The sequence below is a fragment of the Magnolia sinica genome, chromosome 15, assembly GCF_029962835.1.
Source record: "Magnolia sinica isolate HGM2019 chromosome 15, MsV1, whole genome shotgun sequence".
NCBI classification, from domain to species: Eukaryota; Viridiplantae; Streptophyta; class Magnoliopsida; order Magnoliales; family Magnoliaceae; genus Magnolia; species Magnolia sinica.
Window position 1 is genome coordinate 7079073 of NC_080587.1, and position 60603 is coordinate 7139675.

Here is a 60603-nt window from a genome sequence, read left to right on the forward strand (position 1 = left end):
CACATCGTTCATCCATTTTTCGAGATCATTTTAGAGAATTATCCAAAAAATGAATCATATCCAAAGTTAAAATGGACCACGGGGAACGGATTGGCTACTCCCCTTGGCACCCAACAATGGCTAGTGGTCGATGCTCTGTGGGTCCCACCATGATGTATGTGTTTCATCCATGCCGTCCATCTATTTTTAAAGATCATCTTACGGCATGAGACCAAAAATGAGGTACATCCGAATCTGAAATGGACCATATTAAAGGAAACAGTGTTTAATGAGCGTCAACCATTAAAAACGTTTCGGTGACGATAAAAGTTTTGGATCCAAATGATTTTTGTTTTCACCCTTCATCTAGGCCTATATGACCTAATAAACAGATTGGATGTCAAATAAACAGTACAGTGGGCCTTAGGAGGATTTTAATGATGGATATCCAATCACTATTGTTTTCATGTGGTGTGGTCCACCTGAGATTTATATACTTCTCATTTTTGGAATAAATTCTTAAAATGATATTTAAAAATGGATGAACATAATGGATGAAATACATACATTATAGTGGGACCCACAGAGCACCGATCACCAGGGGGCTAGTTCTGGGGAGACTAGGGACGCGGATTTGCTGCAGAAATTTTCGTAGCAAGTTCCTGCGCAAGCATACTGGGTGGGGCCCACCGTGATGTTTTTGATCAATCCACCCCGTCCATACGTTTTCATAGCTCATTGTAGGACACGTGATAAAAAATGAGTTAGATCCACAACTGAATTGAGTCACACAAGAGGGAAAATTAGGGAAAAAAATTTGTACCGTTGAAACCTTCCTGGGCTCCATTCTGATGTCTATGGGCCATCCAAACCGTTTATAAGGTCACTCTCAATAGGATAAAGTGAAAGAACTGAAAAAATATCCTGATACAAAATTTTCATGTCCATAAGAATGTTTCAACGGTGCTCACCGAATCCCCATTGTTTCCTCTCTTGTGGCTCACTTGAGTTTTGGATCCACCTAATTTTTGGTCACGTGTCCTAAAATGATCTCCTAAAACGGATGAACGGAGTGTATTTCTCCAAAATATCTCGATGGGCTCCACCCAGCATTCTTGCGCAGGAAGTTCTTTCGCAAGTAATCCGCGTCCGGAGAGTAGCTACTGAAGTGACGTCAGCAAACTCCGTAGGCCCCACCATGATGTACGTTTTGTATCCACACCTTCCATCCATTTGGAGAGATCATTTTAAGGCAATATCCAAAGAACGACTTAAATCCAAAGATTCTGTGGTCCACCCAAGATTTAAATCCAAAGCTCCAGTGGACCCCTGTACGTCCAACAAATAATGTTTTCTGATTGTGTGGTCCACATAAGATTTATTTCAATCTTGTTTAGAGAGGATTTATACAAAATGATGTCGTGAAATGGATGGACGGCGTGGATGAAAGAAATCTATCATGCTGGGGCGCATAGAGCAATGCCAGGTCCAAACGTCAACTTACCGTTTTGAATCCAAGTTCTGCACTGTGAGTCTTGTATTTTATGTAAAATAGTGGTGACTAACAATAATGACTGAGATTCAGAGTTATCCAGACCATCCAAATAATCAGTCTAGGTACAAATAGTAAATATATATAATTTTATTACGTAAAAAAATCTTAACCATGCAGAAAATGGTCCATGCATGCACGACCATTAATAGAGCTTGTGTTATATATTATGGTAAACTCACAATATATGGATTTGAAAATTTTACTTAATGTCAACGGGAAACCATCCCACGCCCCCTCCTCTTTTCGCTCTTTTCCTCTTTTCCCTCATCTTCCGTCGAGAAATCCTCCCAGGGCCGTTGGAGCGTCATCTTCCATCGAGCATCATCTTCAAATAGGTGAGTTTTTCTTTCTACACACCACTTTCTGTTATGTTTAGATCTCCAGTTTCTGTTGAATTAATGCCTGTCCACCATTGAAACAATCGGGGCTTGTGGATGTCTCTCTCTGATGTCTTGTGGCTTTGGAAATGTGGTTTTGGATGGGTATATGATGAGTGATTGCTAGCTACACATGCACATGCAGACGGTAGATGAGTGGCCCCCACCATTTAAGATGGACGCGGCCCTGCAAGGACGGACTCCGTCCAGATAGGAGCTCCGTCGCCCACTGTGATTTCCATTATACAGTATGAAATCTCGTTTCCGATCTCTCTCCAGTTTCATGTTGTACGATCGATGATCATTTCAGTTATTTTTTTCTTCCCGATCCGATATTGCTCGAGGAAACCGGTTTTGATAGCTGGAATTGGATTTATTCTCCTTCTTCGAGTTTTTCGAGGGATTTAAGGCATTGATGCAAAAAATCGGCGTTGGATTTGGTGGTTTTTAACCGATTTTGAGTTTCTGTTTATGTAAATGGGTGGTTTGGGTGGATTTGTTTCCAGATTTGCTGTTATCTGGGTCCAATTGAATCAGAACCGTCCGTCTGTTTTTTCTTCAGATTTTTCGATTTTAGCCATTTCTCCGCCTTTTCATATTATTAGAATCATCTCCCTTCGGTGTCCTTTTTTCGATCTGCGTTTGTTTGTTTTTGTTTTTTGTTTTAAATGTTCTTCTTGATTATTTATTTATTTATTTTTTTTGTGGTGTTTTTATTTTTGAAACTTGATATTGTAGATAATTTCTTGTATATGCAGGTGTTGTTGAAGATGGAGATGATATAACTGGAATGTGAAATATCTTTGCATGAACTTCTCTTCAATCTGCTTGAATCGATCGGTCATGTATACCTGCATTCGTAGGTTCATACTGTATGCTTGTTCATGCTAGAACATGGATATCCATGTTCTTGGTCATTGGGTGGTGCTGATAGTGGCAATGATGAAATTCATTAAAATATTGTGTGCATGTTGTTGAGCTGAATCTTGGATGATGGTATTGTCTGCCCAAATCACTTGATGGTGTGGGAGCTTTGCTAAGCCCACACATGTGTAAGGCAGCCTGTCTATGCAACATGTTCCATCCTGGAACATGTGTGCAAGATCTATGCAAATGTGTTTGATGGAATTCCAATGAGCAACAAGCATGTCACATGTTTGATAAAATTCCTGAAACAAAAATGTGTATTTTTTAGGCCACCTGGTTCAAATAGTCACAAGACCAGTCCTCTCGAGACTCACACGACATAGTTTTGTGATTTGTATCAAATTGGAGGTGACAGTCTGTAGGAATTTAGGTCCCTGATTCAGATTTTATACAAAATCAATAGATGTAGTGGCATGCTTTCTTCAATAGACTTAATGCATGTATACCATTGTTAGTCTGGTTTATTGCTGCTGCATTAGTATTTGAATATATCTTTCGTTCTTTAAGAAAACTATTCTTCTAATTCATCCAATCACTTGTTGGGGTTTTAAGTCCAAACAGGTACGGGCCCTATCCAGTCTAGATATATTTTCGAGTTTTTATTCCAAAACATTTAGAGCTTTGAAATGAATTGAAGATAGATTACTTTGGCTATTAATCAGATTTCACTTAGTAAGCACTAGTAATTGGAATGCACAACGCACGTTGGAGATAGCAGTCAAGAACACTATCTCTAGACTCTCGAGTGAGATGGAGAGGGGGCCTCTCAACACCTGCTACAGCAGGGCAGCCATTCATGAGATCCAGGCCATTTCTTATGTGATGTTCATGGCGAACATGCCCAAACCCATCGAGAAATCCTCCCTGCGCTGTTGGAGCGTCATCGTCCATCGACCATCACCTTTAAACGGAAGGTCCTGCATTCCGTTTCACCTCCACTGAGGTATATTCTACTTTCCTATTTCATCCCTCCCTCGAATTGTATTACAACAGATTTCTCTAATCCATCTCTTCCTTTTCTTCTCCCAAAATTCAATTATTTTAAGGGTTGAATTTTAGTTTGAAGCTATAATTGGTTACTTTTAGTCAAGGAGAGATATTGTTGAGATTTTGAAAATCTCACAACGATATCGAAAGAAATATGCCAAATGATGATATTATTGGAACATTATCGAAAGAAATATGCCAAATATTAAGAATTACATAGTGGCTTGATCCCAATCTTCCAACATTGGGTACGTAGGTAGCCGTTCATACTAGACCGTATCGGTGCAGCCACAATTTTTTTTTCCCCTTCTCGTAGTGTGGATGCATTTTCGTCAGGACTACTTGGCAATAAGAGTTAGGTGGATGTAAGTTCTCGAAACCTTTAATTAATCTTGAATCATTTATATCTTTATCGCTTCATTTATATGCTGTTGTCAGGGTCAACTTGTAACTCCTCAGAACCCGCTCTGCCGTAAGACATTGCGGTACATGACGCTTCCTAGCAGCTTAAGTTGCAAATTATTATTAAGAGTTGGTTGGATATATTTTATTTTTTGTAAATGTTGTTAATAGTTGGATGATGAATGTATTTGTGAATGTAAATGAAAATAAAAACTTATAATTTATATATATATATATATATATATATATATATATATATATATATATATATATATATATATATATATATATATTGGTGAATGGATGATGAATGTATTTGGGCTGAACTATCTATTGGTGTGATATTTGTAAGTTACTTGTGATGTTTCTTATAACTTGAAAATTTTCTTTTCATCTTCTTTTGCCTTGTGGAAATTTGATTTCATCTAGATGGGAAGTAGATCCCTAAGCACATGATTAAAATTGCTTTTGAAAATGTTCTACGCTTTTTTTTAAAAACCCAACTGCTCCCTCACCTGAACATGTCATTGCTTCAATTTAGATTTTGTGCAGTTAGACATGGCTACCTGTGTCCAATATCATGCAACGTGGGTATTAGATCTGTCTCAGAAATGGCCAGCCATATCCAAATAATTTATATTAAAATAATAACTAAAATTATAATTTAACAAAATATGTTAGTAATATGATCATCAACATAGCCTTCTCCACACTATATGGGGTTGTCTTTTGTGTAACTTGTTTTGCGAATCATATTTAGAACAGGAATAATTGTGTACTTGGGCAGACTGCCAAGGATTGGTAGTTTAATTTCAGCATCTACTAGAATTGGAGTTGTATCTTTTGCAATTTACGGTTGTTTCTCTGTTTGCAGTTGTACTACACGTAATATTTGATAGTTGTTTAGCAGCAACTGACATCGAGTATTGGTGCAACTCTTGTGACAGTGTGGTAGCAGTCTGTAGTACTGACTCCTCTGTTGCATCTTAAAAGTAGTCCATGGGGATCTATTTGTTCTGATGAGTGCAGGACTTGCATGTCATCTTAATGCTTGTTGTGCATTGCCTTTGTATTCTTATTCAGAACTGGAATTCTTGTGATTTTCTTTTTGTAGGTGGATAACATGGAGTGCTTTTTCAAGGAGAAAATGGGTGTCATTGCTGAACTTCGAAGTTCTGGAGTACCTATGGAATGTGCCTAGCCATTGCATAGCATGGCAGTAGGTAAAATCTTGTACCTAAGCTTCGAGTACTAGTTTACAGGTATAATATGTTTTTTTAAGATTCTCTTAATGACCACAATTGTAGCGAGTGTAGAAACTGATCTCCATGATCCCATTGCACCTCTTGGCTCCGTAGCTTTTTTTCTTTCGGATTTCGATGTATGCAATATAGAAAATCCACCCTAAAACTGTTCTTTGGACTTCCTTTCACTTTATTTTTTTTTTCTTTTGAACTAACTGCTTTGATTTGTTAGTGCTTTATGTATGTGCTTGAGAGTTCATCTTTTGGGTGTTCTATATTTCTTCCATAGTTTGGTAAGGACAAGGAAAATGAAAAGGAAAGCAGCTAGAGTGCAAGGTTTGCAGTTTTTGTATAATGAATGGTACATCGTCTACAGGGCTGTAATCAGAGTTATAATCTGAAACAAGGGAGGATGGCATGTTTATCCCTTATTTGAAGAGTAATATTTATTTTTCATTTGTCATCTGTCTTTGAATGGTTAATTTTTTTTTTTTCCTTCTTTCTCCTATTTCAGGGCTTGGTTGCAGAAATATGTGCTTTGACTATAGAAATAACATGGAACCAGAGCCGGGAAGGTGCAGAAGAACAGATGGAAAGAAATGGTGATGCTCTAAGGATGTGGTGTCAGATCAAAAGTACTGTGAGTGCCACATGCATAGAGGCCGTCAACGTTCAAGAAAGCCTGTGGAAGGCAATGCCACTGCCAACAACAACACCACCACCACCACCAAATACACCATCGATTCCAACAGCAATCTCTCCATTTCAATCTTCTTTAATTGCGGAGAGAATATTTTGTATGTTCAAATTTAAATAGTCTTACTGGGATCCACCACATTGCTTGTAGAAACTAGCACAGCCGAATTACACTGCTGCAGCCTCACCATAAAGCTGATTGCAAGGATCGATCTACAAGCTATGGCCCAAAAACTGGTATTCACCTTTTTCTTTTGTCCAGAAATTTGATTTGGCAGTGATTTTGGTCATGCACAGTTATCAAAGTCGATGTTATAAAACATGTTTGAAAGTTATTCGATTCAATATTTTAATAGTAACATATGGCCCAATTAATCTGACCATGTCAGGAATACCAACTTTGAATGATTTGCCAGATTTACTAAATTTAAGGACAAGCTCAAACATAAGGTACATCCAAAATTAAAGTGGGCCACATCATTAAAAACAACAGGGAGTTGAAACTTTCTCGGGCCCACTTTTATTTATTTATTTTTTATTTTTATGCCCCAACTGTTCACAAGTTGATTCCCACTTTGATTGAGGGCAGACACAAATTCAGCCTATATGAATCCTCATTGCATTGTATCTTTTGTCAATAATGACTAATTTTCCTTCTCAAATTGTTTTTTACAACAGCGTTTTGCTGCAGTCATAATGCGGATAAGGGAGCTGAAAACAACAGCTCTAATATTTGTGTCCGGTAAAACGGTGAGTTGATACTTCATGGGTTATGAGAGACTTCTAATCGTAGAAGGAAGATCTTGTGGCTGATTAGATTGTAACTCTTTTAAGAGAATAAGTGCTATGAACCTTTTCATGATAATTCGTAGAACTTAAATACCACAGCAGGCGTCTGTGCTCTAAGCACCTAGATGATGCGAGTTTATGGTTGTGCAAGGAATGAAGATTGGCAAGTCCAGGTACATGTTTGCTTCCCTTCTGTTGCTATTTGTTGTAAACCGAAAGTTCAAGTATTTGGTCTTTTAACTAATACTTTATCTTTGGAATTATGTATTGCAATTGCTTTCGAGTTGCCCTTGGATTTTGTTTGTAAACCAGACTTGTCAATTTGGTTGATGAATTATTCCAGTGTTGTTGCGTTTGGATGCAAAGTAGATTGATTTACAATCATTCTGTTTAATTTACAGGAAATGACAGAAACTGATGAAATTTCCCAGTATTTATAGCGAAGAGTTCTACCTCGAATTTCAGCAGGCACTTGTTATTGGGGTTTTATAAGTAGGGACTGCAGCAGCTGGATCTCGTGTCACATTTCAATGATCCAAACCGTTTATTTGATGGGCCTCAAAGCAGATGGGGGTTAAGTAAAATAACTCTCAGATTTGGATATTTTCTTTGTTACTTCTTTTTCTGTCTTTCTCACATCAAATTCCATTCTGAATTTGTAGGCTGCTTGGATGTCCTGCTCACATTTGGGGCTTATTCAACAGCTAGAGGTATGGTGATCTCAAGGCTATTTATTAGATTCTTTTGGTTTGGACTCAGTTCAGTATTTGTAACATATATCTACATGTGAGTGTAGTATTATGCTTGAAATTTACATTTTCATATTGTTGTGGCAGACCCATGGTCCCTTTTTGCTATTGCTGTACAATAGTTTTTTATATCCTTGTACTCATACATGCTTCCCAAACTGCATTGCAGGAAGGTTCTGGAGGAAAAGATAACCGGAACTCAGATTCTTTCTATTTTTGGATTTATATTCTTGTGTTGGGAGTTTATGCTGGCATACGCATATTTCTTGCTTTGCTACTTAAATTCCCAGCTTGTCACACCTTGTCAGAGATGTCTGATCAGTGGTCATTCTTTCAATTTTTTAAGTGGATTTATCAGGTACTTTTATAACTCAAAATTTGATTTTTGAGTCACTCGAAGCAGGTGACACCATTGTCCAGTCAATTACATCACTCTTGGCCCTAATAAAAGCCCACAAGGAATTTCCTGACATCACTCATTTTGTTTCTTAATAGTAAATGGTTTCCTTAATCCTACCAGTATTCTATATTGGTGATCTTGTTGGTCTTAGCAGAGCTGGGATGGACAGCTTTCATATTCTTTGACCATAGCTGGAAAAATGTGAGTGTTATCTTTTCATATTTCCATGTCTTCTACTAATTCTTTTAACATCTTTGGTCTAACATCTTTTTCTAATTGATCAAGGTAATCATAGCAATAGGAATTGAATATTTGATTTCTAGATACTTGGTGATACCTAAATGGAAATCTTTATTAGTGTGTCTTATGTACCATCATTGATTAGCTAATATACTTTAGGTCATCAGTAGATCCTGTTAAATTGCCCACCCAGTTGTTAAATGGGTACCCTCCTGTTTGTCTGAGTTGGTGACTTCACCCACTATTCAAGCCTTTCTTATGCTATCTTCAGTGAATTCGCTGACATGATTTGGTGCCAATGCTCTCTGAATTGAATACACAGGAATGCTATTGTTACTTGGATTAAGAAGAAAACAGGACCTGGTATTCACAATGTAACCACAACTGAGGATGCTGAAAAGATATCAACTGCTGAGAGTAAATTGGTCATGGGATTCCTTGACTCATTGGTGGTACTTTCTTAGACCCTGGATTAGTAAGGCATAATTTCTAGAGGGTTGCACTTATAGTACTATTAAGACTGCGTGGATAAGTGATGTGATTAATGGCAGATTGGCAGTGTTACTCAACGAACTTGTAGAGTTTACTTGATCAAGACTCTGGTCACATTGGGTAATTTAGTTGTTTTCTTTAACTGAGAATAGTTGGACACAATCATGTTCTTGAAAGTCTTGATTGTGTACTTTAAAGGCTTTAGCCTCGGTTGTTGAGAATCAAGGTTAAAAATAGATTTAGCTTCGGTTGGAGGCAATTGAGGCTAAAATTTGGATTTAGTCTCAGTTGGAAACAATGGAGGCTAAAATTTTCATTTAGCCTCATTTCAAAAAAACTGAAGCTAAAAAGGTTCTTTTAGCCTCACTTGAACAACCGAGGCTATAAAAGTCATTTTAGCCTCGGTTGCTAAAACTGAGGCTAAAGCCTTTAGCCATGGGGGTTTCAACCTTGATTTGGATAACTGAGGCAAAACTGAGGCTAAAGGCTTTAGCCTCAGTTTTTAACCCTTTTACCCGCAGATTTGAACCGAGGCTAAAGCCCCCTTTTTTTCTTGGAGTGAAATGGTAATAGAGATGCAGTTTCATAAATGAAAGCAGTTACAAGCACTGACAAGTTGTTGCTATCTTCTGATTATGCAGGTGTATCTTGTTGGGAAATAGGAATTTCGTAGTTCCTACACTTTCATTTGGTAATTTTGTTAGACACTAGTGCATTAAATGCAGATTGGATTGCGCTGTTGTGTATTGATTCCAACATCTAAAGATCTTTTCAAACTGTATTATGCTCTCCCAGTGAATATTATGAAGTTAAGAAACGCTCTTACCTGAACCTCTAATGGCTAGGATGAATTCTAATCTTTTATTTTGTTAATTGGTTTCAGTTGATTAAACTATTTACTTTTTATGGATTTGAGCAGGTTATTTGTAATATATGAGGGGTTAGCTAGTCTTTTCTTGGATTGAAACTGGTTGTTTGTAATATATGTAGGAAGGGCTCAAAAGAAGGTTGAACAAGAGAAGATACCAAGTAACCAATTCAAGGCAAGGCATAGCCAACAGTTGAAGTTCCGGGTAATTTCTTTTGTATGGTCCTAGTTTGGGGGGTAAGTGTTTAGTTAGGAGGGTTAAAAGTCAATTTTTGTTGGAGTGGGATACTTGGGACATTTCCTCTTTTATTGAATTGAGTTGTTACCAATTTTGTGAATAGGATCTTATCAAACAATAGTGTGAATTATTTTTTGAATGACTATCAGGTGCAAGATTTTTTTTAAAAAAATAATAATAATTTATTGATATATATTTTTTTATTCACAGATATTTTAGTGACCAAATCCGTCGCTAATTTCCGAACGTGGAAAATAACGACGGATTCTAGGTCCGTCGCTTACTCATATTAGCGACGAACTTTCTCCGTCGCTAATCTCTGACCATTGAAAATCAACAACGGATTTGAGGTCGGATCTTATCCGTCGCTAATGTTTTTAGTGACAACTAATTTTTTAAATTTTACCGACGGATTTTTTTATTTACGATGGATTTTATCCGTCGCTAGAAGGCGATGACCTTATCTATCTCAGATTAAATGACAGATTTAATCTGACGAAAGAAAAAACGATCCAGTAATCCATTGTTTATTTGGTTTTACGACGGATTTGGTCCGTCGCAAATTAGCGATTTTGGCGTAGTCAAAACTTTACCTGAAGTGGATGATGCTGGGAAAAAAGGCATGGCGGCATTTAAACACTCAAAATCACGTAGCCAAACTGGTGGATAGCGGGGACGACGAGTAGTACGACGGGTGGACGTGGGGGAGGGAGTAGGGGACGGAGGTGGGGAAGATGCAGGAGGGGGAATATTAGGGGATTCGGTAGAGGGGGTAGGGGCAGGGATGTTACAGTCATCTGCTTCTACAGAAGGAAGAGGTAAGACAAGCATGTTAAGAGTGGAAAGATTGGCAAAAGGAAAAATATCTTCATGAAATACAACATCCCTTGAAATAAAAGTTTCACAAGAGGAAATATCAAAAACTCGGTAACCTTTTTGCACATATGGGTAGCCCACAAAAATGCACTTATGGGAACAGGGTTGGAATTTATCACGATGGTGAGATAAGGTGGAAGCATAGCATAAACAACCAAAAACACAAAGATGAGAGTAGTGCGGAGGTGTACAGGTTAGTTTTTGGATTGGGGTTGCTCCTGAAAGAAGGGGGGTAGGAAGGCGGTTAATGAGATATGTAGTTGTAAGAATACAATCGCCCCAAAAAGCGAGAGGAAGATGTGCATGAAATCGCAAGGCTCGTGCAACCTCAAGGATATGTCGGTGTTTTCTTTCAAAGACCCCATTCTGTTGTGGGGTGGCAAGGCATGAATGTTGATGGATAATACCAAGTTCCTTGAGGAGTGATTGAAAGTTATATGAAAAGAATTCCACACCATTGTCTATACGAATCTGTTTAACTTTCTTGTGAAATTGTGTGGCAACCATAGCAAAAGAGGAGCGAAGAAGGGAATTGGTAGAAGATTTATGATGCATGAGAAAGGTCCAAGTTGCACGTGAAAAATCATCGACAATTGTTAAAAAATAACGTGCACCAGAAAGAGCAGGGACTGAATAGGGTCCCCAAATGTCAACATGGATTAAATCAAAAAGATCATTTATAGTAATAGACCTTAAAGGAAATAGTAAACGAGTTTGTTTGGCTAAAGGACAAACATTACAATGAAATTTTTGGAAAATAAAATACTAGAAAAAGTATTTGATAGATGGTGAAGACGAGCATTTGAGGGATGTCCAAGACGTTGATGCCAAAGGGCTGAAGAGGCCGAAGAAGAATGTAAAGCAGTGAAGGCGGCAGGGCTTGTGGTGGAAAGTGATAAAGCCCGCCTTGCTCTTTACCCAGTCCAATCATCATCTTCGTAAGTAGGTCCTGAAATATGCAAAAGTCAGGATAAAATGTGACAGAACAATTTAAAGAGCGGGTTAATTGGCTAACAGAGAAAAGGTTGAAATGAAAGGAGGGAACAAATAAAACATTTTTAAGAGAGAGAGATGGTGTGAGATGGACAGTGCCCATATGGGAAATAGGTGCAAGTTGGCCGGTGGGTAAGGTGACTGAAGAGACTTTGTTTTTGCTGTTTTTTTGAAACCCCTTGCTTCCAAACTGTTTCTCACTCCTTCTACTACTAATTTCGACCAACCTTGGCTAGGTATTTGAGATAAAAACACATTATATTATAGATTTTTTTGAATCAAAGCTCGGTGGGCTATTTTTCAAAAAATCATCAAAAATAGGTATTTATATATTTTTTTAATATGTTTTGCTGTTTTAATCATGTCATATGATGTGTTAATCATAGTAGAACATGTTAATGTGCATTTTACAGATTTGGGATGCCATTTAATAATTTTTTAATATTTTTTTCTATTTACGCATGAATTTTGGCCCCTTTTTTTAAAATTCGAAAAATCAATTTTTAATGGTTGTTTTGCTGTTTTAATCATGCTATTTGATGTGTTAATCATAGTAGAACATGTTAATGTGCATTTTACAGATTTGGGGTGCCATTTTATATTTTTTTCTATTTACGCATTTATTTTGGCCCTTTTTTTGAAAATTCGAAAAATCATTTTTTAATGATTCTTTTGCTGTTTTAATGATGTCATATGATGTGTTAATCATAGTAGAACATGTTAATGTGCATTTTACAGATTTGGGGTGCCATTTTATATTTTTTTCTATTTACGCATTTATTTTGGCCCTTTTTTTGAAAATTTGAAAAATCATTTTTTAATGATTCTTTTGCTGTTTTAATGATGCCATATGATGTGTTAATCATAGTAGAACATGTTAATGTGCATTTTACAGATTTGGGGTGCCATTTTATATTTTTTTAATATATTTTTCTATTTACGCATTTATTTTGGCCCTTTTTTTGAAAATTTGAAAAATCATTTTTTAATGATTCTTTTGCTGTTTTAATGATGTCATATGATGTGTTAATCATAGTAGAACATGTTAATGTGCATTTTACATATTTGGGGTGCCATTTTATATTTTTTTAATATTTTTTTCTATTTACACATTTATTTCGGCCCTTTTTTTGAAAATTCGAAAAATCATTTTTTAATGATTCTTTTGCTGTTTTAATGATGCCATATGATGTGTTAATCATAGTAGAACATGTTAATATGCATTTTACATATTTGGGGTGCCATTTTATATTTTATATATATATATATATATATATATATATATATTCTATTTACGCATGAATTTTGGCCCTCAAAAATAATTGCAAACACTTAAATGTAAGATATTTTCATATTACATTCATTCTAATATATCTATCATTGATAGTAGATAGTTAGAAAATTAAATATATGAATTTTGTAGTCAAATTCAGGTTATCTGGTTCATAAATTCATCAGACAGTCCGATACAACTTCTCACCAAAGAGTGGACCGTTACACCACCATAAACATGTTCCAATTTATAAATGAATGCATATTTGGAATGCTTAGAATATTCCGGATTTAATCCATATTTTTTCATAATTTTTTGGCAAAAAAAAAATTTTGCGCCGTTACGGGCCGTTACACCCCCGTATCCGTATCGGTTTTGGAGGTCACCGTTACGCCAACCGATACCGATACGGGACACCTTGTTGAAGAGAGAGTGGGAAATGGTGGGAAATGAAGAGGATGAAGGAGACATATGAGTGGTTGCCTCGGTGTCAATGACCCATGAAGAAGGAGAAGAAGAAATGGTTGAGGAAGAGGAGATACCTGCAAGGTTGGCCGTAGGCTGTGTAGTACCTTTATCGAGTAGATTCAAGATTTGGCGGTACTGATCGGGAGTAAAAGTGGGTGGAAACACGGTGTGGTTGGAAGAGTCTGGATTGTTAGGAGTGGATGTTTTAGGGGGTCTTGTCGGAGTAGTGTCATGGAGACGATGACCTGGAGGATAACCATGGAGTGCATGACACCTATCTTTTGTATGAACAACCCATCCGCAATGGGCACAAATGAAGGAAGATCGGCGCCGACCACGAGTGTCCTTAGAAGAGCTTTGTCCAAAGTTGTGAGAGAGGCCCATGGATGGAGCAACTAGTGCTGTTGCATCATCAGATGACTGGATGGGAGCTCAGATCTCACGTTGTTTTTCCTCTTGAAGAAGGAGTATGGCTTGTTGACAGTAGGGAGAGGATTCATTAAAAGTGTAATGATCCGGAAAATTTCGTGCAAAGACCCGAGTACTACCTCAAATTCCTTAGAAGTTAAATGTGGGTTAATTAGCGCTAAACTCAATTGCTTGTGAAATTGGCATCAATCACTTTAAATTTGATCTGCAAGACTCAAAAACCTGTAGAACCGTTAGCGCTATGTTACCCTGAAATCTAGGATTCAATGCTAAATCCAGTTGCTCTCGGGAGTACTTAGAAACTTTGTATCGGCCCTGGACCACGCGTCGAAAGTCCGATAGCGATGATCTTAGACAATTATAATCACCTTATTGGGCTTGACCATCACCTCAAAAATCAAGACCAGATGATGTCCTGGGTCGATTTGCTTGAGTCCGGAGTAAAGAGTGTGAGAAAGGTGAGAAATTAAATATGTATTTATGAAATCTGAGTCGTGTCGCTTGCGCGCCGATTCTAAGCTTTCTGACCGTTGGATTCTGACCCAAATTCACCCTCGGATCAGGAAAGATGGCCCAGGCATGTCATAGTGCTTATGGACCTGATCGAGTTTCGGTAACCGTTGAATTGAGATTGGTCCGCCACGGTTGATCTATAAATCCGATCGGTACGAAAACTCAGCCTGACCTAGATCCATGGTCGGTGAGCTTAAGTCCGACCGCACGTGGAAAAGGGACCACCAGAAGCACTCCGTTGGATCGAAATAGGCCCGATTTGGTTATAACCTAAGTATACCTTGGCCCTGGGGCTATTTTCATCAATATTAGGCTTATATAAAGACCTTAAAACCCTCACTCTCAATTCCATACGAATTTTCTAACCCTAGCTAAGAGAGAGAGAGGAAAAGAGAGAGAAAGTGAGAGAGAAGCTGGTGAATCATCTTGAGATTCTTCCTTGTTATTCTGCGTCCCTAAACCATCATTTCTGAATCGTTATTCCGGTGATTTTAAGTTCATTCTTGGGTAAGTCAATCAAACCCTAGTCTGTTTTAGAGCTTAGAATAGTCTAAGTGTTGATGTAATTCATTTTATTCATGCCTTAGGTTTTTTAGTCGCCGTTGACGAAGACCTATCGTCTGAATCAGATCTGTTGCGTTTTTTCTGGTTTAAGGTGCGGACTATATTCGTATAGGTTATGGTTTTCAAGGCTTTCAATGTCGGTTAATGGTTTATTATTGTTGTGGGTGTAATTTCACATGCCAAATGCGATATTCATTTTATGTTCCTGATATATATGAGATATATTGAGATTTGTGTATTCCTTGTATATGTAGAAAGTATCGTATACGTATGAAATACGAACATGTGCTTGCCATGATTAATTGTCGTGTATTTGTGCTAGTTGTATGTGTGTCAACTCCTTGGCAAAAGGAATTGTCCAAATGGGTGTTATCGCCAACATACGTCATGTATGTTGGAATATGTAGTCTAAGTGTTTGTAGAAATGTCTGAATGATCAAGTGCGTAATATGTTATCCTGTTTACGGACGTTGAGAAGAGATTCTCAACTATCCTATTGGTGTGTATGATTTCCTACATGCAATTTACATTATTTGTGGTTTAAATTCAAGCACTATTTATGTATAAATCCATGTTAAGTTGATATTCATCAAATGCTCATATACTGTATAATTAGAATTGTTGTTCCATTATTGTTCTAAACTGTTAGTATGAATATCTATTGTAATTAAAGATGTTTGGGACTATGAAATAGTCCAGGGAATCAGTAACAAACCTTGAGTTCGTGGCTGACGTTGTTTTCGCCATGTAGGATGTGTTTGACGAACCCGAGTCGTATTAGGGTTCTCGGCAGTGGTTTGGCCACACGGAGTATTTGCGTACTCTATGTCGTTCAACTCAACGTGCGCTCGTGCTAGTCGAGTTCGTCAAGTAACTCGATTGTCCTGGTGGATGTGCATCATGTATGGATGCTATTGTTTGAATCTAAGGTATCAAACTTATTAATGCAATCCCGTTAACCATTGTACCTAGATCTGCTAAGACTCATGAGCCTGACATGGTGGCATGGGACACCATGGTCGAGCTGTCGGCCTACGCTGGGGTAACGAGTCTCCCCGTAGTGACCAGTGAGCACACCAGACTCGTGAGCTGATTATGGTGGTATGGGACACTATATTCGTGCTGTCAGCTTACATTGATTGGTGACGAGCCCTTTGTAGTGACCTCGAGCATACCTTGATACTGCATTGAGGCGACGAGCCTTAGGGTAGTAACTAAGGTATGATAGGCATGCATTAATTGGTGATGAGCCCTTTGCAGCGACCTAAAACCATATGATCGTATGAGATTGTCTAGGACTGACGACCCTAGAATGGATCACTGTTTGGAAATTGATATGAGGAAGGTACCTTAACTTTCCAATCTTGCTGTATGAAAATGACTAATAACAACCTGGTAATCATGTTCATGCACCGCATTGCATGTGCGTTGGCGTCGTTGGCACTGCAGGAGGTTGTCATGTGTACTGTAAGATGAAGACGCTGAGGGAGTGCAGGCGAGAGCATGCATCATTTCTACATACATCCTTGCATTAACATGAGTAATTATGACGTGTTTGATTGTATTGCCTTATCATTACTACTTGATTGATTTGATAACATGTTAACTTTTACTGTATAGTTCCACTGAGTTGATCACTCACTCCTACATTCTGGGACGGTGTTTCAACACCAACCAGACTCTGTCTTAGATGCAGATGATGATGCGACCCCCGAGGCAGAGCAGGAGTATAAGGATGATGAGGACGCATTTTTTTTATGCAGTTCTCAGGCGGGTTCATGTAAGCCGTGTCCTGATCTACGGGGATTTTGAGTTTTCTTTGTAATAGATGATTTCATTTTGATACTTATATTTTGAAAACAAACACTTGTAATTATGACCTGGCAGAGCATACATATTACAGGGACTTGTACATGTTCACATATATTTCTTTAAGTCTTCCGCTTGCGACTTTCACTTATCCCTGAATTATGTTTGCAGTTTGGCTTAATCTATTCCATGTTTTATGCACTATTACAGACAACATACATCCATAATTACTTATGTTGCATAAGTGATGTTTTGAAACTCGGGAGCTGAGTTGTGCTCGACCCCTGAATTTCAGGGCGTTACAAAAAGTAACTGACCTCGGACTGCTGAATAGCTTTCATTGAGTCCCATGAGGAATTGTATAAGACGCTCTTGATTTTGATGAGGAATGATATCCTTGGCAGCACTACAAGTGCACACGGGGAGGGTAGTAAAAAAAGATAGTTCATCTCAATATGTCTTCAATCCAGAAAATAGACTGCAAGGGAAGTCTGTCCTTGTGTGTGGGAGCAGATGGATCGTTGCAGTTGAAAGAGGCAGGGGCCGTTGCTTTGAGAAAAACGATCTTGCAGATCTGTCCACACGTCATGAGCATATTCCGTGTAGATGACCGAATTGGACAATTCCTTTGTGAAGGCATTGAGGATCCAAGAGAGCACCATATTGTTGCAACGAGTCCAGGATGCAAAGTCAGGAGAGGAGATGGATGGGTGTGGATAAGATCCATCAATAAAACAGAGCTTGTTCTTAGCACTTAACGCAATGATCATGGCGCGACTCCAAGTGGCATAATTGTCACCATTGAGTTGTTGGGAGACAAGTGTAATACCTGGTTGATCAGAACAGTGAAGGTGTAGTGGATTGGAAGAATCATGAATTGCTTGAACATTGGTGGAATTGGATTTGGGGTCAAGTGAAGTAGCCATTTAGGACTAATCTGAAAGAGGAACACCAGATTTCTGCGCTTCTACGGAGCACAAAAAAATAGACAGAAAATAAGCAAAGGAAAGTTATCTCTGATACCATGTAAAGTGAGAATAAATCAATTTTATTTCTCAATATATCATACGAAGGAGAGAAGCCTTTCTTATAGGCATTGTACAACAGCTAGTTGTATCTAATAAAGAAAAACCTATAATAAGATATTTGACAGCTATTCAATCTAATAAGGAAAATCCTATAATAAAATAATTACAACTGTACAATCTAATATCCCCCTTCTGCCAGGTTTTCAGGTGCTTCTTTCTTCTCTAGCTGCAGCTGCAGCTGCAGCAAGTGGATGGAGCTTTGTTACAGGAAGTTTTGGTCTTCTGGATGGCTACTTCAGGGGCTGCCCCCCTCGAAACAGATTGTTTATATATATATATATAGTAGCTGATTGTGGCTGCTGGATTTTTCGTCTATTTTAGGAGCTAGTGGAGGGAGTATCCTCAGTAGTCTTCATTGCAGGTTGTTGCTGCAGCCTGCTCTCTGAATGGTGGAAGGATTTCTGCGGCAGGGTCTGGGAGAGTTGATCGATTTGCTGCTGTGTTTGCTTTCCCTTTGCAAGGGTCCTCTTTAGAGTCTGATTCATGCATGCTGGCCTAGCGTGGGGTCTTCTTCTGAAGTTCCTGATGCTTGCGGATTGTATTGGATGAGAAAGGGACGCAGTGGTTTGGTAGTTCTTCTTTCCAGCTTGCTTCTCAATCTATGGGAGGAGTAGGGATTGCTTTTATCATTGGAAAGAAAATTAAAAAAAAAAATGTAAGGACTTTTGTGCAGAGTGGGCGTCTGGTCCTGGTTTCTATATTGCTGCAGATGGATTGCTTTTAGTCTTTTTGCTGCTGCTGGTTGTAGCTTGGAATGATTAAGCTGGTAGTATGGTGATATGGTAGTATGAATGCTTAGATTTGTTATGGATGGTTGCCTGCAGGGAAGTCATGCAGTTGTCTGGGAATGGTCGCATGATTTTTTGCTTTGTAGTTTTTCAGCTGGCTGGTCTAACCAGGTATGGGCGATCTAGGTGGTGTTCTTTGCCTTTGTTGAGGCTTGAGGGGCATGTGGTTCTCTGTTATGGATGTTGATATCTTTGTTGGGTATTGAAGGTGAAGAAGGCTTGTCTGGTGTTGCAGTAGAGGCTTTAGCCGTGGTATGGTTTCTGGAGGCTGTCCAACGGTGCTAGTGTAGTTTGCTTGCTGCTTTGGTAATGTAGTGGCTTTGTGGGCTGGTTGTGTTTAGAGTATGGCGCCTCTGTTTTTTATTGTCTTTCTTTTAGCATTGTTCTGAGCCAGTATGGGATATGCGAGGCCCCGTCTCTTTTTGTGGGCCTGCTAAATGTTTGTATAGCCAATTTCTTTATCAACAAAGTTACAGGTGGTGTGCTCCCACCTTTCTGAAAAAACAAAAAAAGGAAAAAGGAAAAAAAGAAAAGAATGATTATGGCATGAAGTTTTTATCTGTATTAGCTTAGATGAGTTGATATATTAGGGAATGTACTAGCAATGGTATCAGTGTCTACGGTCTTGCAATTTCTTCAAAAGAATGATTATGGTACTAATAGCTACAGTCTTTCTACGGACTAAAACCGTAGATTTATGTACGGCTTTTATCCCCCACCTTCGACCCTTTTTCTGGTAGTGGTGGGTTGAATGTGGTTTCCAAGTTTCCTTTTAGTCATGTATTTCAATTCCTTTCTCATGATGAATACAAGGTAACATCAGTATAATTTTGAAATCACGGCTTTTATTAAACTGAACCTTCAAATTCCGGTTCAATTATGCATCCAAATCCTCTTTCTTTCTTTCTTTCTTTCTTTTTTTTTTTTTTCTTTTTTCTTTTTCCTTTTTCTTATTTCCTTTCTTTTCTATTTTGCGGTTTTTTTATTTTTTATTTTGTCTTTTGGCTTTTCCCTTTCCCTTTCTGTTTGGCGGTGGGGGCAAGGTATGGGGAAGACAAATTGTCCACATTTTAGGAAACTTTCACCCCACTATATAGCTACATTAGTCTGTCTCATTACTTGAAGGAATAGCCTTTTAAGGGGAGTTAAAAATCTATCATAATGGTTAAATATGCTTTTATTAATATAAATACTGTATCATTTAAATCTATTTTTTTTTTATACCATAAAGCTCATGAGATTGGAAAACATGTGAATCAATCTAAACTGACAGGCTAATAGTGGATGGACGAATGCTCAACATTTACATCAGTTAAAAGGATAGGATAATGGTGATGAAGTTGAATTAGGTAGCCCCCCGATTGAATGTTCCAGATCCATCGCACCATTCTGCACCAAATCAACGGTTTTACAGGGTGGTAACATTTTCAGAATGTACTAGGCATCCACCAACTTGGGAACTAAAAAGTTAAGCAAAATGGGAAGTGGGCCTGATAAGACCATGATTGCACAATACCTGTAGTGACCAGGATCGGGTTTGCCTATTAGAGATTAACTCATTCCAATCACAAAAATATTTTGATCTACTGCATTGTAGAATAGATGCAAAGATCATACCATTGAAGTTATCACACCACCTTGAGTTTTATTAATTGAAAAATATACACATTCATTTGGAAAGGGCTTAAATAAATTTAAAAAAATCCAGGCCTCACCTATCAAATATGACAATTGAGTTACAATACTGGTATTTAAGAAATCAACAACAGCTAACATAACAAAATTAGAAGCCCATTACATCTCATGCACCACAAACCCATCCCACATATAGAGTGTGCCTCAATTCAAGAAGCTCTCGTGCGTCCAATGTCGAAAGATCGCACCCTTTGAGCTCCAAAATCCTCAGCCGCCCGAACGGCAGCAATGAGATCGGTGTGGGGTCCCGTGCTGGTTGTGGGAGGACCGACACAACCTTCAGCCCACGGAGAGAGAGAGAGAGGTAAGTTGGGGCGGGCGTGTCTGGAGAGATAGAGAGAGGGAGAGACAGAGAGGTAGGTGAGGGCGGGCGTGGCTTGAGACTTGAGAGAGAGAGAAGTAGGAGAGAGATGCGTGTCATGTGAACTTTCCATGAGGTCGAGCTGTGTGGGCCCCACCGTAATGCGTGTCGAACATCAACACCAAGCGTCAGATGTACCATTCCATGGTGGGCCTCGGGCTTAAAAATCGAGTCAATCGATGACTTTTGTGGGCGACACCACGTACAAAATTTGAGAGGGGTTACCCTCCCATTAAAACATTCATAATCATTTGTTGGGCCCACCGAGGTGTGTTTCACAAATCCAGTCCATCCATTATGTGTGTCCCACTTGGATGAGGGGTCAGACCAAGTTTCAGATGCATCAAAACTTTGTGTGGGCCCCACCAAGTTCTTTTATATGTTTTAGGCATGTCTTCACATGATTTTAGATGGTATATATGGCCTACCTGAGTTCTGTACACGGCTGATTTTTGGGATATCCCATCACTTAAAGGGGACCCATCAAATGCACGGTGTTGATGTTCGACACATATCATGGTGGCGCCCACACAGCTCGACCACATGGGAAGTTCCCATGAGCTCGACCGCATAGAACCATTTCCATTTCCACACACACACACACACACACTCTAGCTGGGTTTCAGATCGAGTTGAGTCAGTACTGAGTTGGATTTCGGGTTGAATCGAGTTGAGTTACAAGTTCGTATTGGACGAAGTCTACTCGGTTCGGATTGACTAACCCACTCGGTTCGGATCAAGTCGGGTCTAAACGAGTCGGACGAGTCTGAGTCGTCCCATGCCCAGCTCTAATTAGATGGCGCACACATGCTGCTTTGATACATACATAGTTACTGTTAACATGATCTCTTTTATTTATTAGAGAACAAGACCTCTAATACAAGAATTCATTGGATTTCTCAGTTCCATTGAGCAATCCAAACAACAGCCTTTTGTAATTGAGATTTGTAGAGAAAGGGATTTCGGGAAAATGGTGTGTTAACGAGAGAATGGCCTCCCTGACATCTTTTATTAGTTTTTGAATATATAAAAGATACGATGATGTCCTGAGGGAGCAAAATAAATACTCCGTCTAACAAGATTAATCAAATTTCAAATAACATTCCAATATTGACTCCTCTAAATCAAGGATCCCACTATATGAGCATATCCCAACCACCAAATTGGTGGACAGATAAAAATAGAACTGTCAGCAATCCAAATTCAATAGCAGAAATCAGAAAACTAGCATCGTTTAAAACAACGTGATTTTTGGGCAATTGTCCATCCATGGTTAAATATATAATGTTAGAATGAGAATTTGCTTGTGTAGATTGGCGGGCCCCACGGTGAATGGGGGATACCCAAAATTCTTCGCCAGTGGATGTCCTCACTGTACTGTACGTTGCGGGTTGTTGGTTATATTTGTCCTTTTTTTTGTTGGATGACTGATTTCATCCGATAAGGGAGATATTAGGCCATGGCCCATCCTCCTTTCAGGGTATGCTAGCTATTGTTTTAGTGCTGAAGGTGTGTTTGGATGTTCAATTGAACTGAATTGCAATTCATTTGTCATCATTTTAATTCCCAGTGACAACCAAACCCCTAATTGTATGTAGGACTGAGACGTTAGTAATTCCAATTCAGGTTGCTACTCTGTCATTACGAATGGAGTGAGGCTAGCCTACTGTGGTCATTTACTCATTAAGAAATGCTGTTCTTGCTATTCAATTCGATTGAACATCCAAAAAAATCTTAATAATCTCATCTAGGAAATGAAGAATCTTATCGGAGCCGCCTATCTGCAGTCACTTCAGTAAGACGCCGCCTACGTATATGTGTGGGCACAAATTATGAGCAGAGCAGTATGATTTGTAGGTCAGCAGACATTAACAGTGAGACCCACCTATGGACATCCCAGTTCTTTCATGATTGCACCATGTAGGTGCATTTGGAGGATTCTTGGTTTGGCAACAGCCTGTCTGCAAGTACTTCCTCTCTTTTCATCTCTGTTTATGAACTTTCAGAAGTATGCTAAGAAAGTAGACTTTGACAAGCACTGTTTAGGTCATTCCTGGTGTTGTCTGATGAACATACTTGGAAGACCATCTCTTCATCTACAAAGTAATTGATTTCCAGTCTTCTGACCATCGATCCTCACAGAAGACCCACTGCACAAGAGGTATATAGCATGACCATTAGTCCATTCATGTTACATTAGCTACTTGTGCTCAAATCTAAAAACACATCGATCATACATGTTGGCCATCTCTAGGTATTATAAGCTGCTGGTAATGTCGGCCCAGACAGATATTAGGATCAATCAATGGGGATGATTTTTTCTAGTGCCTCTGACCCACCATGGAGCCCCCACATAAGAACAAATATGATCACCAAAAGGTGGCCCACATATAATGTTGATTGGGATGAGCAAATGCTGGTTCAAACATTTTGTGTATTTCCTGTTTAAGTATCGGCATTCTCATGAATTTCTCATCCAAAACTAGATAAAGTCATTGAAAAACTCACTAATTTAACTTGATCAAGACCTGGGTTGAGTTAGAGGAGGTAATTTAAATTTTCTTTTTAGGAAAAAGAAAGAAAGAAAATCTAAATTGAGTAATCAGCAATCCCAAAAACCAGAGTAGATGACAAGCCGTTGAAATTAAAAAAAGCAACCAAGTAGAGTTTCGAGTCAACTAGTACACAAGCCATCTCCAATTCTAAGCTGAATTCTGAGTTTTCAAACCTTATTCCCACACATTATATAATATACAGTGTTATTCATTATTATAGTATAAAATTTGTCCTGTAAACAGCTTCTACTGCATCCATGGGTGATTGGTGACTCGGCAAAAGAGGACCTAATGGACTCGGAGGTTGTTTCACGGCTGCAAAGTTTCAATGCGCGGTGCAAATTCCGCACTGCAGCAATAGCGAGTGTGTTGAGTAGCACGGTTTTCTTGAGATCGAGGACTCTGTTAGGGTCCCATGATCTTACTCATGAGGAGCTCAAGAAACTGAGAAAACATTTCCAGAGAATGTGAGTTTCTTCTCTACTCTCTCCACCATTAGTATCTTATGGTCGAAACCAGATGCAAAATGTTATAGAACGAATGTAGATAGCATGATTGGATATTTTTGGGATCTAATCCCATGGAAAACAGTAAAGAATTCAATCTAAATCCTATCTAGAAAAAAGAATGAAAAATCAAATGGTTCACTCAAAGTGAAGGTTTATGGATTTATGATGTTAATGTTTTAATGTTAGTTTTAAGGTCTGCTCAGATGCCCCGTTGAACGAACTTGCAAGAACTCAAAGTATGGAGGAGACGACCAAACTCAATGTGGGAAGTGGGAATAATGTAATTCGTGTTTCGTAGTGATGATGGACAAATCCTAACTGCAATTCCATGCATTTTAAAGGTCGACTTGGAGTTGCTAATATGAACAGCACTACTGTAATTCAGTTCAATTGAGCAATCCAAACAGCAGCCTTCACTAATTGAGATTGGTTGTAGAGAGAGGGATTTTGGGAAAATGGCATGTTAATGACAGAATGACCTCCCTAACCTCTTTTATTAATAATTGAGTGACAAAGATATGGTGTCCCAAGGGAGCACTGAAATAAACTAAATACTCCCTCTAACAAGATTAATCAAATTGCAAGTAACATTCCAATATTGACTCCCCTAAATCAAGGGCCCCACTGGATGAGCATATCCCAACCGCCAAATTGGTAGACTGATAAAAAGAAAATTGTTAGAAATCTTTTTTTTTAAAAATTATTATTAAAAGATAGCAATCTAAATTTGATAGGCGAAATCACAAAATTATCAAGATGAAAACAATGTGATTTTCAGGCAATTGTCCATCAACGGTGAGACTCACAAATTGGCGTCTAGACTGGTTTGCTTGTGTGCAGATCTGTTGAGGATTAGTGGCCTTATCTTGTGAAGTTTGATGGACCCATGTTGTAGTCTAGCCCCGAAATTGAAAATAATTTTTTTTACTATTTAATTTTTTGAATGTCTGATCAATAAATGAGAAGCCTTCAATGCAGATGTGCAAATGGAGACAATGCCACTCTTTCCGAATTTGAACAAGTGCTAAACGCAATGAACATGAGCTCGCTCCCCCCCCTTGCTCCACGTGTCTTTGACCTATTCGACAACAACCGTGACGGGACTGTGGACATGAGAGAGATCCTATGTGGCTTCTCAAGCCTCAGAAATTCACATGGAGATGATGCTCTCCAGCTCTGCTTCCAGGTAATTTACTACAGTAAACTACAGACAGGAGGAAACACAGATCTTGAAGATTCTTTCGTGATGGGGCCCGATAAACGAATGGGCACCACTTTTGCAAACTAGATCTTAGTGTACTCCCATATCCATGGGTCAAGCTGTCAAGGATCGTGTAACTATTCCTGAGTTAATTAGTACTACTCAAGATACTCTCCAGCAGTATTTTATTTTGTTTTTGACAAAATGAGTAAATATATAATGTTGGATTGAGAATTTGCTTGTTTACTTTGGTGGGGCCCACGGTGGCCGGGAGATACCCAAAAAATCTTCGCCATTGGATGTCCTGACTATTCTGTATGTTGTGGACTGTTGGTTGCAATTATCCATTTTTATTGGATGGCTGACTTCATCTGATAGGGGATATATTAGGCCATGGCACATCCTATGATGGGGCCTTCTGGATAGTCTCATAGGATATTGAGAGGTCCACTGCCTGTACCATTGATGGGTAAGAGAACAAGGCAACTATTTCGGTCGCATATTGTATATATTGCTTCTCTTATCAAATCAGAATTCAAAAATGCTTATCAACATAATTTAAAACATTTTTAATAATTTCAAACAGCTGCATTTGCTACGTATAAACTCTATTTTGATCATTTTCTGGAACGGCCTAATGCACAAGTTGTTTCACGTGCCTATGTCTTCCAAGGAACTGTGTATTCATCAAGTGAAATGAAATTATCTTTTCATATCTCGAATTTCTATTCTACATAAAATTTTGAGCTTAACATGTGTGCATTTTATGTTCCCATCAGACGTATGATACAGACAGGTCAGGATGCATCACAAAGGAAGAAGTAGCGTCAATGCTTAGAGTAAATATCTCTCACCCTTCCTTTGAAGTCTGCAGAGTTTCAAGAAATGCTAAGGCAGTACAAAGGTGCAAGATATGTCCATTGATCTGATGGGGACCACCTTCAAAATGCCCTGGCCCAAAAATCACAACGATCCACTTACTAGGGGAACCATACATGTTGATCTATGTTCAACATTTGTGTGTCTCACCTGATATGCGGACCAACCAGAATTTTGGGACAAGGTGTATTCATGGCATTCCCCACCTAATGAACAGCCTGGATCTTGTACATGTGCGACCTGAATCTCCACCTTTCCAGTCTTCCTGCACAGGAATCACCTTAGCATTTCTCTGTAGTTTTACATTGTATATGGTAGAAAATATCTGCTAACTGAAATCCATATAGGCCTTGCCAAAAGACTGCCTTCCAGCAGACATAACAGAACCTGGGAAGCTTGATGAGATTTTCGATCAGATGGATGCCAATAGTGATGGAAAGGTCACATTCGATGAGTTCAAAGCTGCCATGAAGAGAGACAGCTCCCTCCAAGATGTAGTCCTCTCCTCTTTGAGGCCAATCTAGTTCATCTGTTTTGAAGATTTTGATCAACAATATGCTTCTCTTTCTTTTGATTATTGTTATTCACAATTATTAGATATGCAAAAGATTATACAAAATGAGGAGGCTTAGTACTTGGCCAATTTCATGATGTTTGGTCTGGAATTGTGGGAAGTGAAAACAACAGCTACTCACGTTTCTCTTCACGCATGCCAATGTGGCATGTATTTCTTTGGTGGGCTCCACCACGAATGTTTCGTGACCTAGGAGTAGGCATGTCCAGTCATCAGGAGCAGGGCATGTGTATCAATTCGAGCTTTTAGAGCAAGTAGTTAATTGTCTTGCATCAATAAGTAAATATGATGGCCCCACCAAATGGATGGTTGAAATTGTTGACCGGAGTCATTTATTTATAAACAATCTTGACTGTCCATTTTATTTACTATTGGTCATTTGGTTAGAACTGTGGTATCATTGTTATTTTTAAATGTTGTTGGGTGTGATTTTAAATGGTTTGATGCAGACAATTAACCACTTGCTCTAAAAGCTTGAACTGATAGAGGACGGCGCCGAATCAATCCCTTTATCTCACAGCCTAGGTCCCACATCCCATGGGTTAGGACCTCGGCCAAACTCCGCTCATGGGCCCCACTTCACATAGGTTCCGCTTCAGACGAGCCACCTGCCTCACATGGGCCACCCACCCTGAGTGTGCCCCTGCATCCCTAGGCCACTCCACTCAAGTCTGGTGTGAAAATGCCTCTGCATTAGTTCCTATGAATAGTGTGTTGGATGGAATGCATAATCTAGGTTGATTGATTGGACTATCCTAGTCTTACAACTAGGAGCACTATCCAGTATCGTGCAATGGACTGTTTCCTCTGTACAAATAGAAGAGATGTGAACCCCATATCTCCATTACTCACTGTTTCATATACCCACAGTCGTTGCATCAATGCAGTTTGCTGTGGGTATGAGTTTCACCTCCTGGTATCCCATACCCACACTTATCATAAAGCTTGAATAAAACTGGGACATTACCCACCAAGCCTATCTTAACCGCCATCAGCATACCATCTTGCAGAGCCATATCTCAGCTACCTAATCCAAGTTATTATTGTCCCATAGTTCAGCTATGCTGTTTGTACGAGTTCCCATGGCACCGCATTCACAAATTTAACTATTACTTTCGTCCTAGTCAAATTGGTATGTCCATATCTATAGATTTGGAAGAAAAAGAAGAAGTTTATGGAAAGGTAAACATCATCCGATCCACCTACAAATTACACATGGTCTACATTCGCATTTGGCTTAATTTAACATTTGTAAACATCAACTCCATGGAAAAGAAAGATTACAAATTCAATGTCACTGACAAGTCAGGTGCCTGCAAGACAATCAGTGCTCTCTAACCCTCCATTTATAACTGACAGAAGAATCTTGTGAACTAGCAGCAGCTCGCCACTCTCGTTTATTGCCACTTATGTGGTAAGGTTTGTAGCAATTGTGTGTCTTTCAACTTGATATGGATATGTTAGCTCTCCAAAAGTATCTATGGATCATAGACTGTACTCAACTTCCCAAAGGACATAGGCGAGACAGATCCACAAAGACATGTCCATAAGATAGATGGTCGCCAAGGATATCCCATAGGCCTGCTGAACATATATAACAAGCATTTTATTTTGGTTACTGCTCACATTGCGTGTGGCAACATTGTCATACAAATGTAAGAAGCATTAATGATCTTCGATATTACTGACTTCAATTAGATTCAACTTTTTCTTCTTCTTCTTCTTCTTCTTCTTCTTCTTTTTGTAGGAAAAAAAAAAGCTTTCTTACTTGTTCGTAGATGATTCAATTCTTTGAGTGCTGGCATTCACCAGCTATTGTTGCTTCTCATCTTAGGCATTTTAAGTGTCCACTTCCTGCATGACGATGTATCAACAGTTGAAAGAACTTGGAGAGTCAGTTCAATATTAGACACATATGTGAGAACTTACAGATGTTATTAAAAAATGCAATTAAAAGGGAAGTAAAGTTCCTGGCATTAATTCTCCATTACAACCAAGCACGGAATATGGGAATAGGAGAACAAGATGAAGAGAGAATGTAATTGTTAAGGTTACCTAATGCAAGTCGAGAGATCTTTCCTCAATGTGGAAAGATCTTTCTATGGTCATTCTCCATTGTGGGAATGCTTGCTATCATCAGTCAGTCATCACTTCTCTCCTTTTGGCCCGTTCCTTTAATATGAGAAGTGAGAGATGGATGCCTAATGTAGCTCACCAACATCATGGCATAGTTTTTGTTTATCATCAGCTGCAATGTAGTAGACAATGCCCCATTTGTTTCGTCACTCAAATCCAACTGAAACACATTCTGGGAAACCAAGTATCCTCACAATAAAGAAAAATACAAGAAAAGAATGCTGATTTTTGTCGTAGATGTCTTAGATGTGAATTACTCAAAACTATGGCAGTTTGATGGAATGTGAAAGGTAAGATGAAATCTAATGTTTAAACGCATTGTAGAAAAGAGAAGAAGAACCTAGGAAGTACCAGGGAAGCTAATGTGCTTCTTGCACTGTAAACAGGGGAACCTGGCCTCTTTTTTTTTTTTTTTTTTTGGGGGGGGGTTGCATAAATATAACAAATGAGTGAACAACTTCTTGTTACTTTTTGGTTTAACAGATAAATGTTCTCTGCTGAGTTCCACGCATGTTTCTATAACGCCCTGAAAATCGGGGGTCGAGCAGAAGTTCAACTTCCAAGTTTTAATACATCACCTATGCAACATGAATAATGATGATTAAATGTTGTCCATGTTAGTGCACTAAACATGAGTGGGATTATACCAAATCAGCATATCATACCCCAGAAACAGTTAAATTACGCAAGCAGAAGACCATGATAGGTAAGTATAAAACATATAAGTAGTGGTGCTTCTCTAGAGTATAATCATGTTCCAGGTTAAACAATTATATGTATCGTTTTAAAATACAAAATATCAAAATGTGTAGGTCCGTCTACATCATGAAATCCCTATAGCCCCAACGATCAGAATGCGGCCTACATGAACCTGCCAGAATACTGCATATATGAGAACTCCTCGTCGTCATAAAAATCATGCTCCGCTTTATAAGCTGTGTCATCATCTGCAACTAAGACAGAGTCTGGTTGGTGTTTTAAAACACCGTCCCAGAGTGGGAGTGATCAACTCAGTGAAACTATAAGGCAAAGGTTAACATGTTATCAATTCAGTCAAGCAGTAATGATAAAACAGTACAGCAATTGTAAGCCCCGTATCCTAGACCGTACCGTTCCGTAGACTTCCGCGGTCTTCCCGGTCGAATTTCGGCAACCTTCGACCCTTAACCGCATTTGCGCACGACCCTGATTCACATGCCGTCAACCCGAGTCTTGTACCCTAACAACCGCGCCGTCGCCACGGTTCTGATGCCGCGACTCACGCACTGATCCGATACCCTGGTCAGGAGATGTGGGTCCGCGTTCGGTGCGAGGAAAACGCCGCGTGTGCGAATTCCGAGAGAATCTCTATGACTTGTCACATCAATCAATCAATCAATCAATCCCATCATGTCAAGTACACATCACCTCTCACCCTTCCCCAAGCAACCCCTAAAGTCAAAAGTTTCTTACAAGCCCATACCCCTTCTTACACAATCTACCCCAAAGTAAAAAAGGCTCTTACACACCCATCCCTCTCTCTCCCATCCATCACTCTATCACATCTCTCTTTACAACACTCTCTCTCTCATTCTCAAACTACATTCCAAGCAACCCAAAGAAAAAAAATCCCACGTCCAAGCATTTTCCCAAACCTCCAAGAGAGCTTTGTGTGTGGCCCACTTCCTACCCTCTCATCTCTCATCTCAACCATCCAAACTCCATCTCTGTTGGAATCGAAGCTAAGGAGCAAAGGAAGCCTAGGGAGCAAGAAGGAACGATGGGTGATCTTGGATCTCCACTCCTTTATTTTCTTTGTGATGTAAGGGCCCACTTATGGTGGGACCCACCTTGATGTAGGCTTTGTATCAAAGAGGGGCCCATAGTGGCGGGGCCCCTCCATCTTCGCTGATGTCTCTCTCTCTCTCTCTCTCTCTCTCTCTCTCTCTCTTTTTCTATGATTATGGCCCACCTATAATGTGTGTATATCATTCATGCCATCTACCAGTGGACCCAATCCATGTGGGACACACCATGATGTTTATATGCCATCCCAACCATCCATAGGGGGCCCACCTGGATGTGGCTAGCAGCGGGGTGTGGCAGCCAGTGAAGTGTGATCTGATGTGGGCCCTAGCTCCATAGCTCACGTGGTAGGCTGAGTGAAAGATGCCTCGTTTCAACACTAGAGGTCTTGGTATCGATCCCTGTGGAGGTGGCTAACATGGAGTATGTGTATTGACAGTGGAGTGTGGACCGACATGGGGTCCATGGGACCCATCCACGCCGTCCATCCTCTTAGATGGGCCACACCATGGTGTGTGTGCTTTATCCAGACCGTCCACCACTCCCCTGGATGGTGGGACCCACGTCCGTGTGGGGCCCTCCCGAACACACCCAGGACCCTAGCTCAACTGGCAGACTGAGTGAAAGATACCTCCTTTCAATGCTGAGGTCTTGGCATGGTTCCTAGTACGGTGGCTAACAGTGGTATGAACGGATGCTGGGGTCCATGGGACCCACCTACATCGTCCATCCACTCAGTTGGGCCACACCATAGTGTATGTGTTATATCCTAGCCGTCCACCGTCTTTGGACGGTGGGACCCACCCCACATGTGGGGCAACACCGTGATCTATGTTACTGTCCAGGCCTTCCAAGGCCTGGATGTTAGATATAATATATATATATATATATATATATCATGTTTTGTTGCAGAAAAGAAAAAGAAAAAGAAAAAGGTGAGAAGCAGCTATGCTGCTCGTACAAGCAGCCACAATGCTGCTCTCTCTCTCTCTCTCTCTCTCTCAATGTCACCAGCTAGTTCCGTGGGTCCTACCTATGTCGCCCACACCGTCTATCTATGGGACCCACCATGGTGCATGTGTTGTATCCAAACCGTCCAACCATCTGTGTGATCATTTTAGGACATGGGGTAAATGAGTGAGATCCAAAGTTCAAGTGGACCCCACCATTTGCAATAGTAATGGGGTACAATGACATCCATCATTTAAAACTTCTTAGGAGCCACTGTGGTTCCCACTCAAGTTGATATTTGTTTTCATTTCACCTATCTCTATGTTAACTTATGAATAGTTCGGATCTCTCAAATATACATAAGGGTGGGTCCAATTTGATATACATGAGGCCCATCTGTGCGACCTATTTGATGTACATGAAGCCCGTTGGTGTGGCCCATATGGTGTGGCCTATGTGATGTGGTCCGCTTGACATAAGAGGCCCATTGTGATATGTTTGAGGCCCAGGTGCGAGGCTCACCTGTTGTGTATTCGAGGCCCGATGAGATGTATGTTGGCCCATATGAGGAAGCCTATGTGACGTAAATGAGGCCCATCATGATTGTACATGAGGCCATATGGGCCCACTATATGTTTAGTCGTATGTAGGTCACCCCTTGGGAGCAATGTTGGTTTGACGTCCACATTGATGGGCAATGATGGTTAGATGTCCTCATTGTGACCTTCCCTTAGGCCTTGTTAGACCCATTCTCTTCATAGGTTAACCCAAATAAGTGGGCCCCATTCGCCATAGACGGATGACTCCGTGCTATCGGATTTGATATAACCGCGATCAGGTGTCGATCCTTATACTAGGGTTGATTGGCTGATCATCTACAGACCCCGCTTTGTTTATCTACTGATTTTCGGTGCCGATTGTAGAGACCGACACCGACTATTGACCCTGATTATCGGTGTTGATTACCGATGCTGATTATCGGTGCCGATTGTCGAGGCCGACGCCGATTATCGACCCTGATTATCGGTGTCGATTATCGATGTTAATTATCGATACTGATTATGAGTATGTGACAACATAATATCATAATACATGCCTATACGCATCATCTGCATGCATTGAGATGAGTGATTGATCATAGCACATGCCATTGGGCATATTGTTATGGGACTCCCTGGAAAAGGGAGATGCCCACATGATCGCGCGGTACACGTATGATTGCTGTATGACCGGATTGCATGATTCATGCATCTCACATTGTGTGACATGTATATTGTACGCCCTAGTGACATCAGGGCCATAGCCACCACAGGCATATCGTGGTTGGCAAGATTGGATACCAAAAATCTTGTTCTATATGAGGTGCTATAGGTATTCTTGGGTGAAAGTTCCTAAACCCTTATGGTACCAGGAGGCTGCTCCAACGTCTAGACCGAGTGGGTGCATGAGCGCTGAGTGCCGATTACCAGAAGGTCGCGTTTTTCACTGTGTCGTGGTCTGTTGGAAGGGGGTGCGGCCTTACCCGCCCAAGAGGAGGGGAGCAAAGCTATGCTGAGTTTGACCAGCTCGAGGAATGGGTCCACTATCGACAAGCCGAGCCCGATATTGGCAAGCGGATAGTGAGGTCTTTTCCACTCACCTTATTGCGCGCGATGGGGTGGCAATCTGGCTTGGAGTGTACTAGACCTCGGTGATATTCCAGATTTGAGCTGTATTGATATGTGGATTTAGATGAGGATTTGTATCCTTGAGTTGCATCTCGCATCGCATGGCCTTGGTATGGCCAATGTTCGAAATATCGATACTATCAGCTGATATTATCGGTATAGGGCCCTAGCGAGACGAAACTCCTCCGATAACCCTCGGAAGATACCGAAAATCCAAAACTTCAGATATCGGCCGATATCGCACCTGGGAGAGTATCATTATCCGAAAAAATGAAAAAAAAAAAGAAAAAGAAAAAAGAAAAACTTTCAACGGTAGATTTCGGTACCTATAAAGAAGATTGTCTTGATCGGAAGCTATGTTTGATGGGCCATTCAATCTAAGTCTCTGATTTGGAGAGATTTGGGTGCGAAATCGAGAGAAATCCTCCAAATCCCGACATTTGGGAGAGATTTTGGGGTTCCGGCATTCCGGAACCCTCTCTGCTTCGAAAAAAAGGGCCTCGAGCCCTTATTTACAGGAAGCGGACGGGCTGGTGTACTGCACACCACCGACCTGAATGGTGTGTTGACATCACCAAGTTCTGTGGGTCCCATCGTAAGTTATATGTTATATCCAAACCGTTCGTCCATTTTACGAGCTCGTATTAAGTTTTTACCCAAAAAATAAGACAGATTCAAAGATCATGTGGACCACACTGAAAATAGTTGTGGGACATTAAACGTCTACCATTGAAACCCTTTTAGGGTCACGGAAGTTTTAGATCGATATGGATTTTTTTTCCTCTTCATCAAGGTCTTTGTGACCTCGTGAAAAGATTCGATGGAAAATAAACGTTATGGTGGGCCCTACGAATGTTATAACGGTGAGAATCATTGCCTTTACTGCTATTTGTGGTGTGGTCCACCTGAGATTTGGATATGACTCATTTTTGGGCTCATGATCTAAAATGATCTCTCCAAATGGATGAACGGTGTGGATATAATAAATACATTATTTTGGGGCTAATGTAACTTTGATCTCCTTTGAACTGTTTGTACAACTCAGCTCGAGGATCCTCGGCGCCATCTTTACGGACGGAAACGGATTGGCTACTCCCCCTGCCACCAGTGGCAGGGGCTCTGTGGGCCCCATCTTGATGTATGTTTTTCATCCATTCCGTCCATCTATTTTTCTAAATCAATTTATGTTGTTACACAGAAAATGAGGTATATCCCAGTCTCAAGTGGACCACATTACAGGAAACAGTTCTAAATGAGCTTCGACTATTAAAAATTTTTTGGGGACCATAAAAGTATTAGATCAAGTTGATCTTTGCTTTTGCCCTTCATCTGGGTCTTTATGACCTAATCAACAGATTGGATGTCAAATAAACAGTACAGTAGGCGTTAGGAGGATTTAAATGATGGATATCCAATCACTATTGTTTTTGTGTGGTGTGGTCCACCTGAGATTTCTATCCCTCTCATTTTTGGGGTAAAGATCTAAAATGATATTTAAAAATGGATGAACGGAATGGATGAAACACATACATCATGGTGGGGCCCACAGAGCACCGACCACCGGCCATGGCGTTGGTGTCATGGGGAGTAACCTTTCCTGCAAAAGTCTCTGCAGGAAGTTCCTGCGCTGGAAACTTAGGTGTGCCCCACCATCAAAAACTTCCTAAGGTCCATTGTGACCATCCAACCCATTGATAAGTTCACACATACTTGGATGAAAGGAAAACACAAATATCAGATTGATTGAGAAAATTTTTTGGCCCACAATTTTTAATGGTCAATAACTACTATTTTGTGTGGAGTAGAACACATCTACCTGAAATTTGTAACTGTCTCATTTTTTAGGCCAACCCTTAAAATCAGGTTGCAAAACCAATGGACGATGTAGATATGTCGTGCATGCATCAAGGTGGGCCTTATTGTTTTCGACGGTAGCATCAATTCCAACTATTTTCACTTGTGTGGTCCACATAAGTTTGAATGAAGGGAAAAAATAATTATCAGCTTGATCCAAAACTTTTGTGGTCACTAATGGTCAATCACAATTGTTTCTTATGGAATGGTCCCCCTGATTATTGGATCTGCTTCATTTTTTGGATGATGTCCTAAAATGACATGGAAAAATGGATGGACGGGGTGGATATTGAATACACACATCATTGATAGGTATGTTTTCTAATTTCTAATGTATCTTTTGCTTTTAAATACATTGGTTATGTTTTCATACACATCTTTATACAATTATAAATGTTATGCATCATATTTGAATATATTTACCTTAGTTTAATCAAATAACGCATAACTTAGGACCTTATACAAGGAAAATTTATTATGTGCACTTCTTTCTTGAGATTTTATGATTTAAAAATGTGTATCAAGGTCTTTTAAAATAATTCCTGAAGTTTCATATAAAAAAATCAACTGTTTTGCCAATGTTTCCCCATTCCAAAAAGTGCGATAAATTACGCGATACAAACGATATATCCCGTGCGATAACCGATACGTATCTGTATCCCAAGGTTGCGATACATTGCGCGATACCGATATTTCGAACACTTGGTATGGCCGACATTATTCACATCTTGCATCGCATAGCCTTGGTACGGCTTATGGTATTCATGGACTCATCAGTATATTCCGCATTACTCTGATACTGCATAATTGTATTACTACCTTGCACATACACTTTCACCACCCTCTAAGCTTTCTATAAGCTTATGCACGACCGTTGCATGCAGGTGACGTTGGACCGCAGCAGCGCTGAGGCAGGAGCGCATAGCAGATCATCTTAGAGCTTTTTGTCCATTATCATTGTATTTCCCTTTATGCTCATTGTACTTGTAAAGTTTTTGATCATAGTGGAAATGTGATAGAGTTTTTGGTTGTTGTTTGTGGGTTATGTCTTTGGTTATGCTTATTATGAATCAAACTGACGTTGAAAATCCTCCTCGTAGCATCCCAGGATTGGAACCTGGCGAATGGGCGCTAAGAGCCAAGAATGGGGTACTATGGAGGCTGTTGGCGCCGGATTCGGCGATCGGAAATTTTGTGAGCCCGGTTTCCGAGTTTGGGGCGTGATAGAAATCATGTCCTAGATTACTCTTGTTAATGCAAGAATGATATGCGATAATGATGTATGCCCTCGCCTACACTCCCTCAGCAACTTCATCTCACGTTCGCGCATGGCATCCTCCCGAAACGTGCGCTTCCTCGTCAAAGCACATGCAGTGCGGTGCATGATCGTGATTAGTCAAGTTCTTAATTAGGCATATTCATGATCTATTTCAATTTTTTAGTATGAATGAAATCCTATTAAACAATAGAAAAGCAGGAAAGAAACAAAATCCATCAAGACATTGGATAGGAATCCCCAATACGAAGAGAAGATAACAAAATAAATCAAGGCAATGAATAAGAGTCACTAATAAAAGATATCTATGGACCCCTTTGCAAGAGAGTCAACAATATAATTAAACCAACTACTGGGAATATACACATGAAATTTCCAAGAAGCAAGATCACAACCTTAACTCATTCAAAATAGGGCTCGGCTTTGAAGCAAGAATGCACTTTCCAAAGGCCAAGAAAATGTCCACATCATTTGTAATAGCCAAGAATTCCCTCCTTCAATAACCACTTTCATCCTTAAACATATCTCTAATCCTGAAAGGCCCAGGGTTACCAAAATAAATAAATTCTGTCAGTATTAAGGAACCATCATATAACAATTTAAGAAATCATCCTGAGAACTGATTACCCACAAGCAAGTTACCACAACTTATGGTGTTGTATCTTGTCGACATAGTACATTCCAGCTGTGTATAATTGACACCAGTACTATGAAAATGGTAGGCATCACCATGAAGATTACCTGGCATTGGAATGCACACCTAGTGATCTGATCAGCCTGATTTTTGAGAAGGGAGGCCTATAGTTTTTCATAGTACTAATTTCCTACACAAATGGCATTTTGGCGGTAAATATGTTATAGTACAAGAACTAGTCCCGTTATTGCTGGTAGGTGATCAATTCTCAATCATCTTCCCCACACTATTCAATAGGATGCGATGATCAAAACCAAAGTTTTTGTGTGTGTGTGTGTGTGTATCAGAGAACGCAACAAGCATTCATACATGACTAAGAAACACATCAGCAAAAAGATCAGGTTAAAAATAAAGAAAAAAGAGTAGAAAATTTGATTATTAATCCAATGAAAGTTTAGCACTAAATGAGATTTGCTATCAAGGCTTGCCCATTCACCCCATGATGTGATGATCCAAACCATACATCTAGAAGGTCCCATAATATATGTCCGCCCCCATGAGATAAATCTAACTGATCTGACATTTCAAGTTCGCATAACATGTAGACCATTGTTTCAAGTTGCTTTTAGATAAGTAAGACTTTCTATGTATGGACCATCTTCAGTTGGAACTTCTGGATGAACAATTTGAATCATCACATGGTGGATCAGAAGGGGAGAGAGCCCTGTTAGCAAACCTAAAATTATTTAAACATAACGTTCCATTGCGAATATGAACTTCCAAAACTCAGTGTCATCCACACACCAGTTGTGCCACTTTTGTAACAAAAAATTGGAAACTTTGCAAAGAAAATAACTATTGATTCACATTCAACATATGCTTGTCACCTACCTAATAAGCAGACTGGCCTGATTTTTGGTTCAACCACCAGCTGTCTTGCTCAGTCTCCCACAAGTGTACCACAATGGCATGTTTGCTGCTAGGCCCTTTCATCTCATTTGCACGAGTCCCACTCCCATTCCACAATGAAATGATGGTGTTTAAATGATCTGTTTGCCAAACACATACAGTTAACCATAAAAGGCAATCCAGGAACCATACAATGCATCTACCAAAAAATTGAGATAGTCCATAAAAGGATGATTGGCCTGCCTGTTTGGATTGGTGGAATCCAAAAAATTAGTGTGGAAAAGTGCTGATGTGATGTTTTCCATCCATTGCGACAATAAAGTAACACGGGGGAAACTATTTTCTTTTCTACAGTTTTCCTAAAAAAAGAACTTTTTCCTTTTCTTCCAAAGACCTTGATTATCCACATTTCCACACTTTTTGAGAGGTAAATATCACTTTTTCATTAGTGACCATTCCACATTTCCCTTAGTGGGCATTTGGATCATAAGTTAAGCAGATAAGTATGTTTGGTTAACAACATACTTATCAGCTTCTCCTCTCTTTCGTCTCTCCTGGCGCCTCTCTTCAGTAACTATGAAAAGTAGAAAAGCTAAAAAAACTAAATGAAGTGATTATTTTAAGTAAAAAAGTTACTTATAACTAATCATAAACCAAACTTATTTGAAATAAGTTAATTAACTACTGTTGTAAGTAGAAAAAGTAACTTATTTGGTGGTATCCAAACGGGCCCGTCAAATCATGGAAAGTAACATAGGCAACCTTTTTAGGATTCTTTTCCATGGACTTCCTCATCCATTATTTTCCTTAGATGTCGAATTTTCCTTTTCAATTCTACTCTTTGGACTCCATCAATTCAAACAGGCCTAAAATATTTTCAGATCAAATAATGTAACAAAAATACTATAAACTGCATGATTTTTCACATTTAAAATTTTATTTTTTATCAGAGCTAGGCCTTAGTGACTTAATTTCATTCCAACAATATTTTAAATGAATAATCTTAAAGTTAATTACCTTAGATTTGAACTGATCATTTGCAGTGTAACTTCAACCATGCAAGCAATCAAGGTAGCATTAGCCTTAGATAATGATTATCATGAGCTCCTGAATTGTCTCCGGTGTTTGATGCCAATGTGTGGCTCCATCGCACTCCTGAAGAAGTACAATTAATTAAAATGATAATACATCTACTGAGAGTAAGTTGAGCATTTTTAGTAGACAGTGTCTTGACTAAAGGAAAGCACGTAAGATTGCCTTTTGGTCAGTTGAAATGACTGAAGTGACCTCTATTTTTTTGGGAGTTTTACCGCAAAATTCTTGAGGAATCTATATTTTACCAAATAAAGCCTCTGAGGAATCTATATTTTACCAAATAAAGCCTCTACAATTAAAAATTATGAGGTGATGCTTTTTGAGGGATGAAATTACAAAAATACTCTCATTTTTTCTTAAGTAGTGAAACCCGATACTTGTAGGCCCACGTAGTATATGTATAACATTGAAACCATCCAACTTATGCACCACACCATGGTGATAACATGACCAAAATACCAGGTCAATCATATTAGCTGATGGGCTACACTTAAATTGAGAATTTTGAATGGTGTACATTATTTTTTTATGGATTAGCCCACGTTATGGTTGGATTTTTTATATTTTTACTCAGTATAATAATAATATTAGTGTGCAGATGTTGGAAGTTGTATATAAGACACATACCACGTGGACCTTGCAACTTTTGATTCTCCGCTTTGTTGTAAAGAAAAAGCAAAGGTGAGCAATATTGTAATTTCTCACCTTAAAAAGCATTTCCCGATAATAAATATAAGCTTGATCCAAAGCTTTTGTGGCCTCTACGAAGTTTTTAATTGTGGGTGCTTAAAGACCACTATTTCCTTTGCCCACTTGAGATATGGACGTGTCTTAATTTTTGAATCATGCCATAAAATGATATGGTAAATAAATCCATAGAGCACTGACCAATAGTCCCCTTGCCACCAGCAGCTTTCAACAATAAACACCTCATAAACATGGTATTTACATTTAAGTATTTGAGTTAAATCATTAAGGATGGGCATTTTTGTCATTTAATGAAAAACATGACATAAGGTAACCCTTTGACAAATACCTTGATTGGTGAGGTAGTTTAATACGAAGATAATTTTACAAAAGGTACCAAAATGTAAATAGAGTCTTAATGATGTAGTATTTTATAAAATTCCCAATCATATTATTAGTAAGGAGCTTTCCAGTAAAAATCCCCAAATTATAAAGCAAAGATAAGTTTTGAGAGAGAAGTGGTGCTTACAATCCTAAATGGGGGCAGCCTTGCCAATCTGAATATATATGTGGCATGTGTGATATGTAGTGCCAATCCTCGCCTTTCTCCTTCTACCATCGCTCCTTTAATTGGGGACATCCTTGGATTGTTAGACGTTGGAGATTTGTTCGGAGTTGCAACCCTGATGGCAAACACTCCAATTGAGGACATTCGTAAATTCCCAAATATCGAAGCGATGACAGGTTTCCTATCCACTCTGGCAGAGCTGTTAGACATGAACAACCCCAGATTTCTAGGTGTTGGAGGTTTGTTAGGAGTTGCAACCCTGATGGAAAACACGTCAATTTATCAAAATCATGTATCTCCAAAATTCGAAGCGATGACAGGTTTCCTATCCACTGCGGAAGAGCCGTTAGACTTTCGTAATTACCAATAACTAGCTCTTCCAGGGTTGTGACATGTCGTAGCCCTTCCGGCAAACATGTCAACTTCTGACGGTTCATGATGGTGAGTTTTCGAAGGGAAGTAAGGTGTTGCATACCCTCTGGTAAATATGCCAGTTCCGAACATCTATGAATTTCCAAGGATTGTAAGGCAGTGAGGTGTTGCAGTCCCCCTATCAAACTCGTTAAGCTTTGACACCCGTAGGTGGATAGATCTTGGAGAGAGCTCAAGCCTTGTAGTCTCAAGGACGTTAGACCATTGCACTCAGTAATCGACAGCGAACTGAGAGAGGTGAGGTTTTGTAACTCCTCTGGCAACAATGCCAGCTTATCACACCCATAAATAGACAGAGACTCTAGAGCAGCAAGGTTTCCAAGCTCCCTAGATACAGACTCTAGCTTTGGGCATTTCTTAATATCTAGTCTCAAGAGATGGGTATTGTTTTCAAACAACCCATCTGGCAGCGACCTTAGCTCCTTGAAACCATAAATGCAAAGGGAGGAAAGTGAGGATAGGTTTGCCACTGAACCTAACAACATCTCATTACCATACTCCAATACCAATTTTTTTAGAGATGGAAGGTCTGGAAGCATTGTTAACTTTGGACATCGCGAGACAATTAATTCGACAAGGCGAGGGAGTACTTCTCTTCCATTAAATCCTGACCACTCCTGTAAATTAGGCATATCCATCAACCTGAGTTCTTGCAGTGACTGAAATCCCTCTGTAACGTCATCACCGCCAGAGAAATGCTTCCCAATAGACTTCACAGCATCCATTCCCCATGTCATAAGAACCTTCAGGAATGGTGAGTGGCTGACCAGGGGGAGCTGTTCGCATCTTCTGCAATTAATCACTGAAACTTCAATCAGATTTGGAAGAAATGAAGAACTCATCCAATCTGGAAATCTGACACCCATATACTCTTCCACAGTCAACCTTTTGAGATTTTGATGCGGTTGGAGACCTTCAAGGGTTTGCTCCACGTTTCCTTCCAACTGAAGATCAATATTCCCATCCCATGAAAAGCATAACTTACGAAGGTTCGGCTTGTCCTTCAAGTTTGCTTCCTAGGCATCTGCTGCACACATCACATTCTCGAGGTTTTGAATAGTCAATTCTCCTCCAAGGTTTAGACCTTGCAGCTCTCTTATACCACATCCACTATCCTTACCAACTACAAATATTGGCAAGGTCTGAAGGAACTTTAATGCTCCCATATTAGCTGGCATATGCGTCAATTGACGACAGAAATCAATTTCAAGATGTCTTAGGCTAGTCATTTTGCTCATGTCCCCGGGTAACTCTTTGAGATAATTATACCCTGAGATTCTCAAGGTTTGCAAATGGTGAAGTGTGCAAATGGATTCAGGAAGGGCTCGTATTTCAGTACCAGAGAACTCGAGGTATCTTAAGTGCTTCAAACTGCTGATTGAATCCAACAACTCCGTGGTGACATTCACATTGTGTAAATCCAGCACACGTAAGAACATAAAATGTTCCAAAACATCATGAGGAATGCTGAAATTCTGACCTCCAAGCACAAGCAACGTTCGCAAATGGTTTTCTCTGCTTGAGGGCTCTGGGTCTGTTAGGAAACATTTTTTATACCCACACTCCAATAACAAACAACGAGGATTGTTAGGGATACTCACTGCATTCTTTTCCGGCACAATCGAGCATTTATTCCCAGCAACAGAGCATGCAAGATCATGCATGAGGTCATGCATCTTGCACCATTCTATATTCCCATCTTCATTTTTCTCAACATCCTGAAAGAAGGACCGCCATAACAGATTATTGAAATACTCTCCCCCGACGTCTTCCATTTGTTTTCTTCTGTCTGATGATTTAATAAAACCTTCTGCCATCCATAGTCGGATCAGCTTCTCCTTCTCGATTATATGATCTTTTGGAAATATTGAGCAGTATGCAAAGCATTGCTTCAAATGTGGTGGAAGATGATAATAACTCAACCTCAAAGCAGGTAAAATGTGATTCTCTTCAGGCAGATTCCAAATGTCACTATCTTTGACAAACAGCCACTCTTCTTCCTCTGTTTTGAAGTGCATCAAGCTTCCCAGCGCCTTTGCCGCCAAAGGGACCCCCCCACACTTCTTCACAATTTCTTTTCCAAGCATTATAAGGTTTGGATGTTCTTGTCTTCCATACCCAAATGCCCGCTGCTTGAACAGAGACCAACTATCATCGTCTGATAATTTTGGCAAATGGTGCGGATGAAGAGTGCCCATGAATGAAGCAACTTTGTCACTACGGGTAGTTACTATAATTTTACTGCCCCTCGCACCTTCTCTGAGGAATTGTTTCAATCGATCCCAGTTCATGGAATTTTCATTCCACACATCATCCAACACAAGTAAAAACTTCTTCTCCCTCAGCAATTCTCTTAGGTGATGCTGCAGCTGATCCATGCTTTGGAGATCACATTTGCTATGGGTTGCTGACTCTATGATATCTTTTGTTACCTTACTCAGACTGAAATCGTCCGACACACAAACCCACATTCTTAATACAAAATGCGTTGCTACCCTCACGTCATTGTAAGCTAATTGAGCGAGTGTGGTCTTCCCAAGGCCCCCCATACCGACTATGGGAATGACGGTAACATCCTCTCCGTTATCATTGCTAAGCAGTAATTCCATTACCCTTCTTTTATCTTCTTCCCTTCCATAAACATCTGATTCGATTACAAATGAATCAGTTGGTTCTCGGCCTTTAATATCTGACACCCGTTCTCCCCCTATCAAATGGAATTGAGACCTCTCTTCAGCAATCTTATCTAATCTCTGCCCTATCTCCTTCATCTTATCTGCCATATTTGAACGGGACACCAGTGGGTTTGATGCTGAAAAGAAGGTGCTGATCTGCAATTTTCTGCGTTTAGCTTCCACTTTTGCTTCGATTGTGAACTCATCCAATATGTCATCTGCATCATAAACCACATCTTTAAGTTTTCCCAGCCAATTCTGTAACGCCTTGCTCTTTACTGGCTGCTCCTCCGCATCTTCAAGCACTGCTTGTATCGTTGATAACCTGCTTCTTAGTTTTTCCATCTCCTTGTGAAAACCCCAGAACAGTTCACACTTTTCTAGGATTGGCGATGCTAGTTTTTCAATAACTAGTTGAAGAAAGCCGGATACTACTTCTGCCATTCCTTGTTCCTAACAGGGAAATCACGAGAAAAAAAAAATAAAATTTAGAGATGTTCAAAGTAAGGGAAAGAGAAGGATTTCAAGATCGCATACAAGATTATCCACCTCTATCATTGCCTATATATGTTCCATCTATCATATCCTCTTCTATCATTGCATGTACATGTTCCATCTATCTTAAGATTCTTCACTATATAATAAGCCAATGAGAGCCCAACACGTGTGTTGACATAATTAGCTGTCTCCAACTTAAGTGTGGCTCATGTTCGTTGATTAGGATTGTTGGTCTGGTGGGCCACTATGCAGATGGTTCCAATTGCCCGGTGTGTGCAAATTTTTTTTTAATGGAAACTGCTGGTGCTTTTCTCGAGTATTGATTTTACAGGATGACCTTGACAAAATCTTGTTCTACGTATGTTTTTTTATTACTAATATCACAAGGGCTTGTTTGGATTAATGAAAGGAAAGAAAACTTTTTAGTTGTTTGTTAAGTTCTTTTTTTTTTTTTTGCAATTTATGTGAAACATCTTTTGCCATTTTCTATCTTTATTGAAAACTATTTTTAATGCATTCTCACACATCCACTCATTTGAAGGGAGGCCATTTTCCCACTATGGAAGGAAAATGGAGTTAAACTCAAATGTGGCACCATCTATCTTCATTGTGCCCCACACCTGCCACTGCGCCACATGTTCTACCATTCTATCCTTTCTTGTAACCCACATGTGGAAAGCATCCTGCATGTGCCAATGTACACAAGTTCTCATAGGGCCCGCATGTGTTAAATGTGTGAATGCATGTCTTGTGCCACATGTGCCACCATACAACCTCAAGTACCTCACATGTGCCACATGTGCTATATTTCAGCTTCAATGCTTGCATATGCCACATTTGCCACATGTTTATTATCCATCTTCAAGTATCCCACATGCACTAATCATTGCTATGATTTAGCTCCAAGCACCCATATATGCCACGACGTTGCATATCTAGGGGGCATTTGGATGTCAAGTAACTTTAGATAAGTAACTTATTTTAGTTTATACTTATTCAGTAGATAAGTAAGCTTGGTAAACGGCATACTTCAGCCAAAAATTAGAAAATCATGTTTGGCTTCGAACATCACAAGTAATTATCCCTCAAGTCTATTTGGTTCCCCTCACATCTATCGTCCATCATGTGGGGCCAACCTTTGACGTAGACCATTCATTGTGTGGGTCCCACCTTTGATGCGGCCCATTCATCATTAGGGGATCACCTTTAAGGGCGTTTGGATTGTAAGTTACTTAAGATAAGCTACTTAATTCTCAAGTAGCTTAACTTGGTTTCTACTTACTAAGATAAAGTGATTAAGTAACATTAAGTAAAAATGTTACATATAATTGATCATAAACCAAACATACTTATCTATTGTGTGTAAGCAGAAAAGGTAGCTTATTTAGTGGTATCCAAATGGGCCTAAATGTGCACTGTTCATTATAGGGCCCACCTTTGATGTCTGTCATCCATCATGTGGGGCCCACCTTCAATATCCACTACCCATCATGTGGAGCCCACCTTTGATGTGGACCATCAATCATGTGAGCGCCACCTCTGATGTGGGTTGTCCATCATGCAGGGTCCACCTTGGATATGGGCAACTCATTATTAGGGCCGAGCTTTGATGTGGATCATCCATCATGTGAGACCCACCATTATCAATTAGCCATCATGTGGAGCCAACTTTTGATGTGGACTATCTATCATGTGGGCCCCACCTTCAATGCGGGTTGCGCTCGCCTTGGATATTGGCCATTCATCATTAGGGGCCAACCTTTGTCCATTATGTGGGGCTAGCTTGAATGTCCACTGCACATCATGTAGATCCCACCTTTGATGTGGACCGTCCATTATGTAAGTTCCACCTTTGAAGTGAGTTGTCCATCATGCCAAGCCACTTTGGATGTGGGTTATTTATCATAATGGGCTCACCTGTGATGTGGACCATCCATTAGGTGGGCCCACATCAATATGGGGTCATCTAAATGTGGGGCCCACTTGTTTACAACCATCCTGACACGGCCACTAGCTGAGCCTAGCTTGAACTCGACTCTACTCAGTCCTCAAGCCTGACTGGCCAGCTCGACTGGGTTTGGTCAGCAGCTCGAGCTAGCTCGAGCCGAGTTTGAGCCAAGATCGAGCCTCTACGACATTTTCTTAAACACATGGAGTGCACCTTCAACTTCTCACGGAATGTAAAGCAGCAGCATCGATTTACAGGTATTTCATCAAACACTTAGTAGGCAACATATAAATCAAGATGCCAAGGGTATTTGTTTCATATCCATACCTTCCTTGCCACCAGCCGACACTTCATTGAGTCATGTCATCAAACACTTGCTGAGCAACATCAATAACAAAATAACAGAGTCACCGAACAAGTTCGATCTGAGTTCGATTCGAGTTGGGGTTTGATCCGAGTCTAGTTGAGCTCGGGTAAGCTCGAAATTTCAAGCTCAAAAAATCAGCTTGACTCGGCTCGAACTCAGTTTCAAACCGAGTCGAATCAAGCTTTTTTGAGTCCAATCAAGTGAGTTAACCGAGATAACTCGGTTTGTGTACAGCTCTATCCACACATACCAATAAGATGCCACCATATGTCAACGCTTCCTATTAAATGATGGACGAAATTCTAGTCACATACCAAGGATATCTTTTGCCCCATATCCTTCGGTGGCACGTCACCTGCCAAAAGCAGAATGATGCAAAATTGTATGCCGGTTTGTAGATAAAACACTGTGACGAATGACATGTAGCCATTATACAAGTGGCATGTGTGATCGAAGCAGCGTGCACAACAAGTCTATAAAGACCTACCGAGATAACGATAATATCACAAATTGGATATGCTCGGCAAGGCTATCTTACATAATCTTGCTAAAAATGAGAGATCCTCCTAGAGACAATTGGTGCTCTCGCAACGATTACGAAAGTTCGAGAAATGGTTTCTTCTCAAAGAAATCAAAGACACCGTAAGGAATCCGGATATAATGAGATTGATCCCACAATGTCTGCGGATCTCTATAGTCATGCTAGCAAGGAGATCTAAAAATAATTTTGTATTGTAACCCTGGAGACCTCATCGGCAAGTCTGGGATAATTAGGAAACAACTATGCGTCATGATCACCAAGGATCTTGAATCAACAAGAAAATCCAGTGAGGGTTTGCTTCCTCCCGAGCTATATAAGGAGCACATGATGAAGAACTCAGGACCCCATGCCAAACATATTCTCTCATACATAGAGCAACGTTACTTATCTTAGTTGAGATTCCTCCACTTCTATCTAACTACGCTATAAAACGTCTAATGTTTAGGTTAGCTTAGATTGTTACTGGGTAGTGGCTTCACTACAGTATAGTTAGGAGTGTTATAAATATTCACGACCTCCAGTCATTGGATTCCCAATCAACCGAATCCTTATTTGGAAGATTAAACCATTAGTTATATCTTATTGACCACTTAACTCGTTTTTTATTCACACAGGAGATCGCAGGTATTTATCTTTTGTTTCTTTGATTTTATCGTTCATTTGTTGATTGTGCTAAGCTTCAAATATATATTAATAAAATCAGCATTGTAGCCTTTAGTTTTAATCTTTTCTATCCATCATTGTTCTATTAAAAAATACAAACCCTACTATCACCATTCAAAGAAAAGTCCTTAATGCAAGGAAAAAAGAATCCATTCATAAGGATAAACCCCTACCCTTTTAAATTGCGTGATTGCTATATCAATTGGTGGATGAGAAGGTACCTAATTCCACGAATTCATGAAATTTAATTGGTATGTCCTAGCGTTGCGGTTACTAGTGTTCAATCAAACTCAAGTCGAGTATGACTCTAGCATCCCTGCACTAACCTAACTACACACATTTAATCGAATACGGGCCTTTGTTAACATATGTGGCCTCGTATTTGATTGAATTATGAGAAACATATTTTTTGACATGCTTGATGGGACATGGTATACTATCTTTAGTATTCTTTAATAGTGCAAGATGCCTCCTAAATTGAAAAAGGATAGTTCTATCCCTTACACATTAGAACAGCCATAAGAGAAAGGATAGTGCATTAAACCCGTCAACGTGGACGCATGGTTCTCTTCTCAACTAGTCTTCAGAGATGTCGCCATGTGCTTCTTTCAGATGCAAGGACAGATAAGGTAGATCACAGAGGGCATTTAGATGAAAGTAGAGACATTCAAAAGGGCAGTCAAAAGTTTCTTTGAGTGGCTTTTGACATCATGAATATTCAGCCTGCTCCCAATCACCCTTTGGATTTGAAAGCAGAACAACCAACCAAGCTCCCTACAAGGGTCAGCTAGACAAAACTCCAAGGTCGTCCTATACTATGACCATCGGTGGCGAGGAGAAACGACCAAAATGGCCGACCTTACAACCAATCGAAATTCGTTGCCTAAAACCTATGTATACCTAAGGGGTAACTCCAAGCATGCATCGATAATCTCAGGGAGAAGCTAGCCACCTGGACGATGCTGCACAATTACTACCCGACGGCTAAGAACCAAGGGGAGCAACCTCTAATCACGCTGACCATTTAGCAAGGCTACCAGAAAGTTGATATACCTGGAAGTAATCTCTAAATATCACACCAACTATTTAACAAGGCTACCAAAGGGTTGAGATACCCGGGAGCAACCTCTGATCCCACCACCTCCTCAACCGTTGATCAAGTGATACAAAGGTCATACCTTGCGCTGCTACAATGACTGATCAGCTAAGACGATGACATAGGTTTCATTTAGGAGTACAACATCTAGCTGAATGGTTGGCGAATTGCCTGACCAATGTACAGGAAATCCTATCCTAACTGGGTATATTAATACTTTGAGTTACCTACAGGATTCAAGTTCCTTGAGTATATCCTATTCTTCGAAAAGGGTGAGACTTCCACGTTTTAGCATATCGATTGCTTCACCATGCAATGTGGTGAAGTATTGCATTATGATTTCTTGAAATTGAGGTTGTTCGGGAATTCCCTGATGGGAGCAGCCTTTACATGGTACATAAACCTCCTAATCAATTCAATCCAAACCTGGCTTGATATGGAGGAGAGGTTTCATATGCAATTCCCTTGAATCAAGCCAAAGGTTTTAATGGCCATTTGTCAAAACTTTGCCCTTATGCTTGAGTGTCTATTGTTTGACCAGGCCATGTGGCTTCGTGGGTGCATCATATGATCTGTTACCCTAGGGTGACTACTTAAATATGGCATCGGATGATCCTCTTCGTCCAAGTAACAACTTTCAAACAAATTTGTAATAATAAAAATTGGCCTAAAGTCTACATTCAACAGAGAATATCAGATAATTAGGATTTTCTATTAGTGGGGTTTTTTTTAATATTTAATAGAGCTGATAGCTAGTCTAGTTCATCTGACCATGCAACCAAGTGGGGTCCATCCATAAATGGACCAAGCAACAGGCGGCAGACTATCAATTGCCACCAAGATGGTCTCTACTTCAACTTGTATCTCCATTTCGTTATTCTGAATGATGGATTAGATTTCATGTGCATATGCCATGCTAGCACATGGGTGTTGTATACGGGAGCCGCCTTGTTCTTGCATCTGACATGACAAAGCTCTTTTAAAAGAACCAAGTTACCCATCAAGATCAAAACTTATATAAGTATTAGATAAGGCCATGTTGGATGTTTAATTCATATAAATTGAAATAATTTAAGATTGAACAATGAATAAATAAATGATCAAAATCATTTTCTTGTACAAATCATATCAATTGAAATAATCTAAGATTGAACAAAGAGTGATATCAATTAAAACGAATGATCACAAGCATTTTTCTATCTATGGCGCTCAATAAGGAGGGATTAGAGAAATATGTGACCATCAGGTACAAGGACGCTAGACAAGAGTCGGACCATCACTGTGCATGTAATCTAAACCATCCACAAGGATGATCCACCATAAAAAAAATAACGGACAACTTAGAGATCAGGCTAATCTAATCATTAAGTGGGCCACAACATAAGCTTCCAAATTTGCATGGTGGCCTAGTTGATGGTTGGATTAGCATGATTTTCAGAGCATCTCATTTTCTTGGTGGGGTGAGCTGGTTTTGGATCTTTCAGGTTTAAACACAAACCTGGTACTTTTAAGGATCCAATTCCCTTGAACACCTCACGTGCAATAAAGTCAGATTTCTGATAATGGCCTAAACATGGATGGTTAAGATATCACCTTGAAGTGATCAGGATAACGTGGATAGATTTCTACGATGAAGAGTTTGATACTGATCCTCTAAATCAAGAGGTCTCCCTGATCTATTGTAGGTGGAGGGAGCTGAGAGAGTGGTAGGGAAAGAGGATGATTGTAAGCCGTCCACACAAGTAGACTACACCGCACTTGCGATGATGGAGAAGAAGAAGATGAAAGGAAGAAGGAACTCTCTCTCACAGACAAACACTCACACTCTTTTCCCCCGACACTGGTGGAAATCCCGAAGAACCGAAAATGTAATAATGTGTAATGGAAAATAAGGAAACACTCCACAAAAACGAACAAAAAAAGTAAAAGTACAAATTTCATTAAGTGAGAGAAAAAGGAATCACTGACAAGGATAAAGAAAGGAAAAAAAAAAACCATAAGGAAAGCGCACGCCAATACCTTTACAATGTAGGATACCTCCCTTCACAATGTCTTCGTATTTCTACAGGGAAAGGAATGGGCCCAGCCAGGGATGGGCCATAGATCAGAAGCCTCATTGATCAAATAATCCTAACAATCGGTTCTGCAGCTTCTCTTCAAAATAAATGGGTAATCATCGTATTCTTTTAGATCTCCATGCTAACACCCCACAACAAATTAGATATGTACAATAGTATGGTCTACCCAATATGAAACAAATTCATCAAGGTGGGCCCCACACAGTAAGGGTAACACCACACCCACTAAGCCGTTACCCCAGGAAGAGCTAATCCGCTTCCAGGAAAGAGAAGGATAACATACAAGTAAGATCACATATTCTTTACTGCATAGTAATTTTAACTGATCCAGACAGCCATCAATTCGGCCAGGTCCATGTAGTTGGGAGATGAAAGTATATTTTTCGCGGGATGGCACCACACTTCTTGACTCCTGGCATTTTTGACATCTCATGACAATTGCTTCACATTTTTTGCTAATCAATGTGGCCCACAAGATGGATGGACCAGATCACCACATGCATGTCGAGTACCAAAATCGGGACATTGCAAGTTAATTACAAATTTTCATATAGATGTATAGCATAAATCATAGTGTTATAAACAGCGTATAAATGGAACAAATGGTCTGTTTGGGTAGGGGATCATCTGGGCACAATCAAGATCACACCCTGATGGCAAATCAGGTGGGCTCCATATATACTTGTAATATTCCACACAAGAAAGCATCTTTTTAAGCCCCCTAATCACAACAATGAAGTTTCAGGGAAAAAAAAATGATCTATAGTAGTGATTAAACTGGGGAAATGGAAATGCTGCTCCACATATGCAAATCTGACTTGGAAGGCACCTGGGCTGCCAAAATTAGGATTGAGGCTGAATCCTTAATTTTGATTTTGCGGTATCCCCTAAATTCTTGAAACCTGTTATTTTGGTGACGGCCGCCAAACATGGTATTCCTACCCCCTAACTGTTTGGCATTGGCAAATTTTGAGTAAACAGAGAGATACCCAACTAAATAGTAAATAGAATGGCAGATGGATTCCTTAAACATCTAAGTATTGCGCATAAAACCAACTCATTTGATTACTTGTAACAACCATAACAGTTAATACCATTATAAACTTAGGTAGCTGCTTAATATGAGTTCTAAAATAAATACAGCCTCTGCTTCTTCTAACAAACATTCACTTTTAATGATTATGTATTAGAGATGAAGATTCCTAGCACATAATTACTGTTAAATAAAATGAGATAAACTCATTTTTAGTCATTTACCAAACAATACCATATTTGTTTACATACCCAATTCAAAACATAGAGTTTTCTGGCTATTCATGATGGGTTCATACCCAATATGAATGATAGAGTTTCCACATTATCAGCTCATAAGCGAGCTATGCCCAGTGGTTCAGGTACATGATTTTAATTTAATTTATTTATTTTGTACTGAATGTCAAATGGCTAAAACCTTCCACTAGGTGTAGTATATATAATGATTGATCAGTTCTACTAGGTGGTATCTGTTGGATGTAACTACACACTCTCTGGGTTAGTTGGGTAACCATTAAACTTCTGTTTGGATAGGCTATTTTGGATGTATCTATCCACCTAAGGCCTTTCTAAATAGGCTATTGTGCCACAACTAATACTAATTAAAGATTGATAGACAACCACATACGAGACCTATACACATTTCGTACCTGTGGATGCTTGAAGATGCACCTTATTAACTAGAGCTGGGCATCGGACCAAGTGGGATCGGATTTCTCTAACTCGATTCGATTTGAAATTTACTAGGGCTAATCCAAATCGATCCTATTCGCAACCGAGTCTAGGACACTTGACTTGAACTGATCCGATCCACGGTTGGCTTGAGCCGACTCGGTCAGGGAAACCGAGTCGGATCGGATTGGGTACAATTCGAATCTACGTTAAAATTATTATTCTTGCTACTATTTTACCTGTAAGATTTAGATATAATTCATTTTTTTTAAATTGTTTTAAAATAATCATAAAAAATGAGTAAACGTTATGGGTATAATAAACATCATTATAGGCCATGTAATTTTGATCACATTTGAGCCGTTGGTACAACTCAGAGCTCGAGGCAACATCTCCGCTCGTCTTTGCACGAGCCTCCGGTAACGCGTGCAGAATATGCAGAGAGCACCTTTTCTTTTCCCATGAGGACATCGACAGGAGACTCTACAGCCTCCTAAATCCCGATGCAATGGGGCGTATCTTTTCTCCATCTAGACCATCCGTATTGTCAAGTGTATTGTGGATTGAGGACCACTTTGTTTTCTCCTATATCATATGCTTCTAACCGTTCATTCGTTTTTCCTATTCTTTAATACAAAACGTCTCAAGCATTTCATGGCTAGATTCCTCTGCCCTGAAGATTTCTATATATCCAAAATGTTTGGCTTGAATAGTAATATCAACGGTCTAGATCAGCTACCCATGGGTCTCACTCCAAGAAATGGTTGCGTCAGTACAGCAATTGACATTCTGGTGCGTCCATACTCTCCCATTCTTAGAGTAGGTGTATTAAATGCTAAAGTACGTGTGAAGCATTGTATTTCAAATCAAAATCTGACGATATCGTGTGCATGCATGCACGCCCATACCAACTATCGTGCATATACTTCTATCATGACCGTCCAATGCATTTATCCCACTGTATTTAGAAAGATGAAACGTGTTGATTGGATTATGTTAATGTAGGACATGTCTTTGCTGAGTTCTAATCGTATATTTACTGACCAAGAATGGATGCTGTGAAAGTACGGTGCACTAGTTTTTTTGGGTAAGGCCATCAACGGCGAGGACACAACGTACGTACTTCTCCTCTGGTACGGTCGTGATACGTGTACATATGGAGTGTTGGGGTATGAAGGCTTATGAATTCCATTCTCTTGCAGAGCACGGTATAGTTCTTCGAATCGAAATCTCCACGGGGTGCGTTCTTTTCTATCATTACCTAGATTAGCTCTCATGAAGTTGCTTTTTCCGGACGCGGTTACGTTGATTCCATCTCTGTGGGGTTTAAAGTGATGTAAGTGTTTTATCCATGCCGTTCATCGCTTATCTCAGATCATTTTAAGATGTGATAAAAAATATTAAGCAGATCCACGGCTCCAGTGGACCACATCAAAGGAAGCTACAGTGATAATGACTCTCACCATTGAAACCTTTCAAAAGGCAACCATAACGTTTTTTTCACCATCCAACCTATTGATAAGGTCATGTAGACATGGATGAAGTGAAAACACGGATATCAGCTTGATCCAAAACTTCTCCGGCTCCCAAGAAGTTTTTAATGGTGGAAGTTAAATCCTAACTTTGTGGTCCACTTAAGCGCTGGACCTACCTCATTTTTCGTATCATATATTAAAATGATCTGAGAAAAGTTATGAACGGCAGGAATAAAATACTTAAACCACTTTAGGCCCCACAGAGCCCTGTTCGGACGGATTCAGTCTGGGTCGGGGTAGGACGCAATCCTCGTCCGCTTTTTCCGTGGAGTGGAAACGAAAACATTGGAATTGGTTCCACATGTTACTTTCGGTGTAAGTGGAATTGAAAGAATCAAGAGAAAAGGAGAAAGAGAGCACATGAAAAGCATCAAAAGGCTATCAATTCTATTACTTCTCTGAAAACATCAATGCAGCAAGCTACCTTCGTTGATAACGCAGGTTACTTTTAACTGCTCGTATATCAATAGAAAAGAGAGTTTCCTTTCAGAGAACAATCCAATATCCACAGTAGACATGGATGTAAGGCACATACATCATGGTGGGCCCCACAATCACGGATCCACCAACTTTGATGGATCTAGGGTCCACCCAAGCCGTGTCCCCATCAACCAGATGAGCTGACCATGCAGGGACCACCGCAGTTGGGAGATGAAAATATCCTGCTAAATGGATGGTACCTTGCCTCTTTCCTCCTGAAATTTTGGACATGGCATGATGACTCACGTACACTTTTTTATTTCCTTTTTCCGATCAAGATGGTACACTAGAACTGAACCTCCACATGCATGTTGAGTACCGGAATAGAGACTTTGCAAGTAACAACATTTCAGATAAATGCATGGCATAAATCTGGGGTTCATTTGGGATTACCCGATGCGGAAGTTGCATTTGTTCATCAAAACTTGAACTCCACTGTTCAAGCCAAGGAGTGTCCGTGTGTCACTTTGATGGCCTGTTTGCAGTTAGTTTCTGCCATTTTTGTGGCATCTAACAGTTTGGAGTGGATTTCATATAATCATCAGATAGGCCCTTGTGGATGTCTTTCTCCTAACTATTTTCTATGGCTTTGGCCATAATATGGGATTACACATCTAATAGTTAAAGTAGATCTTACATATACATTTTGATAGGCCTGTAAAAAGTCAAGAGTGTGCTTAGTGTAATTTTTTTTTTAATATATGTATTTTTTATTTTTATTTTTATGGACCACTATAGTGTAGTGTGTGAAAAACACTCAGCTCATTAGATTAGATATGTAATCCGAGGCAAGGCCCAAGACCACAAAAACAATGCTACCCTTGTCATTTATATGGCCTTCCAATGGAAACAACTTGCACATGAACATGTACCCTTGATTTTTGTAGGCCCATAATGAGATTATAGAAAATCCAATCTAACCATTGGATACCATACCAAATTTAGGAATAGTGTCCAAAATTCAGGTCCATCAGTGATTCAAGTGGGCCAAACTAAGAAAAACAACTTGATGGGTGAGTATTGTATTGTACACTTTTTTCAATCATACGGTTCACCTAAATCAGATATGGGGTTGATTATTTTGTCCCGAGCCTAACATGAGATAGCGCACTTGATGGCTGGGGTAGATTTCACACAGCAAAAGCCCACCTGAGGCACCATCTCTTTGCTCACCAGTTCCTATTAATAAAATCTAGCTTTAACAGTATTTTATTTTTTAATTAGCTTAAAGTAATCGAGACTGCCATCAACACTGCAGGACCCACCACAATTGGGAGGAGAAAATATGTTACTAGCTGCAAGACACCACACCTCTTATTCCGGGAATTTCATACATTCAACTGCTGCATTGTTTTTGCTGATCCGTGCGGTCCACAAGATGCACAGATTGGATCACCAAATGTATGTGGAGTACCAACATTTCAGATATATGCATGGCAAAAATCTCAAGGTTCTAAACACACGTTTATAAATTGAATAATAGGATCATGCCCTTATGTCAATTCAGGTGGGGGCCCCACATCTCCATCTCTGATTCTGCACAAGAAAGCAGCGTTTTAACCCCTTACTCACAATTATACTAAGTTTCAAAAAAGAAAAACAAATGAACTATGGTTGTGATCAAGTCAGAAAAATGCAACTCCCTTTGTACAAACTTGATGTAGAAGGCATGTGGCCCGCCAAAATTGAGATTAAGGTGGTAATTTCGTGGGAACCCCTAAATTCTTGAAACCTGTTATTTTTCAGAAGTAACATTGTTTTAACATTCTGATACAAATTCTTGCTGACGTAGAGAATTCAACTTCCCTAATATTGTTTTAACAAAAGCAAGGAGAAATGCTTCTGCCTTTGGAAAGGCCATGCAGCTGACAATAATGATAATGTGGAACGGAAGGTAATGAAATTTTGTTAAAAAAAAAAATGGCAGAAAAAGGAGTCAACAAAGAAGGATAGAAAAAAGCTCATGGAAAACATCAAGAGGCTGCCAATGCTGTTGCTTTGTAACATCAACATGGTGGGCCACCTTCCTTGACAATGAGGAATACTTTTGACTGCTCATATTTCATGTTGGCTATAACATACAGAGTTTATTCTGTGGGACCCACTGTGATGTATATGTATTTTCTATGCCATACATCTGTTTTACCAGTTCATTTTAGGATATTAGCCAGAAATTGAAGTATATCCAAAGCTCAAGTGGGTCACACCACAGGAAACAGTGGGAATTCAATGCCTATGGTTGAAAACTTTTTGAGGGTCACAGAAGTTTTGGATTAAGCTGATATTTCTGTTTTACCTTCATCCATATCTGTGTAACCTTATGAACAGGTTGGATGATAGATAAACATAACTGTGGGCCTTTGGAAGGTTTCAACATTGGGTGTCATTTTCTCCATTACTGTTTCCTGTGGAGTGGCCCACTTATGTTTTGGATATGCTTCAGTTTTGGGCTAATTCCCTAAAACAATATGGTAAAATGGATAGCTGGTGTGGATAAGATACATACATCACGGTAGGCCCTACAGCAGTTTGCGTCCAAATATATTTCAATAGGAAAGAAAGCTCTCCCTCACATACTCTACAAATTGTGTACGCTTCAATCTCCACCGTAGATATCTATGGTGACCGTGATTGCGACTGGTATCTTGATGGGACTATCTTGTTTGATTTTTCGGTCATGTGTTTGGTGATGGGACACAATTAGAGGTACCACCACAAATATGTATGCTTCATCTCATGTGCCCTGCAGATATGGGTCCCACCCCAAAAGCCTCAATGATTAAACAATACTAGCAATTTCATCTACATCTATATCTGTTCAACATAAATGGGTCCCACCCCAAAATGCTCAATTCACACTAATTTCTATGGTTTGGTCCACTTGATCATTGGGTGTACCTTATTTTTTAGTTCATACTAAAAAATTATCTGAAAAAATAGATAAACAATGTAAATATAACACATACATCATACTGGTGCCTACAAAACTTTGCCACGTCAACCTAATTTTCTTATGCGACGCAACTGGAGAACGGATTGGCCACTCCCCCAGCTACCAGCCCCCTGGGTTGGTGGTCGGTGCTTTGTGGTACCCACCATGTTGTATGTGTTTCATCGATTCCGTTCATTCATTTTTACAGATTATTTTAGGGCTTTGTCACGAAAATGATAGGAATATAAATCTAAGGTGGACCACACCACAAGAAAACAATAGTGATTGGATATCCACCATTAAAATCCTCCTAAGGCCCATTGTACTGTTTATTTGACATCCAATCTATTAATTAGGTCATAAAGACCCAGATTAAGGGAAAAACCAAAGATCAGTTTGATCCAAAACTTTTATGGTCCCCAAAAAGTTTTTAATGGTCTATGTTCATTCAACACAGTTTCCTGTAATGTGATACAGTGTAGATTGGTATATATCTTATTTTGGTCTCATACCATAAAATGATGTAGAAAAATAGATGGACGACATGGATGAAACACATAAATCATGGTGGGCCCACAAAGCAACGACCATCAGCCATTGGCTGGTGGCAGGGGAGTAGCCCATCCGTTTCGGTCCAGAGCAGCAGCAGTGACACCTTTACTAATGCTTCGGGAGTGGATTAGGTGCGGCCGGCCTCACCTAATATGGTTTGTCCCTAACCAAGGGATCCACCTTAATGCATGTATTGTATATCTATACCATCCATCCATTTTCCCAAGTACTTTACGACCATGAACCCAAAAATTAAGCTGATCAAAGTGGGCCCTAAGATGGTTTAACAGCGAGTGTCATTATCACCACTGCTTCCATTGGTGTGATCCACTTTAGCTTTGGATTTTCTCTATTTTTGGGAATTTACTCTAAAATAATATGAAAAGATAAATATACGGTGTGGATAAAACTCGTAGACCACGGCGGCCCCTCAGAGTCCGTGCCCATTCCTAGCCAGGGATGGGTAGGGTCAGTACATAATCCACGTTCTTGGGCAGCGATGAAGCGTCTGTTTACAATGGACGCGGGGCCAAAGCCATCTCCATGAACTTCCTTCGTCGGCAAGCTAGGTGGGGCCCAAAAATGAGCCAGATCTAAAACTCATGTGGGCCGTACGGATGGAAACAGTAAGTGGTGGAATTCCTCTCAGTTGAAACTTTCCTAGGTTCACCATGATGTAATATATGCCATCCATATGGTTCATGAGGTCATTCCTACCGAGATGAACTGAAATTATAAAAACATTAGTATGATCCAAAACTTTTGTGGCTGCTTGAATGTTTCAATGGCAGAAGCTCAATCCTCACCTTTTCCTCTAGTGTGGCCCACTCGAGGTTTGGATCGATATCGTTGTTGGGTCCATGGCGTAACATGATCTAGAAAAACTGATGGTGATATAGATTTATCATAAACATCGCGTTGGGCCCCACCTAGCTTACCGTTGCAATTGAAGGCAATAACATAAGGGGGAGAGAGCCTTAATAAAGGAGAGAGGGATTAAATGAAGACAGATAGAAGGATGAGAAAGCTTGTTTTAAAAGAAAAGAATATTTAGAGAAGTTGAACACTTGTGATTTATTTGGTAAATTAACCATATGTATAACAAATCTGGTCTGTTCAACAGTTATGGTCCCTTATAAGAATGTGAATCATATAAAATTATTATTTTTCTGTAATTAACAGTATGATATTTTTGTACGAGAAGAGTGGCGGTTGTTAGAAATTCAGTCCAATAATTCAGAACAATTTAGATTTCAAATGGTTAAGATCATAAAATAAATTTTAACAAATAAAATTTTATTAATATGCCTTATTTGATAAACAGACTAGATATATGACACATATTCCTATAATACCTATATAAAACTTAATGTCATGTACCCTCCAATTACATGTAAATAAAAAGAGGTGTTTTTTAATTTAATGTATGGCTAGTTGGACTAATTTGAATTGTCTAACTAGTTGCATGATGGTTCTATGCTGAGCTGTGTGGGCCCCACCGTGATGCATGTAGAACATCTACACTGTGAATTTTATGAGTCCCCTTTAAATTATAGGATATCAAAAAATTAGCCATATACGGAACTTAAGTGGGCCATACCATCTAAAATCATGTGAAGACATGCATAAAACATATAAAAGCACTTGGTGGGGCCCACCTGAAATTTGGATGTGTCTGAAACTTGGTTTGACCCCTCATCCAAGTGGTACACAGATAATGGATGGGCTGGATTTTTGAACCACATCTCTGTAGGCCCAACAAATGTTTATAAATGTTTTAATGGGCGGGTATTGCCTATCAACTTTTGTATGTGGTGTGGCCCACACAAGTCATAAATTGAATTGATTTTTAAGCCTGAGATCCACCATGGAATGGTGCATCTAACTAATGAGGTAGATGTTCGACACGCATAACGGTGGGGCCCACACAACTCGAGCTCATGGGAAGTTCCCATGAGGTCGAATGCAAAGAACCATTTCCCATATATATATATATATATAAGAAAATCACTGAAAAATTCTCCAATTCTTCACATGTTCATGAACACACGTGGAGTTATTTGATTCTCTGGTGGCTTGTGGCCCTTGAAACCCAGGCACTATAAAATAAGTACATGTGGCATATATAAACTCAAAACACACTGACTAAATTGTAGAAGCAATATCTCTAAGTTAAGAGTCCAAATATCAGATTGGATGAACAATCCTAACCTTTGATTGGTGGTCACTTGTTAATTTGTTGAAATAAGACCATTGGATATTTTTCATTTTTCACCATCAGATTGCCAAGTAATCGTAATTTATTTATTTTTTTGCTCATGGTACATCTAAGGTAGATTCTATTATTTGAATGGTTTACTTTGACTTCCTTGTATTCCAAGTGTGCAATCTGTAAGTGCCTGCATATGATCCATCACGCTCTGCCAGAGTATAGAAGTTTCTCTCTCGTTTTAAGGCACTCACACGGCAGGAGTATTCCCTTGCTAGACTCAATGGACTTTTGAAAGGTATTCGTCAATGACATGTGTGGCCCACCTGCCACGTAAGCATGTTTGATTTTGAGATTACCACATATTCTTTGGGGGCCATGCAATAAACATCCCATGTCTTAGCTCAGTTTCAAGCAAGAGCATTGACCCAAAGTCATAAAAAGATGGCGTCAATGACTATGGGTCAATCTAATAAGGCCCTAGTGGGTATTTCCCTAACCGTGGGGCCTACCTTGATGTGTGTTGTATATCCACACCATCCATCAGTTTTTCCAGCTCATTTTAAGGCATGGTATCAAAAAACAAAGGAGATCCAAATATATATTTCAATAGGAAAGGAAGCTCTCCCTCAATGCATGGTGACTGTGATTGAAACTGGCCGCTTGATGGGGTCATCTTGTTTGATTTTTTGGTTATTTGTTTGGTGATAAAAAGCCTCAATGATCAAACAATCCTAATAGTTTCATATGTAGCCTCTTTCTATTCAACATAAATGGGTAATCGTGATCCTGTTTCTGATGCAGAACTATGGA

General features: G+C 39.6%; 3 protein-coding genes and 2 long non-coding RNA genes across 7 annotated transcripts; 2 read left to right on the top strand and 3 right to left on the bottom strand.

Moving 5' to 3' along the window:
* The first annotated feature begins 6692 nt into the window (after positions 1-6692).
* On the top strand, positions 6693-8207 carry LOC131227929 (uncharacterized). Of its 3 annotated transcripts, none has more exons than XR_009162622.1 (4): positions 6693-7129; positions 7358-7534; positions 7619-7742; positions 7875-8207. It is a non-coding gene; the product is annotated as an uncharacterized LOC131227929 (long non-coding RNA). The 3 variants fall into 3 exon arrangements; XR_009162621.1 differs by having other exon boundaries at positions 7358-7529; XR_009162620.1 differs by having other exon boundaries at positions 7358-7742.
* Positions 8208-10727: 2520 nt separating this feature from the next.
* LOC131228130 (calcium and calcium/calmodulin-dependent serine/threonine-protein kinase-like) lies at positions 10728-26468 on the top strand. Its single transcript, XM_058223961.1, has 9 exons — positions 10728-10761; positions 18096-18219; positions 18781-18845; positions 18953-19022; positions 19123-19183; positions 22725-22808; positions 23599-23822; positions 24843-25050; positions 26292-26468. Exons 1-9 carry the CDS (start codon positions 10728-10730, stop codon positions 26466-26468), a joined length of 1047 nt encoding a protein of 348 aa, XP_058079944.1.
* A 1129-nt stretch (positions 26469-27597) lies between these two features.
* On the bottom strand, positions 27598-38881 carry LOC131227538 (uncharacterized). The gene is made up of 6 exons (XR_009162345.1): positions 38748-38881; positions 37713-37870; positions 36583-36720; positions 28574-28766; positions 28287-28372; positions 27598-28099 (listed from the first exon to the last, which is right to left on the bottom strand). It is a non-coding gene; the product is annotated as an uncharacterized LOC131227538 (long non-coding RNA).
* A 1243-nt stretch (positions 38882-40124) lies between these two features.
* Positions 40125-41972, bottom strand: LOC131228131 (putative disease resistance protein RGA4). The gene is made up of 2 exons (XM_058223963.1): positions 40912-41972; positions 40125-40839 (listed from the first exon to the last, which is right to left on the bottom strand). Exons 1-2 carry the CDS (start codon positions 41376-41378, stop codon positions 40125-40127), a joined length of 1182 nt encoding a protein of 393 aa, XP_058079946.1. The 5' UTR covers positions 41379-41972.
* On the bottom strand, positions 41529-43768 carry LOC131228132 (putative disease resistance protein RGA4). The gene has a single exon (XM_058223964.1). It carries the CDS (start codon positions 43629-43631, stop codon positions 41529-41531), a length of 2103 nt encoding a protein of 700 aa, XP_058079947.1. The 5' UTR covers positions 43632-43768.
* Positions 43769-60603: the final 16835 nt, after the last annotated feature.

What these genes read in the sequence shown, in the direction of transcription:
- LOC131228132 (XM_058223964.1), bottom strand. Translation starts at nt 43,631, where the DNA reads ATGGCAGAAGTAGTATCCGGCTTTCTTCAACTAGTTATTGAAAAACTA.
- LOC131228131 (XM_058223963.1), bottom strand. Translation starts at nt 41,378, where the DNA reads ATGGGTGTCAGATTTCCAGATTGGATGAGTTCTTCATTTCTTCCAAAT. An exon ending in CTAAGGTCGCTGCCAGATGG is followed by an intron (nt 40,840 to 40,911) that starts GTTGTTTGAAAA and finishes GTCTGTATCTAG; the next exon opens with GGAGCTTGGAAACCTTGCTG.
- LOC131228130 (XM_058223961.1), top strand. Translation starts at nt 10,728, where the DNA reads ATGTTACAGTCATCTGCTTCTACAGAAGGAAGAG. An exon ending in TGCTTCTACAGAAGGAAGAG is followed by an intron (nt 10,762 to 18,095) that starts GTAAGACAAGCA and finishes CCCTTCTGCCAG; the next exon opens with GTTTTCAGGTGCTTCTTTCT. An exon ending in CTCTCCAGCTCTGCTTCCAG is followed by an intron (nt 25,051 to 26,291) that starts GTAATTTACTAC and finishes AAATCCATATAG; the next exon opens with GCCTTGCCAAAAGACTGCCT.